Consider the following 68,410-nt stretch of genomic DNA (forward strand, 5'->3'; position numbering starts at 1 on the left):
TCATAATCTTGCTTGGAACTTTAAACCAGTGGACGGAAAATATTGGACTAATCGTTTGGACTGATTAGGCACGAGCATTTGTCCAAGGAAATTCAGTCATGACCAGACCCTGTGCGGCCCTTTTTTTTGCAACTTCGAAACCATTGCCAGTTAGCATCGACATGACTGAATGATATCAACAACTCGATTTTCTATTTTTCTTACTTGATTACCTGATTCACCCTGAAGCACATCCCCTATGCCTAAAGCAGCAATGTCAAGCAGGAGGAAGCATGTTTAGCCAAGATCTGGCGATTAGATCGGTGAACGCCAGATTAATATTTTTAGGAGGATGCAAAATGGCTGATACGAGGAGTTGAACACATTGAATGGTCCGCGCTTAGAAGAGATGAATACTGGATTATCTGGTGTTTATGATTTGTCTGGGATGAGTTCCTCAACATAGAATTTTGATTTTGACTAATCCATAATAGTGTTGTATATGCATGTTTGCTTGTCTTGTGTTGTATAGGTGATGGATGTAATTTGACGATCGATGACAGTATGATCGGGACCAAATGAGATGTTTGGTGCTAGACGATCGATGATGCCGGACAGAGTCAAGGATGATCATACTTATACACGTGAAAGTCAAACAAAACATATGAAGCTGGATGAAGACGACGTGTTGATAAAGTCAAGCGAATATGATACCGGTACAAGTAATAAGGCAGCACGAGGGATTGAGAGCGGCAAAGACTTGCTAGCGGTCAAGATCACAAGACGGAGTACATGTGTCGATATCGGGATGCTTACTTAAGGCGTAAACAAGTGGCAATGAGCCAAGATCGCAAGACGAAATACACGTGTCGACATTGAGAAGTGTGCAAGACGGTTTCGTGGTTTGGTTTTAAAATCGTGGAAGGATGAAGTGCACGTGAAATCATCGCGAAGCTTGTGTTGAGACGAAGCTAAGTCATGAAGACGTCACAGCCGTTTGATGTATGGAGCAAAAAATGGATCAAAATATCTCGATATTAGGTAGGAGGCCATTAGAAAAGAGTGATATTTTAGGAATAAGGGAACTTAAAAGCTAAGCTAACTCTGTAGGCTTATAAATAAAGGGGTAGGACTATATGGAAGATTTGAGACAATCATTTGAGTTTGAGTGCTAAAGTTTTAGAGGAGAGAGAGGTGGTAGCTTAGCCTATATATTATGAGAGATTTTTGTGAGTAAAATACTTTATAATCCGTCGAAAATAGGATTATCCTACGCAACTAATGAAATTTATGTTCATCTCTTTCTAGTATTTTTTCTATTGAATCTCTTACTTTGGCTGAAAGTTTTGCGGTTTTTATTGTAATTTTTATTTAGTTATTGAGCTAAGAAGTTTTCACCTTTGACTTCTTTGAAGTTTTTATAGCAAGAGAGTCACGACTTCTTTGATGTTTTTTTGTTGCAACTTATTTTTCTCTCCGATTTTGCTTACACAATGTGTTTTGAGTGCATTGGGTGCGAAAAAATAAAGATCATCTATTTTGAAAGAAACCAATAAATCACATATTCACTCTTCTTAAATTGTTGTTTTCGGTCCTGCATCATAAATACAACAACTGATCCTGGCGTAGCTAGCCTTATTATATTGTTCCGACACACATGATCGTCGTTGGGACGCAGCACCGGCTCCTAGTTCACCTTGGAGCAGGTGAGCCTGATCTGCCCCTGTGTCCCGGTCAGCGGGCTGATGTTCCCCATCCTCACCATGGCCAGGGCGAAGTCCCTGTTGAACCGCCTCGGGGTGGACGCGTACGTCCGGACCAGGCGGTCGGTTGGGCCGCCGTTGAAGAGCTGCTGGTCCGAGTGCAGGAGCCCGCTCTGCACCAGCAGGTTGCCATAGTAGGCGTTGTCGAACGCGGTGGGCGTCGTGACGTCCAGCGGCGCCAGGTTGCCGTCGCCGCTGCCGCTCGCCGCGGGGCAGTTGGCCTTGCGCAGCGTCGCGAAGGTCGAGTTGACGTTGGTGTCGTTGTAGATATGGGCCCGGAAGTTCTGGCACTGCGCCTGCCCAATCGTGTGCGCGCCTGCACGTCGTATTCTCGGAGTTAGTGTCTTGCACATACCATGCATGCATCTTGGCATGAAAAGTTCAGAGATGAAACGTGGTAACTAGTTTGTACCCGAGAGAGCAACCATGTCGCTTCTGCTAAGGCTTTTCTTGGCGAACGCGGCGGTGAGATTGGCGAGGTCCAAAGAAGGAGCAGGCAGGTCGCTGTTGGCCTGAGATATGTTCGCTGTCGTCGAGTCCCTCCTCCCCAGAAGAACCCTCCACGAAGGCCCGCCCAACTGCACGCATGCAGACGAAAAGGCAAATCCTTAGTTTGATCTGTTCCGGTGTTGAGTGCGAGTGTGCGACTGTAGACGGCGTATATATCTTACCGCGACGACGGAATCGCGGGCGGCGACGGCGAGGATGTCGGCGCAGGAGACGGTCTGCTTGCAGACGGCCTCCACCTGCGCCTTGATGTTGTCGATGACGTTCAAGCCTCTGATGGATCCAGCGTTCGGGAACGCCGTCTGCTCGCCGGTGAAGTTGGCCGTGTCGTTCAGCAACACGGACGCGTCGCACCCCTGCAGATGCATGTCATACACGTACAAAGATGTTTACCTTCGGTTGGTACACAAAAATACAGATACAGGATTAACAGTAGTTAATTGGTTACTTAAAGAGTCAAATTAGGAGGTCCTGGGCTTTTTAGTGTCGATATAAGCATCAACATATGAGTTCGTTGTGCTCTGACGCACTGAACTAGTACAGGTGACAGACTGAAGTAGTACAGAAGCAGTGTTCTAACCTATGGTCACATGAGCTAATTGCCATAGTCAAAATATATCTAAGTAGAAGAGAGTGAGACTCGAAAGGGACTTGCTTGGACAAAGCAGTCATGGAAGTGGAGCCTGAGCAAGGAGGCCCCCATGCGAGTCTCCTGTGCCACTGCGGCCGTCACGGCGGCCTTGATGGTGGCCAGAGCTCTGGGGCACGACCTAGAGTAGAAATTTGGCGACAGTTGCGCCTTGGCCGCCGTCGCTAGGCACAAGAGCACCAGGACCGACAGAGACGAGGCCATGGCCAGCAGCACCACCGCAATGCAGCTACACTGCAGTCAATAATTTAGAGATGCAAGTATTTGCAATGGCTTGCATAGCATGCATTGCTCATCGATTTGTTTATATATTGTAGCAACGTGTTAGCTTATTTCCGGCCCGTGACACAGTCTGTTGGTAAAATGTCACACTGTTAGAGACGTGATGCTACATGCATTTTTGTTGGCCATCGATGTAGTATGGTTTTCATCATCATGCATGGAGATGGAGCCCAAATCAACAATGGAAAACTAATCAGTTGGCTTGCACGCTAAGGATGTATGTGGTAGAGACATCACAATCGTCACCGGAGGGCTCGTACTTTCGAATATTAGTTTGGTCCTGTTAGATAAGCCAGTATAGAATCGGATAGGCCTGCTAAGTTTTGCCGTTTTGGCTTTCCTGCTGCTCGTTCTCGTTTCGACTAGGGCAAGACGTACACAGAGCACCTGTTTTCCCTTGATATGCAATCCTCTCTCCAAAACAGGCCCTAAATTAAGTTTGCCTGCCTCGATTAAACTCAGTCTGATATGCAAATATGCAATCGTTGTCGTACGAGCTAGCAAAGGAAAATATCAGTTTCTCCACTGAAGTGACTGAGCACATGCGGTTGTTATCATGCAACTGTGTCAGCCATGCAGAATTTGTCTGGGGTTAAGAAAAGCCACTAACTGATCCGAGTGATTGCGATATGCTAGTGGTTGAGGAGACCAATAAAACGGTAGTATTTGCATGATCGTGATGTGTTAATCCTCCTTTTGTTGACTAAAGCAGTTAATAGTCAAGACTCATTGCTAAAGCGACGTGTTTAATCTTGACAGTTAGGACCATCGCTACTACACACGTTCCAGAGAATCAATATATTCTCATCAGTACGTTCCGAAATAGTCGTCGTCGCTATATTTCTAGACTTTGATGAATGACGACAGATAAATTCTACTATTTTGTTACCGCAGTGGAGATAGTGGTACACTCAACTGAAGAGTTGTTGCTGTAATTCGCCGGCACTTCACTTTCAACTGTCAACGGTAGTCAAACGAGCGATAGCGAACAGCACAAGGATATCAACAAGTTTGCGAGTTGCCGGTAATCATGCCATGAAGTTGCCGGTAATCATGCCATGTCAGACTAAAATCTCTGGTTGAACAGAAAGATGCCCTTTTAATCTCCATCACCACAGCTGGCAGGCTTGTATTTTCAATCGTCTGCTTGCAAACGCAAACAGTGCAAACTAATCAAAGATGATGTCTCTTTCGCACCAAACATGCACGTATCCTCCAATCGTTTTCAGTCTCCTGAGCGCGGTGCAATACAATTCTTTTCGGCCGGTTCTTGGAATTTTCTACGTGAGGATTGAGACAAATAAAGCTGCAGCGCCGAGTCGGACCAGCGTGACGCAAAGGGTCAAAAACTTTCAAGGAAACGACGATGCCGGCAGGATCCGACCTTCTCGATCGGCTGGCTAGTGCGCCCGCCACAGACGTTAACTTGCACGCAAGCATGCAGCAACAAATTGAAGGGTTCGGCTCTGTGCTGCTGCTTGGCACATCCAATGGATCGATATATAGATGCTGGTGTGTAACAAGATTATACTAATATATATGTGAACAAATATTTTCGTCCGAATATCTCGTAAGTTGAATGAACCGGATAAAATCGCCACGCAATCCAGTTGTGTACTTCCAAACACTACCAAGCTTCTGAACGAGCTTCTCGATCTGAAAATGTAGCATTTCTTCACGGCTTCACCTATGTATCTAGCCGGCCACTGCATGCATGCGAGCCCAAGTCCAACTTCACAGTCGAAAACTTGCATGCATTTGGAGTGTTAGCGCGAGCACTCCATGACCGCATGCACTATATCTACAGTGCTATTAAATGCAGCTCGATCTCCTCCTCTTGGCGTCTGGCAGCCACGTCTTCTAGAACTGAATCTAGTTTCCATGCGTGCGAGAGCTTCAACGAAGCCCAGAAGTCGAGCGACACCCGTCGCCGTTCTTTCTGTGGTGCGCATCGATATCATGGCAGCACACCGCTTTTTGGAAGCAACTGCGCAGCGATCGATCCTTATCCCCGCGTTCGCAGATCGCGGTTGGGTCGTTGGGCTCCGTCGGTATCTGCGACTGCTCGTCTGCTCTTTTTGGCTCTCTCCGTGCGTCGGTCGCCGGTGGGCACAGCTTTGTTTGAAGTTTCTGTGGAATCATGAAGCTCCCTCCATTTTGATGAGACCTGCGGCCGTGCTGTACATGACGGCGAGGCGTTTATCTCTTCCAGCTGAATTTGTAGTTGTTTTACTCGCGCTCTGCTTGTGTCCTTTTTCTAGATTACAGAGGGTTTTTTGTTTTGTTTTTGAGAGAGAGAGGACACATGGACACAGAGAACTATTACTCTATTGATTGTGCATGTGGTAGGCGATTTTTTAATATTTTTTAAATTCAAAACTTGTAAATATATGTGTCCGTTTTGAAATTTTTTATATCCTTTTTGAATTTTTTTTATACTTTATAAGTATAGAATTGCAAAATTTCAGAACGACCATATATTTGCAATTTTTATTTAAAAATAAAAAAAAACCACTTCGGCTCAGTTTCCAAGCGAGCCCATGGTATCATCGAAAAGCCCACAGATGTGAGCCGCCTGAAACTAGGCCTAGAAGAGGCCCAATTATTCTCTCTCAGAAAAAAAAAAAGGAAAGGCCGAATTGTTCTCTCTTAGAAAAAAAGAAGAGGCCCACTTCTGCTATTCCTCTGGTGGTCTGCGGATCTCTCTAAGCTCCTCACATGGCGGCGGCGCGCCGGGATGGTGCCCCGGCCGGCCCTCCGCGCGTTGGCCGCCGGTCCTCCCTGCCACTCAAATGCGTAGCGTCGACCCACGGACTATTACGTACTCAAATGCAGGCGAGATCGAGCACATGGGACGGGAGTACCTGCTGCTTCCTGATGGAATAATTGGTCATGCATGGAGACTTCCTCGACTCAAATCTTCCAAACAACATGATTAGATGAGAGCCGGTCGAAATGTTTGTTTTAGCCGCGTGTCTAATCATGCAGTGGCTAGTGCAGATTTCCGTAGGTAAGTACCATGCACATTGTCGCCGCATGGGCAACACGTACCTCACGCCTGCCAAAACCTGCCTATGAGCACATGGATACTAGACAAGTACCATCGCAATGCAGAAGAAATCAAGAAACAGAGACTAGTAAATGCATGCTATCTTATTAACCAGAAAAAGATCCGCTCATCGCCATGGCAAGGATTGGCGTGCGAGTACCAGCCAAGAGCACTCCAACTCACGGAGAGGTTGCGCTCATACGTGAAAATAGGAGAGGGTTATATTTTCTTATTTAATTGTGTCGGTTAAAACTCGAATTTAATATCGATCCTGATATCATATTGAGCTTCATGCACCGACTAGTTTACCCTAAATACCTAAGCTGATGTGAAAGATGAACAATTCACTTATTGCTGGGGACTGATCTCACAAGCCCCATTCAAATCTTGGGTTGAAGACCTCTGCGATTATGTTTACTGACAAAACTTAGTTGTCGTAGCTCTGTTATGTTGCAGGAATCGATCGACACCCAGAAGGTAGTCTTCGAATCAGAACCGTAGGAACGTCTCCATTGGATGGAATCAGCGAAGCCTACGCCAGACCTTCGGGTGTCAACTGAGGGCCTTCGCTCAGTGTCACGAGAGAATCCGCTAAATAGGCACTGAATGTGTCGTCGTAGGCATAGCCTTCCTCGAGCCTTCGTAGACCAGTCGAAGACCACCACTTGGCGATACTAGGGGACGAATGAAGAGAGGCCGAAGGCATCGCCAGGGTGGGCCTTCGGGAGCCCGGGCGAAGAGTGGTCGTTGTTGACAACCAAAGACGACAAGTGACAGAATTGTAATGAGCCAGCTGTACTTAGAAAAGTGTCAAATTACCCACAAATATACCAAAAATATGGTAGTTAGAAGGGCAATATTGTAAACTGTAATAGTGAGTGGGTGAGTGTGGCCTATAATAGGTCAGCACTGTAACAAAAAAGAAAGGTGATATTAATAGCAATGCATAGTTTCCCACCTTGTGTGTTCTTCCTCGTAGCCTTTAGATCTCTTTGGGGTTCCGAAGGCCCACCACCTTGTTCCGTTACGCAAGTTTCCAACCACTGGCGCCGTCCATGGGGATCAACACATTCCGAAACAATACCACCCAAGAAGAAGCCGAAGGGCATTGAAGCATCAATGCAGCAGATGCAACAACTTTTGGAGGGGGATGCGACCGTGACCTCTACCCCTTCGGCCACTGCAGAGCTGAACATCACCACAGTAGAGGCAGCTGAAGAAGTCCAAGAAGAACAACGCTATGTGGCCATGCTGACCGATGGGGAGCATCGAGTTCGCAAAGACCCAACTTACCAAGAAGATGCAAATGCTTCAATGCGAAGGGTAGAGGCTGGCCTTCGTGCTCATTTCGAAGCTTTGGCAGCTGCGAAGGAAAAGGCCCTTCAAGCTTAAGGGCATGCCGATCATTTTCAGGACTATGAAGACGATGATGAAGAAGAAACTGAAGCGAAAAGAGTTGCACGGCTAGAAACCGAACACCTAGAGCAACAAATAGCACAAAAGAAGCGAATGCTAGAAAACTTAACAACGAGTTGGAAGGCAGCCGGATACCATCGACGAGCTGACAAGGCCAGAAGAATGCTGGAACAGTTGCAAGGCCAAATTAATGTGCTGCATCACGAGGGCGAGGAGGCACCACATACTATCACCCCTTCGTCAACGTTTGCGGCCCGGCCCATGCAAGACCTTCGGCGCAGGTCTCGCGCAGGAGATCTAGACTCACCGCTCTCCTCTGGCTTGTAGAACCAGCCTTGGCCTTCGGGTTTCAAAATGCCACAGATGGTGATGTTTGACGAAGAATCGGACACGAGGGAGTTCTTCATGAGCTTCGAGGTTGCAGTAGAAATCACTGGTGGAGACGACACAACACTGGCAAAGGCCTTTATGTTGGTAGTGAAAGGGATGGCAAGATCCTGGTACTCTGTCCTACCTCCGGGGTCAATTTACTCGTGGGTGTAGCTGCGCAATGCCCTGTTCGGTAATTTCTAGGGCAATCGTGTGGTAAAAATCATAGCCAGAGACCTCTAAGCAACAGCTGACGGAGCCACTGAAAGACTACATGCATTGTTTTGTACATGTACTTTGTTAGGCGAAGGGATTAAGTGAAGACACAATCATCAATGCCGCTATTCAAGGCATCAGGGGAGGGATGCTGGCAAGAAAACTAACACGTAAGAGGTTGAAGAGTGTACATGAACTCTTCAAAAAAATAGAGGAATACGCAAGGTCCAAAGTGGACCATCATCGAAGGAAAAGTAATATGACAGTGTCAAAAATGTCGAAGCCTTATCCCTGAAACAAGGACGCAAATGCTGGCCAGCTAAAAGACAGACAAAAGCAACCGAAGAAATACCAGTTCTTCGGGTATATTGCGAAGAAAAAAGAAGTCAATTGGATAGAACCTGGACCTGAGGATGTCTCGCAAAAGGTTGTCAAAGCCCAGGGCGCTGGAGTACGTGACAGCTGAAGCAGTAGAGGTCACGGAGGCTGAGGTGGATGAGGAGGACGAGCACCGTGTGACCCAAGCACATTGTATTGTGAGATACACGGCGAAGGTGCCGGTCATACAATTAAACATTATCCACATATTGTAGCCATGAAAGAAGGCTTGCGGAAGCAACCCTTCGACCCTGCAAGAGTAGTGCATCATGCCATGCCATATAGGCTAGACAATGCGTGGTAATGTCAACAGGGTCAGGGCCAGGCTGATGGTCCAAACCCTTCAACATTTACTCCTTAATGGCGCCCAATGACTTTGGTGCAGCCACATGGGCCGACACCTTCGGCTCCACCAGATCAGACCTATACTCAATCTACAGTTGTTCATGCACTGCTTCCATCTCCTCTGCCAAGACCTGTAATCGAAGGTCCCCTAGAAATTAGTAGGTCGGTAAACATAGTAACACATGGATTGGACGTGGTGTTGGCAATCACTGATGGCTCTAATCAGGAGACCGAGTGCAAGAGGCAATGAAAAGAATATGTTCAAAGTGTGAACCATGTCGGTGTAATCCCTGCTTTTGTCCATTCAAAGTGGTCTCGTGTCCCCATCACCTTCTCTCAAGAAGATATGAGAGTCCTAGAATATCCACATACAGATGCCTTCATCATCACTGCTAATATTTCAGGCAATGAAGTCCATAGGATCCTAATAGATGGTGGCATCTTGGCAGACATCATCTTTGCCGTCGCTTTTGATAGGATGCGGCAAAGTATCTTGCAGCAGGCTATATCACGATCATAGGAGCTGAAATGAGAGAAGAAGCTAAGCGACGGATGATGGAATTCGTTTGCAATAACGAAGATGTCTTCGCATGGTCACCGAAGGACTTGCAAGGTGTTAAAAGAGAGATCGTCAAGCATACTCTGGATGTTGATCCAAACCCGAAGCCAAAGAAACAAAGGCTTCGGAAAGCCTCCTAAGAAAGAGAAGATGCAGTGAAGGCTGAGGTGCAGAAGTTGCTCGATGCCAGGGTTATACGCGAAGTACTACACTCTAAGTGGCTGGCCAACCCAGTGTTAGTCAACAAAAGAAATAGTAAATGGAGAATGTGTATTGATTTCACATATCTAGATAGAGCGTGTTCGAAGGATGACTTTACTTTGCCATGCATTGATCAATTAGTAGACTCCACAGCTAGTTGTAAAATGCTGAGTTTTCTGGACGCATATTCCGGATATCATCAGGTTTGGATGGCGAAGAAGGATGAGGAAAAAACAAGCTTTATAACATCCTTCGGGACATATTGTTTTGCAAGGATGGCCTTTGGCATTTGGAATGCTGGAGCTACTTTCACCAGATTGGTCCATGTGGTATTGAAGTCCCAGTTGGAAAGAAATGTATCCGCGTACATCGACGACATAATCGTTGTTGGGGGAAATACCCCAGCCCACAGATATTGCTAAAAAGTCAAAACCAGGAGCTCCTTTGGAGCCCTTGGGCTCTAAATCCAAAGGAGGAAGCCTGGCTTCCAAAGACCATAGGCCCCTCCGGCTACTGTTCCCAAAAACAGGAGAAGAAGCCATCCTCTGGGGGAGGTTGAGAGTCATCTCTGAGGACCCCCGACGCTCCGGTCTCGTTGGCCTCTCGGAGCCCCAGTCTCCTGGAGCCATAGCTTTCTGGAGCCCCCAGTGTCCCGGAGCCACAGCCTCCCGAAGCCCCAGGCTCTCGAATGCCCCTGTCTCCCGGAGCCATAGCCTCTCGAAGCCTCGGTCTCCCAAAGGCCCCCATCTCCCAAAGCCTGGGTGGGCTCCCTAGAGCCCACAGGAAGGGGCCATTAGACCTTGGAAAAAGATCAACCAAAGCGGACCCACCCACCGTCCTTCACTTAAAAGGAGGTGACATACATTTAATGTGACGCAAGTGGAGGTCATCCTGACATCTTAGCAGTGCGGTACCGCAATAGGCGATTGACAGAATACCACACCTTTAGGGCCGCTTGCATTATTGTATAGCCATAGTAGATAATATCTTCTAAATTAGGGCAAAGGTATCCCACCTAGACCTGTGTTGTGTGATTCAATCGGCTCTAGGCCCATGACGTATTGCGATATTTGTATCTTTGTAAGGACATACCTGAATATTTGTACCCTAGATAGCCCTATAAATACAGACCCTTGGCCATCAGGTTAAGCGACCGATCCTTTTTATTATCAACATGTTTGGTATTCCTCCCTTTCCACTTCTTCTCCAAGTTTGACCACTCCTGTGAATGAGCCCTCGCCACACTTGTCCGTGCAAGATATCTTCTTGCTCCAATAGCGCGTCGTCCGTGGGATCTAAACATAGAAGTACAAGGGGAGGTAGGACGCCAACAAGGACCACCAAGGCACTGGCGCAAGCAGCCGCTTCTATCACCACACCCATGTAGGAGTAGGCATGGCAGCTGTGACCAGGCACCCTATGTGCCCCGTCCGCTTCACAGCTAGGTAGAGTGGCAGCCCTCCGGCCAACGTCGACCCGATAGCCTAGGTTGGCACGGAAGTTCGAACCAACGTAGAAGCTTTCCTACAGTCGCGCGGTGAGGACATCGCCGCACCCTAAGAGGTTGCCACCGAGGCCATTGCAAGATAGGCCGCTCTCCAATGGTTCCGAGCGCTTGAGCCCAAGGGCACCCATGCCTGAGCCCAGCCCCCAGATGTTTTCGGTGGTGACGTCCCTGGCACCTCCGTCGACCTAGTGTCCTCTAAGAGCTTGGTCACCCGACAACCTCCTCGCCCCCCGTGGGTGGAAGGAAGTTCCAGGGGGACCATAGGCTCTGATACGTGCAGATCTCGCCTGCACCGGGGGCACCGACCATAGGCTCTGACCCTACCAGAAAAATACCCTTGCACATTGCACGGGGTCAGGCATGGCTATAGTACCAGTCTTTGCTGGACCCTCGTAACCTTCCGGGAGGAATACCTCGAGAGGAGGACGGGACGCCCGGTAGGAGGAAAAGCTGGCAACAGGCGATCTGGTGGTCGTGAGGCTGCAGCGGGTCGTCAGGCAAGAGGTCGGATCTTACCAAACCCTACTCGGCCCGTACGGTCACCTCCAGCTTTGCCACCAATGGTGCAATTCCCCAGTGATGGGGACCAAGACTCACAAGCGGCCCCACCTGGGCCTCCAGAGGTGTGGGACCCCCCATTGGCCTCCCGGGACGGGTTCAATGTTTGAGAGGTTGGCTATACCAAAGGAGTACCAGGCTTCGACAACGGGCGGACTCTCGTGTAACCTGGACCTTTCAGCAGACAACCCCGGCCAGGGGAGCCAACCCTTCCAGTGCCATTAGGCTGCGAAAGCTCCCTGGCCCCCGACCTTGTGGCAGAGGCTTCATTTTTGCAAAGGTACACCCGTCTACAGCCACCTAGTAATAACTTATCCAAGTAGTTTATATTTATATTGCAAAGTCGGTATACCCTGAAAATAGCTAGCCTAGCTATTATGAAGTATTTATGACAGATAACTAATAGGCAGCAGTAGGGTACTATAAAACCTAGGTCGCGCCTCTGTGCAGCAATAGGCAGCTTTACTTAATCTTTATCACTGTTTAACAGTAAAGTATGAAACTTAGCTTAAAATTTGCACCCTTACCTAAAAATACCATTTATCATGCGGCAGGAAAGACCCCACCGGCTGATCGATAGTGTAAACCTCGATACCGAAGGTACAAAAACTTAAGTCTAAGGTTATATATCGATCCGACAGTAGGTAGTAGAACCTAAGTCATGCCTCAGTATGACATGCGCTAAAGAATATCCATTCGACCTAGTCGCGACTTATACTGCCAATTAGCTAGTTGCCGAAATGGTAAGGTACTAGACCTAGCTTGGGTTATATCTCTATTCAAACAATAGCGGTAGAATTTAAAATATATCTTTATACCTAAAGGCGTTGTCTAGGTAGGAGATATGGACTATAAATAAATCGGCACTGTAACCAAAAACATGAGTGACCTTAATAGCAATATACATTTCCTCACCTTATGTGTTCTTCCTCTCAGCCTTCGGATCTCTTTGGATTCTAAATGCCCACCACCTTATTCGATTACACAAATTTCCAATGCTTATACTTCAACACACCAACACATATCATAAGCTGAGCTGGCCCGCAACTCTCAACATACGCACGGATCGCAATATTGTCTGCTTCGCTCTCGTCCGTCTTGACATCCGCAGCTAGCCTTGTTTGATCTGGCTCCGGTCGATCCTCTGCAAGATGTTCCTGCACTGTATGTCTCATTCACAAGGATCGATCACGAGCGCATAGTAGCATAGCGTGCATGCTTCCTCAAGATACGGTGGCTGAACAGCGAGCTGGCTTCATTCAATTCGCCCCTTGTCTTGTCCCAGGAGATCACGCCAGAATAACGTGAGTGACCAGTTGTTGTCCCCTTCCCCTGCCTTCTCATTGGCCGCCTTCCATGGATATTGGAGCTATGCCTGGTTTGTTCGTAACCGACTCTGCCTGCATGCAGCTGGAGCTGGTTGGCTCATTGGATTCCTAGCTGCCTCTCGTCCTGGCTATCATCATAAGCATATGATCGATGCCATTGGCCATAACAAATGCTAGCTAAGGCAAGTTTTCTCAACATCAACTGCTGTACTGTTTGGAATAAGTACGAGATCAACAGTTAAACAGTCGTGCTCCTACAAAATGGAGCTCCAAGGACTCTAATGATGACAATCGTGAATATACTGATCAGGAGTTTGATGTTGGCTTACAGTAACACTGTAACAGGCCTGGCTCTACTGGGGAGGAGTATCTGCATATTGCATTCGCATAGTGCCACTTGACTTATCTGATGGTAGGCTTGATGGGTAAAGCAAGAGAATAAATGAATAGATGGTCACATGTGGTATCTGTTGTGCACCTCTTAGAATCGTCATTGTCTTCAGGTTAATTTTGATGCACATTTTTTTAAATAAAGAAATGTCTTTATTCCGGCCTTCGTATAAGATTTTGATGTACATGAAGTGCAGTAAGTTGAGTAGTAATTCTTTAACCCCGCAGTTAGCCGGAGAGGGGAAATATGTGATCACATTTAGTCATGATCAGTAAAAGGAACAGCATATGTTACACACTTACACCTTGCAATAAGATGACGAGCTACATACACATAACGCCAACTAATAGTACACGGGATGCCGCTACAGATTCTCTGAAGTTTTTTTCCCCTTCAGATCATCTCGGATAGAATAGATCTTCAAGAGTAAATCTCGGCAAAATCACCGGGATCGACAAGAAGGAAATGCCAGGGCGCATTGCGATCATTCTGTCATGCTCGTTGATGAAGTGGCCTCTTTTGCTACTCCTCTCGTTCGCTACCGCCTTCGGAGCTGTTCCTGACGGCCTGCAAAACCGCTTGTTTCACGACATGTTCATCCACATTCCCTGCCTGGTTCTACATCAGATTCAGGCGATGTTTCACAAGAAAAAACTGAACATCAGAATCAATGTTTCACAAAATTTGACTGAGCGTTCAACTAATGATTAAGAAATGATTGAGCTCTCATTACCTCTCCTCCGGCTGCCTCAAGACGGAAGGTATCGGCGCAAGACGCCGTGGCTTCGAGTACATTGAGGCCCAGCTCATCAAACGCTTCGAGGACAGAAACGAGCAGCCCGGGGCAGCTCTTGTCGGAGAACACGTTGACGAGGAACCCGCCGTGCCCTAGGGTTTCCACAGTGACGTCCTGCGTTGATTGAATCGAATATATCCAGCCCAGACGATAGATTCAGCGAATGGATGATCGACATGTCACTACATGCATGTTAAGCACGGCACTGTACTCAATGATGATCAGAGCATTCGAATTTTGTTACCGTCGGGAAGGAGTTCTGCTGCTTGGGTGCGTCTTGTTGCTCGCATGCCATCTCTTGATTGAGCCTGACGATCTTCTGCGTCAGCTCTTTGATGTACTCTGAGGCGTCCATGATTATGGAAGTGTCGCTCAGCTGCGACCATGGAAATAAGGGCAACAAAACAGTGTCAGCTGGTACTGTGACTTTGCTTCGATTCTGTTTGATTGCATATACAAGTGTAGGTCCAGTTATGTCTCGCCACCTGTTCATGGGAAACTTGAGCTTTTTTGCTCATTTTTTCCAGAACGGGCCTCCCGAATTTCATTACCAGGAAACAACCAAATTACACATAGTTTTTTCCGATTGAGCAAAACAAATACTGAAAGCTAAAAAGAATACACAGCTGTAGAAACCACCAGTGCAGCACCGAGGGTACCAGCTTTTTTGCTCATTTAATCGCTGGGAATGTAACTGGTACTACTGAATGCTTAAGATGGAGCGAAACATGCACAAGAAGCATACAGAAAAGAATAAGAAAAGCAAGGAGAAATTAACACTAGGGTTACCGCGTGAGACTGAGTGATGGAGCGAAGGATCTGCAGCTTCTCATGTAGACCACCTGCTTTCTTGCGTTCCCTCGACATCATCTGCCTACCTCTCTCCTGCTCGATCTTCCTCTCCTCACGGTAGTCGCTTCGAGCTGCTTCAAAGGATCGGCAATGGCTCCATGTCTTTATAGTCGTCTAGTAGACGTTGCAAGCTGTTCGCCACTCACGTGACCTTATTTGCTTCCGGGAAAAATGATAGGAAAAACAAGGGAACGTATGACAGAGGATGCACAAACGCATACTGTTCTTGTATACACATGTGAGGATGAATTCTAGCTGTAAGGGATCATTGGAGCATGCAAGTTGGACTCTGAGTTTGGATCTGTTTTTTTTCTCCATATGTTGCTCATTTTTATAGTAAATTGTATAACAGGCAATGCACTAAACTAGTCTCGATTGTTCAGTTAGGTCACCGATACAATGCATTACATATATGTTAGGTGTGATCTTGCTTAAAGTGGGTAGCTAGGAGGAATCGCTAACACGCCACCAGGCCCTAATCAATTGGCATGCATACTTGAAACGTGCCACCGTGGCAAGCGGAGCTGACGAGCTGGCAGACGAGCCGATTATTTTGAAAGGGACCGGACAGCTTGGAATATGCGCTGAGAAATTGTAGGCTTGCCCAGCCATGCCGTGCTACGGCCCACGGGTGGCTAAGCTCCTTCTCAAAGCGACATGACCCTTTTGTATTGAACTGAAACGATCCAACACACGGACACACGTACCTATGTATATGTACAGGGGGCTAGACGAATTCGTACGTGCGTGGGTGCCTGCACGTGTACATTTTTTTAGATAATGGAAAATTCATTCCAGGCTCTGCATTTTGAAAATACACAGAGCATGGTCCTTATTACAAATTTTAGCCACAAGCTGAGTTGGCGGAGAAAGAAATCATTACACACTGAGGAAATTAAACATGGCAAAGTCGATTATTAAATTTTCACCCATGACGTGCAAATAACCCCATGACAATGATCTCCAACATGCCGCACGGGTCTCTTTTTTTGCCTCCTCATGCTGCTGCTCCGCACAGAAGCATAGTTAATTAGTATGTTCTTCTGAAAATAATCTGCATAAAAGATGTATGTTTTGCTCTGTCAAAAATCATATTATTTCGACAGAATCATATCACCCAACATAAAGCCGTTACCCACCATCAAGATGCATTTCTTTTGGGTTTCCTCATACCCGAGAGCCAGTCGAGAGCCAGTCTCTGAGCATATGAGAGATAGAATTAGGTGGAGGTAACCCGGTGGCAATGTGGACTAATCGCTAGATTGATCTAGCAAAACCACAGTAAAAAAAGATGTTGAATTGTCTCATTATTATTGCAAAAACAATATTTCTGAGTGTCGTACCAATTTTTTTTTACTTTGTTATCTTTAGTTAGAATGACTCTAGGTTGTAGATACCCCAAAAAAATTAATTTTCAGCGAGAGCTTAAGCTTCCAAATAATCGTACGAGAGAAAGGTGTATCCTAGTTGATCATATATTATACATGGAATGGACCGAGAATTGACCATTCTTATGTAGATTCCAGATAAATAAATTCCTTTATTGTGTTATTTGGATATGGGCTACTTTAGCCACTAGGTTATGCCATGCAGTGAGTTTATCTCCTACTAGAGCTCTTCTGGATGATACATATGTAATAGAGCACTACCCAACACTTCTGATACAGTAGCATATTTTTGTTTGTGTGCTATGCTGGCTTGTTGCCTACCCACGTGTCATCCTAGAATCTTGTTTGTGAATCATCCTTAATATGAAATGACTTCAAACTAAGAAAATCTCCGGTGTGCTTCGCTTTTTTATCAATGGCATCAATCATAGAGATAATTTTCTCTCTCTCTTTCTTATAGAGCCCAGAAGTATTTTTGGTCCATCCCCTTAGATGTTGGCATAGGGATCTTATTTTATTTTGCCATGTTCCGTAGAGATATTGCTCTGTTGTTCTGACAGCCAAAAATCAGTCACCATATCAAAGAAACCATCCCGGATTAGCCAACCCCTTTAAACAGAGGTTGGCTAGTACCATGCATGGGTGGTAGCCTCGATGTTAAGGACCAGCGGTGTATGATCCGACTGACTATTATCACGTGCCTCAATGGTGACAAGTGGAAATTTACTTTCCCATTCGGTACCCATCAATAGTCTCCATTGAATTTGCCCACGTATATTGTCTTCCGGACATTTCAATCTCATGTAAATCGAGAACCTCAATGACAACATAAATAAATTTGGCTATTTGGTCTCAATGTTACCTTTATTTTTATCCTCTGGACATCACATAATGTTGAAATCACTACCAATTAGCATAGGAAGTATTTCTTTGGGCCACGAGTTGGCCATTTCGACCAAGAAGGCCTCTTTTTGGTCATGTTGAGCCGGCCCATATACCGTCTACAACACCCATTTGAAATTATTGGATTTATTACATAGGGTGAACTACACACAAAAGTCCCCTTTGATGATGACTCCAATATCATATACCGCCAAATTGACACCTAGGAGAATGCCTCCAGAGCACCCATGTGGTGGCATACAGTGCCAAATATAATTGAGGTATACACAAATATTTCTTAGAGTCGAGGATGGAAATGTATTTCAACCCATCTCCATGAGGGCAATAAAATCAATTTGCTCCTCTCGCTCACCGTCTCATTGGATACTCAACTTAGATGGTGTTTTCGGTTTTTTGAGGGACTGACACCCCCCTCCCCCATTTTAATCTTTTTTGCGGAGTTGGACTTTTTCTTATGCGGTACAACATTTAGATCACAACATGCAAGATCAAACCCCTCATCATATACATCCTCATTTAAATCACCACCGATTTGGCCGACGATTGTATCAAGCGTGTATGTATCCTCCTTATTATTTCTTTTCTTCTTAGCCGTAACCGAGAATCTATTAACTTCTATATTCTTAATAGAAACAAGAAAAGAATGAATATCACTCTGGTCTCTACCCATAGAAACACCTAAGTTTATGATATTAGAAGAAACTTGAGCATCATGCATAGAAAGAAAAGAGGGAGGGGCTGGATTATTACCAATATCCTCCAGGTTTCACTTAGCTGCCATACCATCAGTTTTTTAAAAAAAATGCACCATATGGGATTATATTAGCAGGAGAAAAAAAAGCAGCATCAAAGATGCCAACAGTTAAGCTTATAGGCCAATAGGCCGGGCCTAAGCTCGGTCCACCAACCCTAATCCTATCTTCAGCGTTGCACCACCGTCCGCCTTGGCTCCCAACTCCCATTCGTGGGGTCCTGTCGGGTTTCAGATCCCCATCGGGCTCAGGGCTGAGGTGATTTTTCATTCGTTAGGTATTTCGAGCTCAGGTTAAGTTTTTTATTCTGATTTCAGATCGGATACGTTCTTGCTACAGCCGGCCTCGACTGGCCGTTGCTAGCCTAAAGGTAGCACGGTATCAGCCGCCTCCCAGTGATGTTCTCCAACTCATTCATCAAATCAGCCACCGTCGGAGCCAATTGTACCTCCTCTTCTCGAACCTGTACATTTATTGTGTCAGCCCGCAACAGCGTATCCACTGGCTCAGCACCCGACAGTCCCCATCGTCAGTGGCGGACCCGAAGGGTAGTCCAGGTAGGTCTGGGACTATCCTAGGATCTAGCCCAACTTTGATTCAGTATGTGGCCTAGCCCACGATTGATCTAAAGAAAAATGAAAAAAAAAAAGAAAGGTCTAATTTAATATCTACCCAACGTTGTAGCACTGGGTCTGCCACTGCCCATTGTAGTACGAGTAGCAGGGTGCTGCTCGCATCCGAGTGCTCCTCGATCACGATCCGCTCCGTCCCGTCCATCACAGCACATAGCACAGCCGAGCTCGCAGCCGCAGCATTGGCACCAAGAGCACCGTCAGCGCCCAGCTCGTTGCCCGCCACCAAGTTATCCTCCATGGCCACCTTTGTGTAACCCTCCGCCATCACCTTATCAGCCATCTCCTCTAAAAGATTATTCACAGCAGTGTCCAATATAGAATCCGCCATGCATGTGTCCGTATGTGGCTTCTGCATTGTCAATGATGGCATCAGCCTTCGATGTTTTATTCATCCTTGCTGGTCAGCGCAGTAGAACGATCCATGGGGATGTGTATCTCCTGCTGCATATCATACGCACACGTTTGGTGGCGTGTGGATTGGAATTACGCGTACGTGCGTGATCGTGTGTGGGACATGCAACGCGGTGGGGTGGCGAGGGAATCCGCTCGTGAAGTGGGGGTCATCATGCTCGATCGTATTCGTATATTATGCAGATGATCACACGGGCCGGACCAATGGTGTCAAAACGATGGGTTGTTGCCTTGTTGGCGTGTGGGCTTAGCAACAAAGACATGCACTCTGAATGGATGCATGCGTTGCGTAGGCGAGGTGGCGACATATGCAGACCGCCTGAACGACGTCGACTAGCGCAATCATGCATGTGCTCGCGGAATTCCATGCGTGTCTCCGGAAAATATCGTCCGGGTCCGGGCTTGCCTGTGTACTGGGTAGTGTCTTGCGTTGTAGCGCATGCAGGTGTCATTTGATCGATACGGATTGGGATTTAATTTGGGCGCGTATCTAAAAAACTAAAGAATTTGCTCACAATTTGTGCAGGTGACAAGGCCGAGGGGGACGTCGTCCGTGTCTCGCGGTGAGCCGCTAGCGCATGTTGAAACTTTGTGAACTGGGATTGATACTTTTATCACTATAGGTTCTAGTCGAATCGCCTAGTCCAAGACCATGGGTCATCGGATTCTCAGTCCAAGGGGGATGCAGCCACAGCTAGCCCACAGGGAGGGAGCTCGGTGATGTCAGGCGATGGCGAAAGGAAGGGCGGGCGCGCACGGTATGCATGCGGATTCGGCTCCTGGAAAGTAGTACGTACATTCACATGCGATTTGGCGCAATACGGAGAGCGCGCCACACGAGTCTTGGTCGGCTAAAATTCGAAGACGATGCTCTGGCCCTGCCGCCTGACTGTTTATGTGGAGTAGTCAGTAGTACTAGTCTCTGCAAGGGTCGTACTGTAACATCTTGTTGTATTGCTAGGCTTGCATGCATGACAAGCCAAGCTAGCTCGGAGTCTCATGATCGTGGACATGCAGGCTTGTTAGAAACAACAAGGCACAAGGCAAGCTAGCTATCTCAGAGCCTCAGACGGATCATGAGACAGAGGATGCAGTGGGGGGGCGGGGGGCGATAGCCTTGGAAGGTTGGGGCGATAGTCCTGACTGAACCTGGTTCTTTAACTCGGGACTATAGCGTCAACAATCTAACTATCTGAAGATCGGAAACGTCACTCGGTCTGTATTACAAACGGATCACAAATGGTCTCTGAAAAAAGTCCAAACTAGTCCAAAGAAAAAAGAGCTTCCTCAGAGCAACATAGAAGTACAAATTCTCTGGCTCATCCCCTACCATTATCTGCAGCCAAGAAGAGTACTCGACGAGTACCTCGCATGCGTTTTGAAAAAGAAAAAGGAAATAAACTTGGGTCGTGGCCTTATCCACATCAGCTTTTTGATGCGGCCCAACTAACCGGCCGTAGCTCACGAGGAATCGCCCAGCCAAGCCCAACGTGAGAGCCACGAAACCCTGTGCCCGGCGCGGAATCTCTGTGCTAGTTTTGTCAATCTCGTACCTAATAAACGTATGAACAGGGCAAAGAAAGGCCGGCGCGGAGGCACTGCTCGGACGGCACGCGGCTCGTAGCGCGAATGGAAACCCGACGGAAACAGCAACCGGCAACTGGAGTAGCAACGCCCGCGCCAAAAAATTCAATCTGTTCCCGGCAACGGGTGTTCCTGGTATCCTCTCCCTCCAAGTTGCTATGGGATTTGTGTTTGCTCCTCCAGCCATTCTGTAGTTCCTTTGTATTCCAATTTCTCTTACTTGTGGTTGTGGTTGTCCGGATCGGTTCAGATCAGGAGCTGTCGCCATCGATGATGGCTGGTTGTTGTCGCCCGGATCAGATCAGGAGCTGCCGCCATCAAAGATGGCTGGACAGAGATAGATCTAGTCTGTAGCGATCCATCTCAGCACGAATCCATTCTCTCGCTAGAACCCGCGTGGGTACGGCTACATCTGCCCGACTAGAGTCGGGTACGGTTGGGTCTGGGCGGCAGGAGTCCACATCCTCGTTGGAGCTCGCCGGCGGGAAAGGAGAGAGAGAAACGGGACCGAAGAGGGACAGGACGAAAATAAGGAAAGAGACTCGTAGCTTCCCTATTTATGCTGTATTCGGCCAATACCTGTACTGTAGGTCCCATGTATTAGTGCATGTTATTGTATGTATTTTTTTCTTCTGACACCTGCTCACATCTCGGTACAGCATAGGACAGATATCATACCGGGTACCCTAATAGCCAGGACTAGAAAATCCTTATTGCGCCCACGCTCAAAAGTCCAAAGCACGCAACACACGATCGAGCAGCCTCCTAATGTTCAAGTTCTTGGTTTTTGAGCTTTGTTCAGGCAGCAATTTTTCCAACGAGATTTGTGGCAGAGGTTCGATTTCTGATGAGATTTCTCCATCCTCGGGTTTAGAGGGAGGTCCCATAGGCATGCTAGACTGGTAAGGGCGGATCCAGGGCTCATGTTGGGGCTGCAACACAGGCCTAGCACAGGAGAAGAGGAAATTTAGAAAAAAAAATATATCATTTTAGTCTACAAAACATGAACTTAGTCCTGCACCCCTAGCATGGGTTGGATTTGCCACTACAGACAAGCAGTAGTGACGAGCAAAGGGATTGAGCAGCGAAGGACCGCTAGATGGGTAGTGTTACAGAGGGGGTAAGAGGAGACGGTCTCAGTGAAACCAGATTAGTGTGACGATGGCTAGCGGCTCCACAAGAGAGGAGTGCAGAAGGGCAGACCAGGGGAGAGTGTCAGGTCGACGTGTTGAAGAAGAACGGTGGTGTGGGGGAGGGGTGGCTCTAGGGGGAAAAAATAGGAATAACCGTGGGATGAAGATAGTAGGCTCATATTCATCCATGAAGACATGAAAAAAAAATTAGGCGTCTTGATTATAGCGACTTCCTTAAAAAGCCAAACCCATCTGATCGAATCAACCACCGTTGCACACAGACATCCTCGTGACAAAAATCCGTGCTTTCCTCCGTCGGCGCACCGTCTGGACTTTCTCCTCCAGCGAGTCGAAGCTTATTGGAAGCCATGGACGGCTTCGATCCTCCTCCTGGCCCGGTCCCCGCCGGCGGCAGCCTGCCGATGCCGGCTTCGGGCTCGACGCTTTCCAACGTCGGCGCGTCGGGCGTGACGGCGGGCAGCGTCGACCTCCTGTTCCTCTACCTCGCCCGCCGCTTCATCTGGCTGTACAACAAGGACGCTGCCGGTCAGGTCGCAGCAGCGTCCCCATCCTCCTCCCGTGCAGCGGTTCCGTCGCTGCCGATCTCGTGGCCCCGGCGCGGCGTGCCGCTGTCGCTGCTCCCGGAGTTCGTGCACATGGCCGCGCCAGGAGCGGAGAGGGCGGAGTGCGCGGTGTGCCTGGCGGGGTTCGGGGAGCGGGAGGCCGGGCGCCTTCTACCGCGGTGCGGGCACGGGCTCCACGAGGAGTGCATCGCAACGTGGCTCCAGGTCAACACGACGTGTCCGCTCTGCCGGGCCCCCGTGGCTGCCAAGTAACGGCACCACCATGAGGCCCCCATAGCCCGTGCTGATCCGTATGACGCTAGATGTACAACATTCCGGCTAGTTCAGATTAATACGGAGTATACATACACTTGCCTCTTTTTTAAGCAAGATAATTCTGTATGGCATTATGTGCAGCTCTAGACAGTTTCGACATTTATCTCGTCCCTTACATGTGTGCGATCCGGTCAATTTACAGACATCAAAGCCATGTGTTATTCCCTGCTAAATATACAGACGTAGTGGTAAAAATTCTGACACTGTTGTAAACTTGGAGATCGATGCAGAAGCCGCTGGTACTGTTACAGAATGCAGTGTCACTAGCGACGTGCTCGCAAACTCTTTTGCGCATCTTCAGCTGCCCCACGGCGCGTCGCTCCCTGCGTTCCTCTCCTTGCGCCGCGCAAGCATCTCGGCGAGCGCGCGGGAGTGCGGCCACGCGGGGTTCCCGCGCGACGCGGCCTCCCGGAACATGGCCTCGGCGCGCGCGAGCGACGCGTCCACCGTGTCCTCCTCCATCCGCCCGGGCACGTCCGCGAACCGGTCCGCGGCGCCACCGTCCGTGGCGGCCGTGATCGGCTTCCTAGTGTCCGCGAACTCCACCTCCGCGAGTGGCGACGGCTTGTGCGTCCGGTAGTACTCCTTGTCTTCCTCCCTCACCTTCCTCGCCGCTGACTCCTCGCCGCCAGGCGTCGCCTCCTCGCGGGAGTCCCGGCCGGCGGGCGCGCTCGACAACCGACGTTTCTGCGTGAAGGAGGAACCTCCCGTCGAGTCCGCGAGTTCTTGGGACCCCAGCTTCCCCGACGGCGCGAACGGCGGGACGCGCTCCTTGGCGGGCTCCGACTGCGTTGGCGTCGACGGGTGCTTTCCACGGCCTCCGGTTGTAGCCTCCTCGGCGCCGGAGAACCTCGCGGGACGGTCGGTGTAGTCGTCGCTCGGTGCGTCGCCAGAGTGCACGACTGGATCACCCGCGCCGCTGGCTTCTGGCATGGCGGACAGGAGGCGGCGGTGCACGGCTAGCAGGTTGCTGTGATTGATGGATGGCCTAGAAGCGACAAGGCGGAGAGCTCGCGCCGATGCCATTACAGTAGCTACTATCCACTTACTCCTCCTGCCGCTGGTGGTGCTTTGGCTCTTTTCGTCCGTCTGTTCGGCGACTTCGTTGGTGACGAATTCATGATGACGGCGCTCAAGCTTATATAACGGGTGCCGAGCAGAGCATCCAGAGAGCTGCCGGAGTGGGAGGCGAGAGAGTGCTGGACACACGGCGGGAGGATCGAGAATGAGGTGGAAGACACGAGTCGGCCGTGGAGAAAGGCGCCTCCTCGTCTCTGGAACGTGCCGGAAGAGGGAGAGGCGGTGGCGGCGAGGATATCTGAGACAACATGGGCCGACGAAGTAGTCCGGAGTAAGAAAAACATGGGCCGTGAAATGAACCCAACATACTACCTCTTGGGGTGGTGAAGTGTTATTTGCTCTTAGTCCTTCCTCTGCTCTGCATCGTCGCATTTTCTAGGCCGTCGTGACCTGCACTGGGCAACAAAGCCAACACATCGGACAGAGCAGTTTTTTATTTTTTTTATTTTAATATTTAAATAAATTAACTTCTGATGAAAAGAATTGTAAAAATAGACGTCTCTAACGGTTCGACGCACCGGTTTCGACGAAAACAACTGAGCTAGTTGCGTCGGCCCAAGGCCGACGCCGTCGGTGGGCTCAACGCTTGTTTGGTTGGACTGAGTTTTTTTTAAAAAAAATTGTTTTTATAAATTAGTGTTGAAATTTTATTTTTAATTGGTTTTTGATACGAATAAAATATATAATATATGTAATATTTTTTATAACATCATCCCTCAGTAGATACAAAAGCTCATCTAAATTAACTTCTGGCTTTTGATAATAATAATAGTTTTTGTTTTTCAAAAATTATTTCTAACTTTCTACTTCTGAGCCGTAAAAGGCAGCAAAAACTAAAACAAAAGTAGCCCTCAGCCGCATCTAGAAAAGCTTCAGGTCTGTATGATTGGTGTGCCTCCCAGCGTATATGGTACTAGTAGCCTCCATGATGATGATCTGGGGAGAAATGTTGCACTTGCACGGTGGGGAGAAACTGCAATGGCGCCTTACATACGAATGGGACATTAGATTGATTCCTGACATCTTGTGTTGTTTTGCAAATGGATCGGAAAAACTCGAGTTGCGTGGGCCAAAAGGGACAGGGGAGAATCTCGCATCACTGTGCGCAAGCACGTTCCTCTCGTTTCTTCTTCTGGACGATGCATGATGCCTTGTCCTGCCCCGGTTCATGTGCGCGCCCGTCTTGCAGCGGATTCAGTGCGGTGAATGTGACTGACCGCTCCAGTCTGAATAATTCCGCCGATCTCACATAGGAGTGAGTATACGACACGACCAAAGAACTGCCCAAACAGAAAAATACACTCACAGGTCGATCTAACCTTACCGAGCTCACCAGAACATGCCGGCGTGGAAAAGATTTGCATGCATAGAATACTCAGTTTCACGTGGACGTTTTGACATTTGTGATAGGAACATCTGTCCTCTCAAGTCAAAGACTCGAATATCGAAACGAAATTTATACTGCTAAGCAGAGAGGTTAGAGAAAGAAAGACGTAGCATTTGGGCATCTTTGCACGTAAATACGCCCGTGACACACGGGCTGGGAAAGGCACCAATAAGCTTATTTACAGCTTAGTCTACCCGTGGAGTGGATTAATATACATGTAGCATATCTATTACATTTTTATTATCGTTTTGTGTAAAAAGAGTAATTCGGAGGTGATATGTTCGGAACGCAAAGGATGTTATAAACTGATTTGAACATATCTAAATTATCAAGGTAGTATTAAATTCAACACATCAGAATATTAAAGCCACATAGGTCAAAACAAAACAAAAAACAATAATGGGTTGAGGTATTACATCCCCTTAGAGCTGATGCTCTCGGAAGCTTACTGCGTAAGTGGCAGATAAATACACAGGATCTTCTCTCGGTGCTACGGCCATACCATGTTCCATCCACGGGCCGATACGCATACACCTGTGCAACGAGAGTTAGCTTTGATACCATCTATAACACATTGCCTCTAAAATTCGCTTACAGTCTAGCCCACCTGTGAGGCAGATCCGTATACGCATATCACCTCTCTTACATTTTTATCCTCGCTTTGTGTAAAAGAGTTAACCCGGAGGTAATATATTTAGAACGCGAAGACTTATAAGCTGATCCTAACATATCTAAACTACCAAGGTGATGTTAAACTCATCACACTAGAGTATTTAGGCCACATGGGCCGAAATCAGAAACACTAATGGGTACTACACATCTGTCACTATCTATCGGGGGATGATCCTTGATAATGAATCTGGGGTGTATCAGACGACGGACGTGTTAATCGGTGTTTCTTTGTGGTGGGATCGGATAGATACAAGAATGCGAGAATTTATTCAGGTCCAGGCCTCCAGTAGAATAATAACCCTACATCTTGTATATTTCTTATAGATTGGATGAACTTGTTACCCTATGTCCCCTCTTTTTCAAGCCGGGTCCCCCCTCCCCTTTATATAACAAGGGAAAATGAGTATATAAAAATAGATCATGCCAAACTCTATAGCAAACCTACTCATGATGAAGCCAGCTACTCCTAACTCATCATGACACAGGGTAGGCATGTCTGACCTGCTCTGGTCATCTTGCATGCCCTGTCCCATCCGTGAAACGCTGTCATGCTCACCTATGAAGCCATCCTGCTAACGACTTGGCTCTCCGAATGGGAGTGTCTAGTGAAGAAAAATACTTGAGTGGATGGCACTAAGTATGATTTGACTGGTTATACCAGTACCTGCCCTACGAACACTAGGTCTTCTCCTTCGACCAGGGGGTTGGTCGACTTAGCCCGGCCCTGGTCGTGGGGATAAAGCTATGGTCTCTAGGATACCAAATGTCAGTTGATATTTGGCAATGTGAGGCTCATCCGGTGGGGCACCTCCTTACCTATTACATCGACAGTAGCGTCCAAACTCCATCATAGATGTAGCGGACTAAGTGGCTCACCATAGTGGCTCGTGATCGGATCTGATCACACCACTTGGGCCCTAAGTGAGCGCATGTTTGCCCTAGGGAGTGGTCGCTGATGCGGCCCGCTTTAATGATCGACTCAGGAAATCACATCCCGAGGAGAGGTCAAATGTCCAGAGAGAGAGACATAGGGGGACGAAATGGTGTCGGAACTGAGGGAATTTTGATTCTCCAAGCGTAGCCTCTCGAAATTCAAAAGGACCGGACCCCATGATAGTTGAGATACTGCGGAGACCCTTTAAATTGGAGCGCAAATGTTCTCATGAACCTTTTCGTCGTCTTCCTTGGTCTTCAAGCTTCCACGCCTAGAGCCCCTCATCTCTACCTCCGTTCTTGTCACCGAAGCATCTTTCTTTGTCGTCCGATAGCGCGCATAGACAATGAGCCTGTCTTCCCCCAAATCCAAGTGCGATGAGGCAAGACTGAATTAAATGCACAATGCCAGCCTGCTCACTCGCCGCCTGTCATGTGGGTACCACTCTGGGGAGAGCGCGTTCGCTCCACGCCAGGGGAAGATCGTGATGTTCGTCCTTTTCTTCTTGGTCGAACCTCGTGTCATCCTTCTCTGAATTATTCACCACCATCATCTTTTTGTATGACATCTGTCACCTCCATTTCAACCCTAATTTCATTATCATGCTGAGCATATTTTCTCATCTGTGTGAGAACTTCATCGGGGTCAAATCATGCCTAGACCTCTTCCGGTTCTTCTACACATGCTGGTCGGTGATCAAGCCAGCTACCGGAAGGTGTGGGTTCTGTTTCCGCGATGGCGTTGCAGACTCCTACATCGAGGTGGGCCTCAAGTCGTCGCGATTGGGCTGGATGGTGGAGTGGTTTTACCTTGCGATAGACAACTCATTGGACAACCTCACCATGCCGAGCGCGCCGGCGTAGGCCATCGACAACTGAGGGAGCAGACCCACAATAACTCTGGAGCTGCTACCCTCGCCAAACAGATTGGCCGGCTCCATGAGGTTGGGTTGATAGGGTCGAACGTCGTTCGCGATTTCATCAAGCGCCGGTTGTGCCTCTTGCGGAGGCGAGCACATTCGACATTCCAGTACACCGGGCTAGACGACGTCACTCGAGAGAGCTCCTCAGATAATGTTGCAGTCGTTTCCCTGGTGTTTTTCATTAGGTGCACAACCTCACATATCCACTTTTATCCAGATCTTACTGACGAGGCCATTGACTCACAGGTCCGAAACCTAATGTCGGTTGCCCCGAGGAAAGGAAGTCCTCCGACTGGCACCCCTCCACTGTGTGATCTTCCTTCATCCAAAAAAGCACGCCTCAGGAGGGTAAGTTTGGCATTTCTAAAATTACCGCCCTAAGCCTTCTCCTAGGTTAGGGTTTCACAGTTTGCGCTGCTGCAAGGTCTTCCTGAGATCGATGTCCTATGCCCGATAATCAACGAGATCATGGAGGTCCCCGAGGCCGCCTCAAGAAGAGAAGCTCGCCGAGACACCCATCCTGGTGCCCAACCGACCACTGCCTAACCTAGTGCTGGCCTCGCCGACAACCAACTTGGACACAGTACAGACCCATTCCGTAGCATTTAATACTACGGGATGGCTTACCAGGCGAGCGTGACGGCATTCAGCAGATGTGACAAAGTATGTAGGACAACTAGAGCAGGTCAGGCATGCCAACCCCTTATCATGATGAGGTAGGAGTAGTTGGTTTCGTCAGGAGTATATCTGCTATAGAGTTTAGCACAATCTATTTGTATGTACTCATTTCCCCCTGTTATATAAAGGGAAACCTGACTTGAAAAGGAGAGAACATAGGATAATAAGTTCATCCAATTCATAAGAGAATACATATGATATATGGCTATTATTCCACAGGAGATCTGAACCTAGATAAATCTCGCGTTCTTATATCCATCCGATCCCACCACAAAGAAACTTTGATCAACGCAGCTGTCGCCCGATACACCTCAGATTCATTGCCAGGGATCATCCCTGACAATTGGCGCGCCAGGTAAAGGGTGCTTAAGGAAAAAAACAATTGAGTGGATGATATTAAATATGATTTTACTAGTTAGGTGAGTTCTTACCCTGTGACTAGACTGGTCACAGAGTCATGTCATGGGTTGATCGATTGAGCCCCGCCTTGATTGTAAGGTGAAGATGTGGTCTAGTGGATATCCACTACCGTTTAACATTTGGCATCATTAGATTCATCTAGTGAGGTATCTTGTTACCTATTATACCGATACCGTTCATCTTGAAATACTAAGTAGGAAACTCCTATTACTGCAGGACAAGCAGCCATTGTTGCCCATTTGCATCTTGCAGCAGCACAGTTCAGTCCATTGATGATCCTGCTGGGTTGTTGCGACATAATTTCAAGATGCAGTTAATTCATACTGCACTTACATAGTCATGCTCGGCCAGTCTCCAATCTGCAGACTGCACAATTCCGGCAGTGCCCTTCCCCTTTCTCTTTTTACGTAATCTTTGTTTAGACTACATAATTCCTGCGGGCGCAACATTTTAACAATAGTGTACATAGCTAGCTAAAAAAATATTTGATAACATCTAAAAAAATAATGCCATTTATTAGTTGGAAGGTAAAATTACGAAGATATCATTCAAGTAAATGATGTACCTTTTTCTTATCATAATATCACATTAATCTTTCATTTCTTGCATCAGTATCGAATAGAAAAGAAATATAAGAGAGCATGTCACATGATCACATAAATTAAGTACAAGGAATGAAATTTGCCTTTTTATTTAGAAATTAAGATTGAAGCACTATGACCAACAAGTTAGCAATAACATTTTTTAATAATTGACGGTGAGAATCTTATAATACACATTTAAGAGGATTAAAGCTCTGCAATCTATAGCTCCTTTAGAAGTGAAGTGACTTCGACGGGCACGCTTGCGCCGTCACTAGGTTTGGTGTCGTCGCCCTCCATCTCGTGTATGTTTGGGCGTAAAGCCATGGGATGTAGTTGCATATTTTGACAATTGGAGATTGGGCATTGGGTCACTAGGGGCGTTGCCGACTTGCCGTGTTTGGTTTTGAGAAGGGGTTATATGCCTTAAAGGACTAAGAAAAATATATTATTTGTAAAAATATTTAGATGTACACTCTTATCCTCAGGTAGGCCGGCCCCTGCCCATTACCACAATAAGCTCCTCATTGTCTATGTCATTCAGAACACTCTACACATACAAATTTGACTGAGAAAGGAAGATGAGTACTAGCTAGTACTGCTGCTATAATCGGAAAGATTAAGATTAAAGCAGATAATGAAATACCTGTGTCATGTCAGCTGAAGATTCCCCAAATTCCAATTCCAATTCCAATTGGTTGTTGCAGAGGCAGCATGTTTCAGCATCGATCAAACGCTGGCTATAAAAGCCCGGCTCCCCAATCCGACGCTCCTCACCTCACCTCACACTGTCCTTGTCACGTCTGCTACTCTCACAGTGATCCCACCACAAAATGCCACCTCCAATTGCAAGAGCCAAAAAAGCGGCAGCCAAGCTCCCCCTCACTGCCACCATTCTCTCCCTCTCCGTTCTTCTCCTGCCGTTCGGCTTCTTCGCCACCCACAAGGCGTTCACCGGCGTCGCCGCGGCCGCGTCCACCGCCGATGAACACCACCGTCAACGAGTTCTTCTTGACGTTGGCAACAATGCCAATGCGGCCGCCGTGGACCGGCATTGCGCCGGCACGCTGCACCGAGACGTGTGCGTGTCGACGCTCACCTCCATTTCGAACCTCGCGCAGAAGCCGCTCCGGGACGTGATCTCCGACGTCGTGGGGCGCGCGGCGGCCGCGGTGCGCGCGTCCTCGGCCAACTGCTCGTCCTACCTCCGGCGTCCACGGGGCCTGAGCGTGCGCGACCGCCTCGCCCTGTCCGACTGCCTGGAGCTGCTCGGGCACACGCTGGACCAGCTCGGCACGGCGGCCGCCGAGCTCTCGGCGGGGAACCACACCGCGGAGGAGTCCATCGCGGGGGTCCAGACCGTGCTCTCGGCCGCCATGACGAACCAGTACACCTGCCTGGACGGCTTCGCGGGGCCGTCCGCCTCGGAGGACGGGCGCGTCCGGCCCTACATCCAGGGCCGCATCTACCACGTGGCGCACCTGGTGTCCAACTCCCTCGCCATGCTGCGCCGGCTCCCTCAGCGGCGTCGCCGCCGCGGACGCGGCCTCCGCGCCGGAGCGACAGGAGAGGCATTCGAGGGGTACGGCCGTGTGCGGCGCGGGTTCCCATCGTGGGTGTCGGCGGGGGACCGGAGGCGGCTGCAGCAGTCCGCCCCGGCTGCGGACTTAGTGGTGGCGAAGGACGGGAGCGGGAACTTCACGACGGTGAGCGATGCGGTGGCGGCGGCGCCGAACAACAGCGAGGCGCGGTACGTGATCTACATAAAGGCGGGCGGCTACTTCGAGAACGTGGAGGTGGGGAGCGAGAAGACCAACCTCATGTTCGTCGGCGACGGCATGTGGAAGACCATCATCAAGGCAAGCCGCAACGTCGTCGACAACTCCACCACCTTCCGCTCCGCTACACTAGGTCAGTCAGTTGTCAGTCAGCCACCTACTTACTCATCACTCACTCCCTAATGTCTTTTACTAACCCATCCTCCTCTGATTAACCTGGCGCATTAGCTGTTTAGCATAGGAGATGTCAGTAAATACGGCCAATCTAGCGATAGATCATCGTGTTCCTTTCTAGTAGGCCCCACGTGTAGGTGACAGATACAAACTGTCATTCCATAGTTTTTACTGCTTCTATACTAGTTTAGGCGAGATGTCAGTGGATGATAATTTGGACGAGGAGGAGCACAGCTGCACGAGCAAGCATGGCGACTGGTGAACGAGCCCAACTTGCCTTGCCACCATTGGCGACTCCTGTCCTCAATTGTACCACTCCTACTTCACTTGCCACTTCAATACCATATCATCGTCCGCTAGAAAGATTCGACATTTCAGAGTCAAGTTACTGTCGGCCATAAATACAAGCAGTGCAGTATAGTTCGATGATTGCATGCACGAGCCATCCCCATTCCCCTCTAGGTGCTGTTCACCACGAGCCGCTGTCGATCGTCTTTGCCTACTCTTCGGCCTGCGGGGGCGTCGTCGGCCATGGCTGCAATCTGATCTCACGCGCCCTGCGTGGTAAATCAAGTGTCCGGTCGGGTCGGTAGCGTTGGTTACTCTGGACGTATGTACGCCGACAATGCATGCGCGATCCAGCTCGTGAGTGTCCGTATAGGGATGAGTACATTGATCACGAGTGTCGTCGTAGTCAAGTACGGGCCTTGTTAAGTAGCCCCTTCTCTTCTAGGACTACTAGGTGCAGGCGTGCAGCAGCATTGGATCGAAAAGGGACCGCCTGTGGCCGAGCATACTTGACGATTGCAACGCAGAGGCCGGAAACGATTCTTGACGATCTTACGAGAGCTCAGCTTACTACCATGAGTTGTTTCTGTCAGCGACTGGACACAAGCTCAGCTTCAAGAATGAAATGCACCCCAGCAGATTTAATTTGGTAACCACAGAAGCAACTTAACTTTCTTCAAAATAAAAACAGTACCTTTAATGTGACAAAACAAAACAACCAATGCGTGCTGGTGCTAATGAAGTAGTGATATGCCGTTGTGCCTGCACTTGCAAGTTGAAGCCACTCTGCGCGCGCGCACGGTACTCTCAACCACACGGGAGTCAGGAGGCTGTTCCCAATGCCAAGCTGATGCTGGTTATATTATTCTGCCAGTACAGTACACGCTCCTTGCTCCTTGGCGTTTGGACATGGAGTTATGCAGCACGGGAATGGTTTGGTGAGAGCCAACGCCCATCAACGCGCGCGCGAGGCTGGCGGGCACTGCGAAATGGAGCTGGAAATGCTCAAATGCATGATCTGCTGCTCTGCTCTGACCTGTCTATGGAGAAGCGACGGCCACAAGGAATTCTGTGATCCGAGTGCATTCAGCCATTGCTAAAAAGGACACCCAATTATCAGGCCATGGAATGCCTTTCTGCGCGAGAGACGATTTTGTGCTGCTATCTAGCTGGCCTCCTTTTCTTTTGTCGACCCTCTTTTCTGTTTTTCCGTTGGGTGGATGGCGATTGGTCTCTGCTCTGGTCCCTGTGGGGATGGCTCAAGCTCTCAAGTTTTTACTCTTTCACTGGAGAGAAGACATCGAGGCACCGACAGGTTCGACACTGTAGGTTGCAGATCGAATCACGCATTAACATTCAATCCAGCAGCAACTCAAGACTGCAATTAGTTTGGTAGTGTGCCCACGATGAATTGATTTTACGCCTTAGCAAATTAAGGAACAACGGCAAACCGATACTCCCCGTATCAACGGAATGGCGTGGGCCGTGAGCGGTGACCAGAGACACCCATGGCCTGTATATCCGGCCGGCGTTCCTCGTCTACCTCGCGCCTCCTCCGTGACTTTGTCGTGGTCGATGGACACGAGCTTTAGGACCACTGTGGGCCGGGATCCATGATGGAAAACCTTAACTCCGGCCGGCACCAGACGATGACATGTGTGGTTGGCACGCCTCTTTCGCCTGTTGGTACGTGTCGGTGAAGGTACGTACGTGCACTTGCTGTGCCTTGCACCCGTTGCCAGCGTACGTACGGCTGCCTTGGCTAGGGCACATGACATGTACCACACCGCAATGGCACATTGCGTCATGCGCAGACACGCATTGTGTCCATGCTATCACGTGTAAGAGTTCTCAAGTCAACGCCGTACACAAAACTATAAATCGTTCTCTTTTTTCACTTGTTTGATCGATGGTAAACGAATGATCTGACGGATGTGGTTGAACAACTGATGTTGCAGCTGTGGTGGGCACGGGGTTCCTGGCGCGGGACCTCACGGTGGAGAACGCGGCGGGGCCGAGCAAGCACCAGGCGGTGGCGCTGCGCGTGAACGCCGACCTCTCCGCCTTCTACCGGTGCAGCTTCGCGGGGTACCAGGACACGCTGTACGTGCACTCGCTGCGCCAGTTCTACCGCGACTGCGACGTCTACGGCACGGTGGACTTCATCTTCGGCGACGCCGCCGTCGTGCTGCAGAACTGCAACCTCTACGCGCGCCGCCCCGACCCCAACCAGAAGAACGTCTTCACCGCGCAGGGGCGCGAGGACCCCAATCAGAACACGGGGATCGCCATCCAGGGCGGCAAGGTCGCCGCCGCCGCCGACCTCATCCCCGTGCAGGCCAACTTCTCGTCGTACCTCGGCCGGCCCTGGAAGACCTACTCGCGGACGGTGTACATGCAGACCAAGATGGAGAGCCTGATCCACCCACGGGGCTGGCTCGAGTGGAACGGCAGCTTCGCGCTCGACACGCTCTACTACGCCGAGTACATGAACCGTGGCCCCGGCGCCAGCACGTCGGCGCGGGTGGCGTGGCCGGGGTACCATGTCCTCACAAACGCCACCGACGCGAGCAACTTCACCGTGCTCAACTTCGTTCAGGGCGACCTGTGGCTGAACTCCAGCTCCTTCCCCTACACCTTGGGTTTGAGCTAGAATATGCACGAGCTGCTTCCATTGGGTCCTGATTCGGGGATTTTTGGGCCCATAGCTCACAAGTAGTTTTGGTTATTTTCGAACAAGGGTGGTTCAATTCAGCTCAGGTTTGATAGTTTCTAATAAACCTGAAAGCTGGAGCTGCTGCTACTGCATGTGTTTTCATATGATTCATGATGAACATCGACAATGGCCGAAGGCTAGTCATGGAAGAGGATAACCACTCATTGCTTCTGATTTGTCTCTCTGTACCAAAAAGCATGTTCGTTACTACCAATGTTCAGGATCTCAAGGGTATTGCTCGTCACTATACAACAGGGCAAAGATTGAAGAGACACATTCAATTCTGTGGACAGATAACAATGCCATGAACATGGCTAACAGTCGAAGTACGAGTGTACAACATTGACGAATTTACGCCATTATTTAATCATTCCATCTACCTGTGATGCTGCCATTTGATTCCTAACCTTGCTCGGAGGTTTCTGTTCATTTATTCTCGAAACTGTACTTCACCTTTATCTTACAGCCTAGCTCTTTGCAGCTCCAGCTTCGCGATTGTCCCGAGATGGACTTCATCAGGGCCGTCTGCAATCCGCACTGTCCTAGCGGTTGCCCATAGGTGCGATAGGACGGTGTCAGATGAGAGACCAGCCGCGCCATGAACTTGCATTGCCATGCCAAGCACCTTCAGGGCCATATTTGGAGCTGCCACCTACATTGAAGCCAGAGTCATTTATACTTTTTGCTACAACGATTCAAAAGAAAGTGCTGAACTTTGGTTTACCTTGGCCATTGCGAGGATGCCACGAGCTTTCTTGTTTCCATGTCGATCAAGTTGATCGGCCGCTTCTAGCACCAAAAGTCTAGCCTGCTCAAGTTCAATCCAGCACTGGATTCCACGTCCATGTTAGTGGAAATGCATGAACAAAACATGGGAGAGAAAAGGCTATAGGTTAAAATTGGAACATTCTTAAACCGATTGGTATCTTATATTTACTAATTAGAGGCTCCTTTTGGTGCCTCCACGTTAATCTTAAGAGAATCCTAAAAATTCTGATAAAAAAGCAAAATATCCAACCGTCGAATTAATTGATTAACTAATTGTAACCATAGATCAACAACTAGACGAAACAACATAAAAAATTAAAAAACAAATCATAGAGTCTAGCCTCAATACTGTTTCTTGTGTTTACTAACACTAATTGATCTGCACATGTTGGATATATAACCTCACGGTTAACATAAACCATCTTGAAATGCAAGTGGAGTATCACAGCTAGCATTACGCAAATGAATACAGCTAGAAATATCTTTTTTAACTTGAATGATCAAGCTGTAAGTTGTCAGGTAATCCATTCACATAGCAAACATTAGTTAGAAATTAATGCATATATATCACTTATAGACTAAGAAGAAACAAATAGTTGCCACTTACGAATATATTCATTGACATAAAAAAGAGAGAGGGCATATTTGTTTGTAGAGTTTTCATTCAGAAAAAGTTACTAAATTGCACTTCAACATGCAAGATATATAGGGAGAAGGCCGAGAGGGAGGGAGGGAGAGAAGGTGGAGGGTGGGAAAGGGGAGAGGGGAGGAGGCAATCAACATGCAAGATATACGATTACTTAGCAACAACTTGTCTTTTGCAGTAGTTATCACATCTCCCATGCTTTTGCAATCCAATGGCATTAACATCAACTTTGTGAATAGCAGTCAAAGTTTTGGCAGCAGAAAAATATACAGGCTGTCTTTTAGTTGAAGTTACCCTGAAATAAAAGGGCAGAAAAATCATAAAAATACCAAGATCGGTACATTGCATATAGTCACGGGCCACCGGCTACCCTGTGTTCACAGTAAAAGCTACAATAAGATAAATGATTGACTGCTTGATAGTTTAAATTGTGCGAGATATATATTAAACATTACCCACACACAAATATAAAAACGAACTGATGAACTGATCAGTAAATAAGTACATAACTAAATGTGAAGAAAGGTGAGGACCAGAGCCGGCGCGGGCGCGGGGAACCCGGCGACGTGGGACGCCGCGTAGCGCCTCGTCGAGCGCGTGCTTGCGTCCACCGGCCGCAGCAGCTCCGAGGTCAGCTTCGCCATCCTTGGGAACAGGGAGGGGGAAGACGAAGGAGGGGAGGAGGAGGAGACAGCAATGGGGATGGGACTTGCACCGTCGTGTCGTGCCGGCCGTTGCGTATGGGCTTCGAAATCATCGAGCCTCTCTCTCTCTGTCTGGCTAAAGCGTGAGTGATGTGATGTGATGTGATGAACTCCTTTGGATTTTGCCGTGCTTTTGGAGGATTGGAACGCTAAACTGGACGCGTCTGACCGAGCAGCACATCCGCTTCTGCCCCCACGGGCCACCTCGCGGTCCCTGGGCCCTTGGAAAACCCAGTAGGCGTCAACTAGAAGGCCGGTAGATGAGGCCCACCCAGTTTGCAATGAAAGTTTGGATATTGTATATCCCTCGGTCAATTTTTGTAGCCGTTAGATCTACATTCAACCCGTCCCCGACACCCGCCTCCCTTGTCAGCGTGTTCTTCTTTGACTCCGGCACCTTCTTCTTTGACCCGCCGTGGTCACCAACCACCGTGGCGGTGGCCCCCGCCGCCAATCCGGCCGACCTCCCCTGACCATCCCTTAAAGTTTAAAGCCCGAACCCTAAACTCCCCACCCCTAATCTCAATTTGTAATTCAAATTGAGGTGGCTGAGAGATTTAGATTACTATTCCCCAATTACATTTTCTCAATAAAGTCGCGCATTCTCTTTGTTTGCTGTATTGCTACTCTACTAGGCCTATGAACAAGTCTGGAGTGGATAGTCCATGTTTCTGTTTGTTAGTAGTCTCTTGGCGCGATTTACAGATGCTTACTTTCTTTCAAACTGTTCGTCTCAAAGAAGACTTTCTTCTCTTTTCCTTCGTATAACCTAGTAGGGATTAGGCCACAGGGAGCGCCGCTTCTAATTGTCTTGCAGTCACCAAACGTTGATCCTTGGGGACTGCTTTATGTTTATGCCACGCCGATATCTGACTTCTACAAAGAAGCAGAGAACATAGTGCAACAGGTTTCTTTCTCTTCTGGTTTCCTTCAATTCCTTTCCGTTCAGGCTACTAGCCGATGTTTCAATTTTTCTTTTTTTTTTCTTTTTTTTTTCTAACCTGCGATTGCTATACTGTAAGATCGTATCATGTTATGTGTAACACAATATTGGTTTGCTGACAAATACGCTTGTATGATACAGAAACTGGGATAATATTATTCTACTTTCCAAAAAAAATTTGACAAGCACGTGTGTCTTAACAACCCTCAAACGTCAGATAATGTCAAGAGACACACGTCCACAGGATTAGCAGTCTAATAACATTCTAGTACAGAGGTGGCTTGCAATCATCAAGAGTATCATATACTATTTTCGTCGGTGGCATGCAAGACACGGAATTGTGATTTGCTTTCACTGAAAGTAACGTCTCTCAGAACTTAAAAAAACCTGAAATTAGTAACAGATATTAAAAAGATGTTGCAAGATGACTTCGTTTATAGCAGCGCTGTATTTGTTCTGGCCAAATTATGCATGCGAGGAATAAAAAGTGTGTCGCAAATCAAAGTGTAACATTGCCTAAGTGCCTGTTTGGAAGAGCAGGTTTGCTCTAGAAATTTCTAGGATTCGGTTCAAATTTGTACTGAATCCTAAAAAATTTAGACCCCAAAACCTCCCTTGCAAATAGGTATGTAAATCCAATTTCCCAGCAATGCATAACTTTTTTTATAGGGCTCAACCACCTGACATCCACAAGTGCACGCCTGAAAACAACGGCAAGGCCTAACCAAGGCGTCCACTGGGCCAACGGATTGAAGGCCACAGCATTCTGTGGGTGGGCATGCATGGCATTATCCTTTTCTTCCGTGAGCTGACCAGTTTTACCTTACCTTGGTTAGGCATCATCCTTGGATTCTTTTTTCTATTGCTTTTCCGTAACCTTTTTTTACGATATAAAATATATAACGTTTCCTTTCCATGTCGTTACTTACAATTGCATACTCCATCCTTATATATTGCATTTTTGCTCCTTATAATTTGCTGGTACGACGACTGGCGTACGGAAGCTATTCTGTCGCCAATTCGATGTGTCTATATCAAGTGAATGACCCTGGTCACAATATGAAAAAAGAATCCATAGCCCATTTTGCAGCATCCTTTGTTTTTTTAAGGGAGCTTTGTGCAACATCGACGTGACAATTTCAGTTCACTCGGGAAAAAAGAACGCGCCAATGTCATACACTCGTAATTGACCACGCATACTGGACCAGAGATGTCCGTCAACGTAACCTTAGCTGACCACGATCAGCTGGCTTCCAAAAGCGAAGTGCAGAGTAAGTACTCCTTTCGTTGTTCTTCCTGAGTCTTCCGGCGGCCGAAGTCTAGACTCCAAAAGAGAAAAAAAGGCGAGTCAGGTTGGCCTTATCTATCGTTCACGCAAGCGTCATTTTCAGCTAGAAAGAAACCTAGTACCTAGCAAAAGTTGTTCCTTGCTGTGAAAATGACCATATTAAATTATAATTATGGTTTTAATAATTAATAATAATATAGTTATTAGGACTAACATGTTTATTAAAAATATATATTATTCAATCTCATGGTTGTAATATATTAAAAAGTTATCATAGCTGGAACAAAGTTTGATTAAATTAGAGAAGTTCTAGAAGAATTGATCTCACCGAAAAGTCCAGTGCAGAAAAGTTTGCACTCACCAGAGCTTTGTGTTCAAAGACCGTTAGCCTCACCAGATAATCTAGTGTTGTGTGTGTTGAACTCATCGGAGTATTTTTGATAAAGGGAAAGTCTAAGAACCTTGTTGGATAGCTCGGTGATCTGCACTGGATAACACCATAGCAATTATTGCAGAGAAAAATGAAGTGCAAAAGACTTCGAATTGTTATAGTTCATTTGACTTGTCTAGGATTATATGTGCTTATTTTAATTTATTACAATGGTTAGTGTATGTTTTTATATGTTAGATTACTTGTGTTTCCCTTTTTCTTATAAGTTAACTATATATTTTATTAGTTGTATGTTCTTTTCATACTATTAATTTCATAATTGATATCTTTTATATGTCATGAATCAATCTATAGGGTATCCTTTCTATTGTTATTAATAGTAAGTGTATATATCTTGTAAATATTCAAAACTTATATGCATATATTTATAGGAGTATATCTTATAAATTATGATTTTGAGATTAACATGTCTTGTTTAATATATCTTTTGTAGTCTAAAAAAAATCAACACGTTTAAAAATATACAATATTTAAAGATTTTATTAATATCATTGTCAATTTATTTCTATCTTTAAGACACTTTTAGAGCCGTGGCTTCGCGATAAGAACAACCTTACTGATCGAAAACAGAGGCACCGATCCAAAACCGTGGTCGGCACATGAGCTCGCTAGCTTTATTTTCATCGCAACCTAAACCACCGATCAAGTCGCACTTTTACTGCTAAATCTGCCAGTCAAACATGGCAGAAAATGGCCATTATTTCAAGCGGAAAGGCATGCATGCGTTCCACTCAGCCTTTCAGATTAACATCAGTTTAGAAAGATATGTAGCATGCCGCCTTCACGTCTTGTTGGTGCATTAAAAAAACAAACATACGTGGCTTTCCACTGCTTGATCAGGATGACGGAACAGCAACGGTTAATCACCTGCCTGGCACAGTGATAAACAGCGAGGTGGAGTCCTGGCGTGCACGCAGTTCACCGGGCCATGCCATGCTTCACTCGGAAAGCAGCGGCTGAACCACGCGGGCACGCCGCAGCCGAATACGATGCCGAAAGCGACGGCTCCGGATTTGGGACGACGGAATCCACTGATTCGCCTCTGCCCGTCCCAGGAAGTTGCCGCGTCACATTCCGCCGCGCTTTTACAGCCCGCGCCCGCGTCGGCGGCTCTATATAAGCACCCGCGGCACACGGCTCCATTCCTCACCAGACACCAGCCCACCGCCACCGCCACCGCCACCGGCCCACCGCCACCGCCACCTTTTTCTTCGTATCCACACGCGCGCGTCGTAGCAACGCAGCAAAAGCTCGCACGTAGCAGTAGCACCGCAGCAGAGTTCGCACGTGGCCGCAAGGATGTGTGGCGGCGCGATCATCTCCGAGTTCATCCCGCAGCACGGCCGCGCGGCCGGTGGCAGCAAGCGGGGCCTCTGCGCCGGGGACTTCTGGCAGCAGAACTTCGACGACGTCCCAGCAGACCACGAGCTCACCGGCGCATCGTTCCCGCCCGACCAAGGTAACGTCTCTGACGCGCTACCACGCATGATCGATGCAGCACATTGACACCGACTCCCAACACACGATCGAGCATGCCTCTACGTGCAACTAGAACAGAGGAATTCTCTCAATAGCAGCTAACCGGCCGCTCGGCTGATGCGTAGGTCTGTACGTGGTTGCAGAGCCGGCCAGGAAGCGGGAGCGCAAGACGATGTACCGTGGCATCCGTCGGCGGCCGTGGGGCAAGTGGGCGGCCGAGATCCGCGACCCGGCCAAGGGCGCGCGCGTCTGGCTCGGCACCTTCGCCACCGCCGAGGCGGCCGCTCGCGCCTACGATCGCGCCGCGCGCCGCATCCGCGGGGCCAAGGCCAAGGTCAACTTCCCCAACGAGGACCCGCCGCCCGACCCCGATGTCCAGGGGATGGCGGTGATGAACAGGGAGCTCATGGACTACGACGCCGTCATGGGCTTCTTCCACCAGCACACGTACGTGCCCGACGGCGTGCCGGTGACAGCGGCGCCGGAGGAGGCGACCACGGTGGCGTACGTGCACCAGCAGCAGCTGCCGGAGCACCCGGACGCGGGGATGGAGCTGTGGAACTTCGATATCATCAACACGCCCGTGCCGATGTGATTGATCGTGAGATAGTGTGCCCTGCTGCTTTACTGCTTAAACTTGTCGCAGCCGGCAGCCCGTTGTTTCCAATATGTTTTTAAATGTTTCGTTAGGTTTCTACTTTATAGGACTTCGATGTAACTAGGGTAGAACTCTGAAACGACCGTTGTTGGCTTGTGCCATTCTTCTTCTAGCCGCATCGAGTTCTTGTGTAAAAATGAATGTCTCCAGGAATAAATTGCGATGGATTCATACTTCTTCTAACACTCAAAGACATGATGTACTTTTACCGGAGTTCTGAATTCTGTTTAATCATTGTTTAAACTGGATGGATCTTGGAAAATGTAATCTGGAGCAGCCGGTCCTTGGGTTTTTGCAGCTAAATACGTACAAACCTGTTTCCACGTTGGTATCCGTATACTGCAGTTAAAATGGAGTACGCATGAACGCAAGATTTTGCTTCAACTCATTTCTAAGGCATGTGCTTTTGGAAAATTTGATGAGAAACGCAGAATTCAAATGAGCAAACATCTGCTCAACAACTGAGGTGTTCCATTTAACGTCTACTAGGACACATCTGACAGTTCTGAGCATCATCAATCCGGGCCATCACCAACAATGCAAAAGACCATTTTCGTTTCTGAAACCCAGATGGTAGACCTTCGCATCGTTATACACCCATAATGACATGAGAAAGCATATTCGTAATGGGCTGGCAAACACAAGTGTTATAGTGCAAAAATAAGAACAAAATTTTATTGGTCTGGAACCCGGTAATAAAACAAGAATCTGACATCTAAAACAGTGTAATCCTGGCATCAAACAGTGATGTGTAGCTGATAAGAGCAATATGATATGGGGGGTGCAAAGTTTCTGCAACTTAGACCTTGAAGCCCCTGCTGTTCCTCCTTCCTCTTGCCTTCTCAAATTTCCTTCCCTTTGACCGAACATATGGTTTGGTGTGGCTGTGTGGGACCCCCGGAGCAGGGCCAAAGTGCTTAACAGCTTCCCTAGCATTCTTAGGACCCCTCAGGAGAATCTATTAAGAAATTATAAATTATGAGGGCAGTTAAATTCGACTAAACTCTATTAATGAAGATAAACAACTTCAGCAGGTGAAAGACGAATAGTAATCCAAAGGTATACAGTTAATATACAGAGGCGCAGGGGGAGTCCCAGAACTTATAAATAAATCAAGAAATCATATCTACACAGCTTAGAGACATAAGGGATGTCATAAGACTCCTAAGTCCTAACTAGAAACAGATCTCTCTCCATGACTACAAATGTTGGAGGATTCTTTATCTTTAGAACATATATGACAGAGACAAACATCATATCCTGTAATTATAACAATATATTGAAATACTGGTCAACACGTGTTGCACTGAAAGGAAGATATTTAAGTTAAAAAATTGACAGCGCTCTTCAGAAACCTAATGTAGCTGCAGCACATACACTTTCAACAGTTGAAATGCAAAGTTCCTAATTAAATAAGCACACATGTATTTATACTTTTATTCAACCACTAGGATGATTTATGGCTATCAGAAAATTTTAGTTGGACAATTTGACACCAGGGCAACCATAACAAAATGAGGCTGGTAAGGCAACCATGTGTAAAATTGAAAAGAATGCAGTGGGCAGCGCTTTCAAAACAAAGACAATACATAGAGACGGTAACATTGGAAATAGAAACTTCCTAATTAAATAATTATGTATGCATTCTATTCAACCAATAGGATAATTTCGTAGCTGTCAATTAACTAATTTTGGTCGGACCATTTCACACCAGGGCAACCATAACCAAATGCAATGGGCTGATAAGCCAACCATGTATGTGTATGCACCTTTTTTTTATCTCTTGTTTTGTTGAAACACCCCAAGAAGAGGGTAACCAATGCAATCTATTATCATGACTATTGAATAACGAGAAATTTGGATTTTTACCACTCTAGATAGTGGGCTTCGCAGTTTTGCCACTCCAAAGATTGGCTTCGCAAAATTGCCACTTAAAACATTGCTTCTTTGATTTCCCTGCTATTATGCAGTTTTAAAACAATGTTTGAGTGCCATTAAACATACAGGAACTGACATAATGGCAAGGAAATCAATGAGATGATGTTTTAAGTGGCAATTCTGCGAAGCCAATCTTTAGAGTGGCAAATCTACGAAACCCACTCTTTAGAGTAGCAAAAATCCAAATTTCTCGCTGAAACACAGTTACTAGTTCAACTAAATAGAATTGTCTTTTCCAATCTAGAAGTCTTCCCCTAATTCATACAAGAAATGAAACATATTATCAAGCATCATCACTAGGAAGCTGCAACTGAATTGCCGATTTAGAGAGCTGTACCGTGTTCTGGCCGAGCGGTGCACGGAGCGCGAGCTGGTCGAAGGTGAGGCACTCGCCACCAGCATTGATGATCCTGGCCCTCGCCGTCTCGGTGAACCTGAGCGCGCACACCTTCATCGCCGGCACCTCATTGATCCTCTTGTCGTCGGTCACAGAGCCCACGATCACAGCAATCTGGTCCCCCTATACTCCCGCAAGCCCAAAATGAGTAACGAACCCTCACATCAAGCATCCCCACCAAAATGGCAGGACAAGTTAGAAGTTACCTTCCCCTCCATGAACTTGACGAGGCGGCGCATGGAGAGCGGCGGGCGGTTGGTCTTGCTCATGAACAGCCGCTTCAGGACCACGGCGTTGAAGTTGCTCTTGGTCCTCCGCACTAGAAAGCGGTAGAGCTGAGTACAACAATTGAACGAAATCTGAGTCCCCGAGCACCAAACCCAAATGGCGAGGCTGCGAGAGAACCAGGTTCGGAAAGGACTGACCTTGACGAGGAGCTTGAGGTAGACATCGTCGGACTTGGGCGCCGTGCGCTTTGTCTTCTTGTTGCGGCCGCCGGCGACGAGGTCGATACCCTGCGCAGGATGGGATGGAGTCGTCGTGTCAGTTAGGCACAACGTTCTGAATACGAAGACGAGGATGAGGAGGACGAGATTACCATGGCTGTGCAGCGGCGGCGGCGGCGGCGGCGGTAAGGATGGAGGCGGCGGAGGGACGGGTCCTAGGGTTTTGGGGCGCCATGTGGGCGTAAGAATTAAGTACGGGGTGGATGGGCTGGGCCCATTTTCTCTTGCGAGGGAGTCAGCCCATATTAGCGTTGCCTGAGCCGAGCCCAAATTAACAGCTAATCACATGAAAATGAGCATGTTTACATTCGTATTGCACGGACCAAATCTTGTTCGGCTCAAGCGCAAATCGCGTTCACATAGGGTACGTTTGGTTAGAGGGCCGATTGTCATTTTTTTGGCAATTTAATTTTTTATTTGATAGTATGATAAGATGAATCAATTTTTTTAGAAGGATAGAATTTTGATGGGGTTAGCTAAAATTTGTAAGACCTGCTTATCATATATTTATTTTTTCATCAACATATAATCATATTACATCGTTGATTTATTTATAATAAGTATAATAGTATAATTGGATCGCAAATTAGATAAACGGTTTAGGAGATAATATCATTTAAAGTATGCTAACAAAAAAAGTGCATTTACTCTAACAAACTAGAATAGACCACATCAGTAGGGATAAAATTCAACCAGAACACATATGGCTTCGTCTAGTAGTTTTTTCACATATAGCCTCATCCAACACATGAGAAAAATATTCCATCTGGATGGCTATCCCATCCAGCTTACCCTCTAACCAAATACCTCATAAAAATAGATAACCATCTCCCATCCAGAAATATCTCTCTAACCAAACACACCCATATTACACCGGCGAGGTTGTGCGAATATAATTTCCGTCTTTAACTCTTCTTGTCCGATGATTCCACATATCAAATTATCTAAAAACAAAAAATTCTTTAAAAACAAATTTCTAAAATAAAGAATTAAACTAGACGACGCAAACCCTAATCGGAACATACAAACCCTAGTCACACCTATCCGTCCAATAAATACAACATTCTGAGTTTTAGTATATTAGTTTATAGTAAAATTCACTCTAAATTAAAAAAATTATAATTAATTAAACAAGTAAAATCAAGGAGATATGTATATGAATATATATACTTGTTGCTTATAGAAAATAATAACAAGCGTCGATTCTCAAAGTAAAGTAACACTCGGCCATTTTCATATATTTATTTATTCGTAGAATATTGGGAACATGCCTGCATATTGCGAAGTATACTCTATACTGCATACTTCAATCCTCCTTGATTATCAATTTTATTTATTTCTATATGTATTTATGCATCCCCTGGTCAGCCAATGCTGGCGGAGGTTCGTCACTCATCAGTTTACATCAGCAGAGATTCATCATGCATGGGTTCATTTGATTGACCGTATGTCCTAGCCTGGATCCTATTAGTGTGTCAGCATTCAGTATTATTTGTTTAGTTAGTTGTATATATTTAGATTGGCTGAGAAAACATTGTATTTAGTTGTCTGTATGAGTATATGCTATATGAGATTAGAATAAAAAAAGAAGTGTTAACCTGATATTTATTTTACATAAATACACTTTATAGTACTTAATTTATCATATTAAATATTAATTTAATTTGAAATATACTAATATAAATTAATATTCACTAATTATACGCTAATATCATCATAAGCTGAGTCAGACCTGCATCCCGTGAGTCTGTCTTCAGAGAAACACAATCGAAAACCGTTTTCTCCCACAATGATTTTGTATCAATCGAGTCAAACCCCAAAAGATGGTGCAGGCAACCAAATATCAGGATGTTGCATCATGTGAGCCTGATTAAGGCATATACATTCAATGGAACAGACCTATGTGAACCATACATGCAGGTAGGGCACAGTGCCATGCATGTACGGGAGATAGTAGTCTAGTATTACTATTTTTTCACGTTTCATAGAGCTAGTTTGCCGCACGGTGCAGTACTTGCTGTGCTGTAACCCTATAACCATATATACAAAGACCAAAGTGGTGGTCATATGTTCAGGAAATAAAAAGATATTGACACGCACGCCATTGATAGATGTCGATCTGTGCGCATGGATGAAAGAAAGCTAAACATGCAAACTGAACTTCAGCCCGGGGCCATAGGCTCAAATTTTCATTAAAATTATTATAGAAATAGTAGAAATTTTTAGATCCAAACTAATTTTGAATAGACTAACCTGTGTCTTGACCTAGGGCTGGTTCCGCTCATGGTCCGATCCAACACTTGTTGCACATAAAGGACTTAATTGGCGCCTAGAGCTTAAAGTGAAGACTCCAAATGGATGGCTACCGCCGAAATATACTTCGGGACGATTGGTATCGTAGGACGAATCCATCCACGAGCAGTGCAAATCATGGCGATGAGCAAGGATTAGTCCATCTCAGATCGCCCATAAATTGGATCGCGTTTTCCCAATGGAAGAAAGAATTGAATAATTACACAAATATATATTTCATCTATTATCTTAGTATACGGAAAAAAAAGGAGCCTCCACGTTAATCCTCAAGGACTACAAATTCCCACATTAATCGTAGAAAGTACAAAATATCTACACCATGTATAACTTTATGTCAGAAAGAAGGACGGCTCGGATTGGAGATACGAACTGGAAATTGAACCGAAAACGTCAGAAAGCCGAAAACGTCAGAAAGCACGGCTCGGATTGGATATACGAATTGGAAAACCGAAAGCACAGGTCGGATTGGTCTCCAAAACTTTACGTCAGAAAGCAGATAGATATTTAAATATTATAGGCATCTCCGTATCCTAATAGATTCCTCATCAATAGCTTATCATGACAATAAATATGGCATCACGAAAGACCAGAACAATACACGCAGGCCCAAATTTTGGAGTTCAATCGACAAGTACGGACACAGATCCAAAATTTTGTCGCCAATTGCTGAGGCTACAACTCGCGGACCACTACCACTTGGTTTGCAACTCGCCTGATTGGTATGCTCCATGCCCATGCCCATGCCTTCTTCATTGCCGTTACTATATTGACATCAGCATATTGCATATCATCAAATTAGTTTTGTTCTCAAAGTTAACCTGACAGATCCAAAACTCACGTACCACTTTCACCTTGGTTTCCATCTTGCCTGATTGGTATGCTCCATGCCCATGCCTTCTTCATGCACTATATTGACATACGCATATTACATATCATCAAATTAATTTTGTTCTCAAAGTAAACCTGACAGAATTCAAATTTTCTTTCACCTTGGTTTGCATCTTGCCTGATTGGTATGCTCCATGCCCATGCCTTCTTCATGCACTATATTGACATATGCATATTACATATCATCAAATTAATTTTGTTCTCAAAGTAAACCTGACAGAATTCAAATTATGTTGCTAAATCCGGAGGCTACACCTCACGGACCACTTTCACCTTGGTTTGCATCTGGCCTGATTGGTATGCTCCATGCCCATGCCTTCTTCATGGCCATTACTATATTGACATACGCATATTATGTATCATGACATTAATTTTGTTATCAAAGTAATGTTAATGTGAAGGCACCAGAGAGGAAGCATTTTTGAAGTACCTCATTAGCCTTCACATTTATTATATGGGTTTGAAGTACCTCATTAGCCTTAACAGTTATTATATGGGGACTAAACAATATCTCTAAAGATCCTGAAAATAAGCACAAAAAAGTGAGGCAGGAAGTATATGAAAAGGATTGCTAGCATACCATGATCATATCACAATTCCCATGTGCCTTTCTATTTTGATTTATTTGTTGTTAAAATTTTTTGTTATCCTAAGATGTATGTTCGTTATGTAATATTTTAGCATATATTTTGATTACTATACCATGAATATATCTGAATTTCCATTTGACTTTGTACATTGAGGTATCAATACTATGGCATATAAAAAACTCAATGAGCTGACGACAAAAGGAGAATCAATGACCATTAAAGTGAAAGTCATAAGAATATGGGATTCAATTAATAATGCAACTGATGAACTCATGAGCTTGGATATGATCTTGCTGGATGAACAGGTATTTTTTAGTAATCTTCGTCTATACAAATACATATTTTTTTATTGTTTATTAAATTCATCTGTTTCAACAGGGCGAAGTTATTCATGCTACTATCTGGAAGAATCTAATAGATACTTATAGACCACAGATCAATGAGAAAGCTATATATGCATTCAGTAATTTCAAAGTTCAGGAATCCAGCAGATACCGTCCATTGAGCAATTCGATTAAAATTGTTTTCATGTATAATACAAAGGTGAAACAGGTGAATGAAGAATCAGATAAGTTCCAGGAATACTACTTTGAATTTGCTACAAAAGACAAACTACTAGAACGAGAAAATAAAGATAAACAATGCTCAGGTAACTGTTTGGTTATGAACTAATTTAATTTATGATATTTTTATTGTACATTAATTTATCCTTAAATTTTCAGACATAATTGGGTTACTTACCAGTATTAAACCAGTACAAGAGAGAACAATAATGAGGAATACATCAAGTCAGCGTACTAAAGATATCCGCGAGATTGAACTTCTCCTGTTAGAGTAAGATAACATATTCATTAAATATATGGACATCCAAAAAATATTTTCTCGCATTCAGTTTTTACATTTAAAGTTCATGCCCTATACAACAAAAAAATTTCAGGGGTGAAAAAATCAGGATAACATTATGGGGGAAGCTAGCACATTATCTGAATGAAGATGTAATTGGAAAGCATACAGTTGTTATTGTTACATCAACCATGGTTGAAACCTCAATGTTCAAAAGTAAGTTCAAATATTGTACAATATATTATGATGATTTCTCATAAATATAGATAACATATAAATGAGTCAACCAGGTCTCTCTTTGAAGAGTACTAGCGCTACAAGATTATATACAGATTTAGATGTAACAGAAACTTGGCAACTCATTGACAGGTATGCAATATATTCTCTATGTATTTTCCTGAATATTGTAATTATTACATCTTTAAACCATTTATTTTTACGTCTTAATACCGTGTATTGTATAGGTACTCAAACGATGAAACTTTACCGAAAATAATGGAGGTAGACAAAAGTATACAAGGGACAGTAGAGGAGCAAATGTTTTACAACAGAAGAACATTACAGGAAATCACGGAAATGAGACATGACAACCCAACAGATCAAGTATATCATGTTTAATTGTTTAAACTTATATATTTGCAGTATTAACACTCATATATTTTATTTGTAGGATTTTGTATTTACATCAAAAGCTAGGATAGATAAGATACAAGAAAATGCTAGGTGGTGGTACATGTCATGCAAGTATTGCAACAAAATGTGTGATAAAATAGACGAGAAGTATTATTGCAATAACTGCGACAAATATCCCAACAAGACAACACCTAGGTAAATATGTTGGATCAGTCTTTATTAACATTGTTTTAGTTCTATTATATTTTCATTGTTGTAACACATGTGTTATAATAGATATTTTCTTCGACTGCAAATAAGTGACTCTATAACAACTACAATATGCACTGTATTTGATGATGAAGCACAAAGAATGGTCAACACATCTATCTCAAACTTACTGGATTCCCTTAATGGAAGCTGTGAAGACGTGCCCAAGATTATACAACAATTATATGGAAAAATATTTATCTTTCGATTCAAGCTGAGCAACCAAAACTTGACTGAAGGGAAGGCAGGCTATTTAGTAAAAAGAACATTTGTGCCTAATGAAAATCTTGAAACAAAATTCTTGAATGATAAAGATAAGAAGGTAAGGACTATTCTCTGTATTCTTAAATTTGCAATAGTATTCTCTTATATTATAGATTAATATCTTTATATCTTTATAGATTCTTCCTGACAGAAATTGATGCATGATAATGAACTGGAACAAATAAAAAATAAGGTTGTTGAATACATCTGCATGTAAGACTATATATTTTTTAAACCAAAACAAATGACTGAACAAAATATTTTATTTTCAGGAAGACAACACAAAGGATTCACCAATGAAAAAGACATCAAATTTTGCTGTGCATTGTGAAGAAGATATTGAAGATAGGGATGAAAGCAACATACGTTTCAGTGCCTGTAAAAGAAATAATTCATTATCAAGAAGTAGATGTATCATATTAGATGATGACTCAGATGAAGACCACACAAAAAGAACTACACCAAAAGAAAAGGATACAAAAGTTTGCAGCAAAAAGAAGAAAATTAGTATTGCAAAATCCAGAAAGGAAACTCCTAAAGTTGAAGGCTTGGAATTTGACGAAGATCTCACCAAACAGAAAGCTATTTTAGAACAAGCTATAAAGACTGGAATAAGATTAGGCAAAAAGATTAATGAGAAGAAGAGGAAATGCAAGGATACTGATGATAAAATATCACGGATCAAAGATCCTTACAGAAAAAGGAAAGGAAGAAATGTCATAATGGAGACAGAAATTCCAACTTATCAGGTATTTGAGTGAACAAAGCTTTATGTTTTCTTTGTGTTTACTGAACTGAACAACTTCTCGATATATTGCAGGTAGAACAAACCATTAATTCAGATTATATAGAAGATGACAATAACGACAAGGTGACCACCAATGAATATGAAATTGATGTGAAGAAGAGAAAACACAAGGACACTGGTGCTCACACAATTCGAAACAAAGGTGCTCATAAAAAAAAAGAAGCAGAAAGGTTGTGATCGATACGAAAAATTAAGATTATCAAATATTTTTAAATCAAGAAAACCTTTATATTTCATTTGCGTCTAATGAACTTAAGAACTTATCGATAATTTTTTTTTTGCAAGGATAGACTACTGATTCAGAGGAGCTAAAGGAAGAACAAAATGACAATGTGACAAATAAGTATGAGAAGATTGTACAAAAGAGACAAAACAAGCAAAAAAAAGGACGAAATGCTAGAAGATTAATTAAAATTAAAGATTCAGATGACCACAGAAAAATTGGTCATGCTAATGATGATTCTGATATAGAATCAAAGTTTTCAAAGAATGAGGTACTGTTCCACATAAACATATGTAGTCATTTCATATTTATTTACTAACATTATATGTACGAATACCATTTTTAACTTTTGGTAGGAACAACAAAGCAATACTAGAGGAGACATAGATGCTGCAAAGAACAAAAATATCAATGAGGTAATCCTATGAACATGTGTTTATCAATTTATTTTACCTAGATAAAATAATATATTGGAAATAAGTATTATCATATTTTTTACTGCACGTTACTAATTTTCAAAACAAACAATACTTTGCAGAACAAGCATAAAACTAATGCAGAAGAAGTAAAGGAGGACAATGAAGCTATTAGCGGCATAAGCAACTCTGATGAAGGATGCAATCCAAGACCTACAGTGAAAAGAAAGGAGACAAATATTAGTACCAAAAAGAACAGTGAAGAGGACATCTTACATGTTCACAAAACTGAACATCCAATTCTATATAGGTCACAAAGAAATAGGAGAGCACCTGTAAAATACATGTATTAGGTACATAATTATTGTTCTGCAGAGAGATGTCAGGAGGAATTTGGAAAAATATTCACGCACATGCTACTACGCTAATCCGTAGTTCTTACACTACAGTATGAATATTTCATCAAACTTCCTTGAATGTTATTGTTTTTCTTAATATGAATTCATAAAGCTTTGGACTACTTGATCTGATATCAGAAGTACGTATGCACGAAATTGTAAGAAATGTTGTCATTGAGTGAAAAGAAAAATGCTCACATTTTCATTGAAGAACATCATTGTTTGAACAACCTCCCAGTGGCCATATTGACATGCTTGCATCCAAGAAGTCTATACAATCAGAAAAACATGCATTTAGATATAACATATTGACCTCTATGTGCCATCTAACTGGTACAACTCAGTAAAGTCAACACGAAGCAATAGAAAACGAATCTAAATATTGAAACAGCAAACCAATAGAGACTCAGGAAATTTGCTGGATGTAGAAACTCAAGCGTCGCGTCGGCTGTGTCGTCCATTTGTTCGACTGCAGATCCGCCGAGCTCGCCATAGATTGCATCGCCTGAAAGTGCGACCTCATCTCCAGGGTCTCGCAGTGCTGAGTCGCTGCACCATCTCCTGCCAATCAATGTTGCCTCCCCGCTCCGAAAGACCCAGATCCAGAGCGAACCCATCAGATTCGCAGGAGAAATGGTGGATCTAGCGATTTCTTGCCGTCGCAGACAACGCAGGAAATGGGGAAAGGATGGGAAGGAAAAAAGATTGGAGGAGATGACGATGCAGGATTGGAGAAGACTAGAAATATACTTTGGACTGGCCAGTGAACAATACTTGGGCTGGCCCATATGCATTGATTGGGCTGACCAGTGAGCAATACTTGATCTGGCCCATATGCATTCTGTATTTGGAATAATTGGACTGCACACTCCGATTAGAATACGATTGCTATTAATCTGATCGTATCCGATTCAATCTCAGTTGGGAACAAACGGATACGCCAGAATAAATTCAACTCCATTGCTCACGATTCTCAATCATCTTCAAAACTGTTGATTCAACACCTCATTAAATCAACAAGGTATTATCAGTTTCATTATATTTCAATATATTTCTGCCTATCACTTTTGTCCTTAAATTTTGTAATCTAATTCCTCTATAACTTTTGTATTTAACAGACAAACTTGAATCTCTATCAATCATACAATTTTCATTTACATCTTATACTATTCTCAGCACAAATTCTATGTTCATACATTATTTAAATTTCTAATCTAACAAGCTATCTTTCATAGAATTTTTCAGTTTCAAATGAGTTGAAAACTGGTGATTCAACACCTCATTAAATCAACAAGGTATTATCAGTTATATTATATTTCAATATATTTCTGCCTATCACTTTTGTCCTTAAATTTTGTAATCAAAATTCTTAATAACCTTTGTATTTAACAGAGAAACTTCAATCTCTATCAATCATACAATTTTCATCTACATCTTATACTATTCTAAATTGAAAAACTGCACTAGATTCTTATGTTCATGAGGAAAAAATTCAGCACATATTACATTGTTTGGCAAGGTGAAAGACAAAAGCCGGGATAGCAACTTTCTGGTAGACACAACTACTTGAGTGCATCATCAGCATATGAAAGGCGAAATGCTATCAGCTGGGCAGCTGAAGCAGTACTAAACTACTTTACTCAATCAATTCTATTTAATTCAGATTGCTTTCTTGCCTCAGCTCACCAATTCATTTTTTGGTGCAACATTATATATTGATTGCTTCCCAGATTTTTCAAACCATACTCCATTAACCATTATCACGTTTAAAATCAGTAAGCAGTATTCAACATGGTGCAACATAACAAAAAATTGAAAAACTACAATAGATTTTCTATATGCAAGTAGTACAAACCTTGAGGTCTCATAAGATATTTTCTTCGATGAGCGAAATGGCCAAAACAAGACCCAGATTTGAATATCGAATGCTGACTGTAACCTTGCTGCTCAAGTCGCAAATTGGTCAAAAATATAGTATCTAGAAGAGGAATAACATGAGGCTTATGTATATAAAACCAAGGGCCAATGAAAAATGAGAGTGACAATTACCATGTTTAAAATCAAAAGGCAGTATTCAACATGGTGCAAGATAACAAAAAATTGTAAGACTGCACTAGATTTTCTATATTCTTCATACATATTGTGTTCATACATTATTTAAATTTCTAAATCAAACAACCTATCTTTCATAGAATTTTTCAGTTTCAAATTAGTTGAAACTCATATATATGTAAAATGATAAAACTATCGATAACTCATGTACATCTTATGCAAGTAGTACAAACCTTGAGGTCTCATAAGCACATCTACACGCACTTCAGTCGCTGTCCTGGAGGAGAAAATCTAGAACAATGTCTGCATATGCTGAAATACAGAATAGGTAGGGTGTGAACACATATGAGGAAAAAATTCAGCACATATTACATTGTTTGACAAGGTGAAAGACAAAAGTCGGGATAGCAACCTTATGGTAGACACAAAGTCTTGAGTGCATCATCAGCATATGAAAGGCGAAATGATTATGTATATAAATCCAAGGGTTAATGAAAAACGAGAGTGACAACTACTATGTTTAAAATCAGTAGGCAGTATTCATCAGGTGCAAGATACCAAAAAACTAAAAGTCTGCACTACATTTTCTTTATAGTTCATACATAATGTGTTCATACATTATTTAAATTTCAAAATCTAACAAGCTATCTTTCATGTTACCTTAAGTACAGTTATAAAATATACACTTCAATGGCACACCAATCAGGAGGACAAGCATTACTGAATAGAAAGAGGAGGAAAGAACAACTTGACTTGAAAAAAAACAAAAGGCAACCTGTAAATGCAGAGGAAACAAGCAAGGCAAACTCAAGAGTACGAAGAGTTAAAAGAAAGGAAATACTTCAGCAAAAGAAGGAAGCGAAGCGTGCAAGAATAGACAATTACATGAAAAACAAAGATACCATGAACGAAGCATCCAGCAGTACGAAGCGTTTACAAAATGTTGATAGCAAAATATGGAACTTTGGAAAACCAACATGCAGATGCAAGAATTGCAATGCTCTGCTATGGCACGAGGAAAGACTGGCTCCCAATGTAGGAACAAAAAATCCATCTTTTGGAATCTGCTGCAAACAAGGAAAAATCAGCCTGCCTCCACAGAAGGAGGCTCCACCTTACCTCGAGAACCTCTTAAAAGGTGGAGAAAAAGAATCAAAAAACTTCAGAGAAAACATCAGGTCTTATAACTCAATGTTTGCATTTACATCCATCGGAGGAATTGTGGACAAAGAAATAAACAAAGGGTACGGACCATACGTTTTTCGAATGCATGGTCAGAACTACCACCACATTGGAACTCTTCTTCCTGAAGAAGGCAGCAAACCACGCTGGGCACAACTATACATCTACGATACCGAACATGAGGTAGCAAACAGGATAAGCGCATCGGGATGCAAAGAAGAGAAATCATCAGTTGATCCTAGCATTGTCGCCGGTCTTCAGAACATGCTAGATGAGAACAATAGCCTAGCCAAAACATTCAGAATGGCACGAGATAGATTCAGAGAAGAGGACTACCATGACTACACGCTCCGATTAATAGGAAAGCGAGATAGAAATGGGACACATAGCTTGCCATCAGCATCTGAAGTTGCAGCCTTGGTTGTGAGAGATCCAACTGAAGAAAGCGAAGGGCGTGACATCATAGTCGAGTACAAAGATATGATGCCCCAAAGAATATCAGAAATCCATCCAAAGCTCATGTCCCTACAATATCCACTGCTCTTCCCATATGGAGAAGATGGATTTACACTCGATATACCATACAAATATAAAGCAAATGTTAAATACAAAAGGAATCATGTAACTATGCTAGAATACTATGCATACTATCTTCATCAGCGTCCAGGTGAATCAATGTTGCTGCTGATGTCAAGACGTCTATCACTACAATTTTGGGTTGATGTTTTCACATGCATCGAGCAAAATAGACTTAATTGGATCAGGCACAATCAAGGAAAGCTTAGAACAGAACTTTACAGCGGTTTGCAAGACGCTATCCAACGAAGAGACACTAGAACAGACCAGGTCGGGAAAAGAATATATCTACCTTCAAGTCATACAGGAAGTCCAAGAAATAAGGCACAAAACTTTCAGGATGCAATGGCAGTATGTCGCTGGGTTGGATCCCAAACCTCTTTATAACATTCACATGCAATGCAAAGTGGCCAGAGATACAATATATGCTAGATGAAACAAAAGACAAACAAACACCAGCAGACCGATCTGATATTGTAGTACGAGTCTTCATGATAAAACTGAGAGAATTGCTACAAGACATAGTGAAAGGGAAACGCTTCGGAGAAACCACATCAGGTTAGCACCATCAAACATCAATATTTATTAGACGTTTATTTATTACCCATAGTTGTTTACTACTCAACTAAGAACTATGATATTTAATTGCAGTCATCTACACAATAGAATTCCAAAAACGGGGGCTCCCGCATGCACACATCCTAATATTTCTTAAAGATAGAAACAAGTGCCATGATCCAACACAAATCGACGATATCATATCTGCTGAGATCCCAGACAAAGAAGAGGACCCTGAGGCATATGCAACTGTTGAGAACTTCATGATGCATGGGCCATGTGGAGAGACAAACAAAAATTCGCCATGCATGGTGGATAACAAATGCACCAAACACTTTCCAAAAGGATTCAATTCTGAGACAATAATTGACGAAGACGGCTTTCCTGTATACAGGAGGCGAGATGATGAGAGACAAATAAAGAAGGGCAAAACCATGCTTGACAACAGATTTGTCGTGCCTTACAATAGGGATTTGTTGGTCAAGTTCCAAGCTCATATAAATGTAGAATGGTGCAACATGTCTAGGTCGATCAAATACCTATTCAAATACATTCACAAGGGCGTTGACTACGTTGTAGGTTTACTAAAGGAGAAAGGATCATCAGAAGATGAAATAGACGAGATCAAGAAATACCTAGAAATGAGATACATATCAACAACCGAAGCATGTTGGAGACTGTTCCAATTTGATCTACATTACCAAGATCCACCGGTTGAGAGGCTAAATTTCCATCTAGAGAACGAGCAACAAGTCATTTTCCCAGACTCAACAGATATAGAAAAAATAGTGAGAAAAGAAGGAGTGAAAATTACTAAGTTCACTGAATGGATGGAGACAAACAAACAGTATGAAGAAGCAAGAGAACTAAAATATGGAGATTTTCCTACTAAATGGGTATGGCACAGTGACAAGAGAAAATGGGAAAAACGAAAAAAACATTATGCAATAGGAAGAATCTATTACGCACATCCAGCAAGTGGAGAGAGATATTATCTCAGGATGCTACTCAACACCGTCAAAGGATGCACATCATACGAGGACATCAGGACAGTAGCTGGAGTCATCCACCCAACATTCAAATCAGCATGCCAAGCATTGGGATTTCTTGATGACGACAATGAGTGGATCGAGTGCATCAATGAGGCAGCTAATTGGGCAACTGGAATACAATTACGCCAATTATTTACCACGATAATGTGCCACTGCGAGGTAACAGACCCAAAATTGTTGTGGGAATCAACATGGGAAGCACTCTCTGAAGACATACAACACAAGAGAAGGATTATCCTAAATTTTTCAACGCTAAAGCTGACTGATTCTCAGATGAAAGAATACACTTTGATTGAGATAGAGAAATTAATGCGACAAGCTGGAAAGTCGATGAAGGATTATCCGGAAATTGAATTGCCAAACGCAGATGAGTTTGAGGAACTTGGCAACAGACTTATAAACGAAGAGGAAAACTATGACAAGGACAAACTAAAAGATGAACACCTCACCATATTCAACAATCTTAATCCAGACCAGAAACAAGCATTTCGAGCAATTATAGAGTCAATAGAGAAAAAACTGGGAAAACTAATATTTGTTGAAGGCTACGGCGGCACTGGTAAGACATATTTATGGAAAGCCATTACAACAAAGCTACGTTCCGAAAGAAAGATAGTACTTGCAGTGGCTTCATGTGGCATTGCTGCTCTACTACTCCAAGGTGGAAGAACGGCACACTCCAGATTCCACATTCCACTTAACATAACTGATGAATCTACATGTGAAATCAAACAAGGCTCCCATTTGGCAGGGCTGCTAAGTAAGACATCAATAATTTTGTGGGATGAGGCTCCAATGACACATAGAAACTGCTTTGAGGCACTTGACAAAAGCCTAAGGGATATACTCAAGTTTACAAATGAAAATACTGAGACAAGACCATTTGGTGGCATGACAGTTGTGCTAGGTGGGGACTTCCGACAAATTCTTCCCGTGGTGCCTAAGGGAAGGAGAGAGCATATAGTAAATGCATCAATCAAGCGCTCATATCTGTGGAAATACTTTGAAATATTGAAGCTCACACAAAACATGCGGCTCAGTTGTATATCAAATAACATGATAGAACAGCAGCATGTTGCAGAATTTGCAGAGTGGATACTTAATATTGGTGATGGGAAAACAGCATCAGATGACGGAGAAGAGTTCATAAAAATTCCATGTGATCTACTGCTAAACAAAGGAGATGACTCCAGAGAAACAATTGTCAAAAGCACGTATCCAAACTTGATGTCTAACTACAAAAACAGAAATTTCCTTGAAGAAAGAGCCATATTGTGCCCAAGAAATGAAACGGTTGAGCAAATAAATGACTATATCATGAGCCAAATAAAAGGTGAAGAGGTGACATACCTAAGCTGTGACTCTTTATGCAATGCATCAACAAACAACATGGAGCACATGTACCCTAAGGAGTTCCTCAACACCTTGAAGTTCCCAGGGATTCCAAACCACGAACTAAAGCTCAAAGTCAGACTGCCAGTTATGCTCCTAAGAAATATCAATCAATATACAGGGTTATGCAATGGTACAAGAATGACAATCACTCAACTTGGAAAAAATTCCATCGAGGCACAAATAATTACCGGAACATATGTGGGGGACAAAGTAACTATACCACGAATAATCATGTCACCGAGCGATACAAAGTGGCCGTTCAAGCTAAGAAGAAGACAATATCCTCTATCAGTTTGCTTTGCTATGACTATCAATAAGAGTCAAGGACAATCACTTAACAAGGTTGGATTGTATTTGCCTAAACAAGTATTCTGTCATGGACAATTGTACGTGGCATTATCTAGAGTCACAAACAGACAAGGTTTGAAGGTGCTTATCGACGACTCGGAAAGTCAAGAGGACGACATGGCAAAGAACATTGTTTACAAAGAAATATTTGAATAGATGAATATTACTAAAAAAAATAAATGTTCATCCAGCAAGATCATATCCAAGCTCATAAGTTCAAAAGTTGCATTATTAATGCTCATTGATTCTACTTTAATGCTCATTGATTCTACTTTTTGTCGTGAGCTCATTCAGTTTTTTATATGCCAACAAATAAATCATATGCTGCCATAATGTTTGTAACTCAAAGTACAAAGGCAAATGAGAATTGTGATATGATCATGGTATGGTACCAATCCTTTTGAAATACTCCCTGCACAGTTTAATATGGACTATCATAAAGAACAACAACAATAATACTCTTCTGTTGAATTATATCTAACTACAATAATACTTTTCTGTTGAATTACTTATCCTCATATAGATGACTTATAAAATGTTTACATAAAGAATGTTCAAAAAACATACTAATTATAGACAACACATTACAAATTCTAATGCAATCAACGCACCCACAATATAAATCCCTGGCTTACGTCATGCGCAACGCAATATAAGAATGTATCAGATAACCAATATATATAGAGTTTACGGTAAGCTTTACACTCAGATCATGACATCTGATAAGCAAGTAACCTCAAAATTCAAAAGTATAGAGAGAGTACCCTAAAAGGAGGTCTGTGAGGACCATACCAGGAGAGGCAGTGTATACTCCAACTTTTGATCTTCTCCAACAGACAATTCTAAACTAACAACAGAGATAGAAAACATACCCAGCTCCGCAAAGATCCCTTGATTCATCAATAAATAGCTGTTTTTCTTTGGCTCACCTACTATTTGAATCAAAAATTTCAGAAAAATCAAAAACCCTTAACTAAACATGAACACAAAATTAGGGAGACACTCACTGCAATGGAGAAGGATCCGAGGAGACATGACATTATAAATTCTAATACAATCAAATATACCTCAAAAACATACATGATTAACTAACAATAACACATATAAATAAATTTATTACATTGATGGAGGTTTACAGAGAACAAAGGGACAAAGATGATTGAAGAAAGAAGAAAAAATACAGGCAATTCACCACAGTCCCCACCAAAACAAACAAGATAACTAACGACCGGATTTGTAATCAATATATGACGACCGGATTTTTAATCGATATAGCACGACGGTGGAATTTTTGCTCCCTAAATAAAATCTTTCCGCCTAGATCTTGCCCAACAGACAATTCTAAACTAACAACAGAGATAGAAAACATACCCAGCTTCTCAAAGATCCCTTAATTCTTCAATAAATAGTTTTCTTTCTTTTGGCTCACCTACCATTTGAATCAAAAAGTTCAGAAAAATCAAAAACCCTAAACTAAAAATGAACATAAAAAATAAGGGAACACTCACTGCGATGGAGGAGAATCCGATGAACAAAGGAGCAAAGGAGGTGACAAGCTGCACGGGAAGGCGAGGAGAACACACGCTATTTGAATCAAAAAGTTCAGAAAAATCAAAAACCCTAAACTAAAAATGAACATAAAAATAAGGGAACACTCACTGCGATGGAGGAGAATCCGATGAACAAAGGAGCAAAGGAGGTGACAAGCACCACGAGAAGGCGAGGAGAACACACGGCAAAGCTTACCCCGGAACGCAGGACGCAGGCAGAGCAAGGGCGCAACCAGCAGATCCGCGGCTCTGCAAGATCTGGGAAGGGCAACGAGCCGAAATCATCAGACGGCCGGATTGGGGACTGGGCGATTGGGGAATCATCAGGCGTATGGAGCCTCTGGAGCTGTAGCACAGAACTGTAGTGGACAGTTGGATGGATAAGGGTGAGCTGAATAGGGAAATGAAGCCAAGGGGCGAAACTTAAAAAATGATAGCTTCGGTGAGCAGTGTGGCTCAGGGAGGTCAAATACGGATAAAATTTTGTTTTGCAAACGGATGGATAGATATTGCAAATAAATAATAAACTTGCTCATGTAAGTGAACATATGTATTTTCCTTTCTTTTTTCAATATTATTACTTCTAAATAAAATTATTGCTCAAAAAAACACAATACAATCAAGGATACCGTGCCAATAATGGACAAAACTGTTTGCTTCAAACAATCAAGAAATTAAACTACAATTATCTAAGTTAAAAATACATCTTTCTCTGACTTTTATTTGTAACTAAAGACTAATTTGTTGCATAGACAACAACATATTTAAATTTCAAATAAATAAAATTTTATGAATAAAAAATAATACTAAATCTATTGCTATAAAATTATTGTGTCACTTTCATGTTTCATTCAGACATTTGCCATGCATTGATGCTTCAAATACACAATCTTGCCACGTAACATCCCACTTTCACACAGAAGAATATCATCTTAGATACATTTCATCGAAGTTTAAATTATTCTCTTCAAATAAAATAACTTTCAGCCACAATATAATTGTACCAAATTACCGGAAGTTTAAATTATTCTCTTCAAATAAAATAACTTTCAGCCACAATATAATTGTACCAAATTACCGAAATACTTGACTTACAACTGACTAATAATTTGTCTACAATTAAATAAATAAGATGTATCACGACTAGCCGCGCAAATGCGCGGGCAGCCTTACTAGTTGCTTTAAATTTGTGAACTTTTCTAGAAAAGGAGTACTAGAGCACTTATCGCGCAGGCGGGTGCGCCAACATGCAGGAGATAGTCTACGATTTGTTCAGGTTCACGGAGCCGCACAGTGAATCAGTGATGTACATGGTGTACCATGCATACAAAATGGTGAGCGCACGTTCCAAAGTCTTTCGAAGTGCTTTTACTATATATGTTATACGTATGGTTACATACACGATCGACGTGCATACGTAGTGCACTGCATACTGAAATCTGGCTTTGGCCATTAGATCTATTTATTTATCATATTTATGTATGTCTCCACTAGCCGGCCACTGCTAGCGTAGGTTCGTTCATCACGATTCAGTTATCAGCTCGTTGGCGAACTGACCGGACTCAAGGAACACGACACCCATCTTTCCATCGCCGTTCTTCATCGCAGAGAGGAGGTTCCAGATGATACCGGACGCTTCTTCATGTTCCATGGGGGTTTGGTGTGTTGGGAGCCCGCCACCAGCGCAGACGTCGACCCTGACGTCGCTGCTGCTTGCATCCAGATCATCGACGATGCCGTCGAGAAGGCTGAGTAAAATGCCCAAATTAGTTTTAAGCATTAAATAACCGCATCTCGGCCGCACCGGCGCTACCAGGGTCGTCACGACGGCGGCGTCGGAAGGCGCGCCAGTGCCACAGACGCCAGGAGCAACGGTGATCACCGCCTTGCCGCTGCTCGCCAGGGAGTTCAGCTGGTCTTTCGAGGTCACGTCCATCATCACCAAGAACTGGCCCGTGCTACTCGTCTTGCCGTTGCCGATGACCGTGGTGCCGTTTATCACCACGTGCAGGGAAGCATCTGCACGAGTGCACGCAAAACACAAAGATGACACCAACTGAGATAACAACCTAAGCTCTAAAAATCGAGACAACAACCGCATGTAGCAATGCTTGATTATATGATTGATTAATTCTTCGAGTATTTGGGAGTGAAGTTTAGATCGATTGATTACCGCTGATGACCCTGGAGGGGTTGTTTCTGCATTGCGCTTTGCCAGAGACGACTGCGAGGACACTAACAGCCTCTGTGCCCTGCGCTGCAAGCACGAGGAGGAAGCAGAGAGTGACCGGGACCGGGAGAAGGCTCTTGGTTGCCATTGCTGCGCTGAGTGTCACGTAATTAGGAGAATGGTGAGTGCTGGTGGTGTGGAGCATGAATGGTTTGGTCACTATTTATAGGCCAGAGGTGGTGTTATAAGCAGTTGCAGCGGGCTGCTTTCGGTGCACATCGATGCCACAGTTCATCGTACCAAAGATTATTAACTTTTTTTCGTGGAAAAAACTTGAACTTTTGACTTAACTTCCATTTAATTTGTATAGCCAATGAGGTAGCCAATTAATTTGGAAAAAATGAACTTTTTATTGCCCCAATTCCGGCACACGGCCCCTAACCCTAGAAGTTGCAAAAAATAAATCTTGAAATTTCGAAAACTAAAACAAAACTCAACCAACCTAGCATAAAGTAGGTGGTGGCATTGCATTTAAGAATAAATAGACATCTAAATTTAAGTTAAAGAGGACTCAAACTTGAATATTAGGGGTGTACAACCATAGCTCCCACCAACTGAGCTATACTTGTCCCTTTTTGGAAATTAAAAGGAACCAATTGCTTCCCCTGGAAAACCAGAAGGTTCCTTTTGAGCCTTCGATTTTGATTTCGACTTCCAAAACCCTAGATAGGAACATTGTGGTCACCAACAAAATATAGTATCGACAATATTTTCTAGACATGTGCTAAGCTTTATCAAGTGTTTTGGGAAAGCATTAAGGCTGATTTGATGGCACTTTTTTATGATTTCTACAAGGGTGTGCTTCCTTTATGCATATTTAATTTTGGCATCATTACTTTGTTACCAAAGAGTCCAGAGGCAACACACATACAACAGTGTAGGACGATCTGTCTTCTTAATGTGAGTTTTAAAATATTTATTAAAGTAGCGACAGATAGAATCATCAGGGTGGCACATAAGGTAATCAAGCCGTCACAAACAACATTTTTGCATGGGAGATATATTTTAGAAGGGGTCACAATCCTTCATGAAACAATTAATGAGATGCATAGGAAAAAGCTCAACGGTGTGATTCTCAAAGTTGATTCTATGAAGGTATATGATAAAGTCAAACGTCCTTTTTTTTACAACAGACTCTGAGAATGAAAGAATTTTCTTCAATATGGTGCTCTTGGATACACCAATTTGTAACTGTGGAAGTGTGCGGGTTAAAGTTAACAATGATGTTGAGAATAATTTCCAAACTAAAAAGGGATTAAGACAGAGAGACCCACTCTTATCCATCCTCTTTAATATTATGGTGGATATGTTGGCTATTTTTATTGCCAGAGCAAAAAAGGAAGGGCAAATACAAGCCATTGTTCCTCGTTCAATGAACAATGGACATTCTATTTTGCAGTATGCGTACAATACTATTCTCTCTGAAACATGATCTTGAGCAAGCCAAGAACATAAAACTCCTACTTTATGCATTTGAGCAATTGTCAGTCTTAAAAATAAATTTCTATAAGAGTTAGTTATTTTGCTACAGAAAAGCTAAAGATCACACGGAACAATACTCATAGATATTTGGATGTGAGATGGGAGATTACCCCTTTAGATATCTCGATATTCCTATGCGTCACAAAAAGGTTATGCAATAAGGACTGGAAAACAATGGAAGAGCGTTTTCAAAAGAAACTAAGTAGTTGGAAAGGAAAGCATTTGACCGTTGGGGGTTGAATTGGCTTAATTAACTCTATGCTAAGTAGCCTTGCTATGTATATGTTATCTTTTTTTAGATTACTAGAGGCATCATTAAGAAGTTAGATACTATAGATCAAGATTATTTTGGCAAAAACATAAGAAAAAATATAGACTGGCCAAATGAGGTATCTTATGTAGTCCAAAAGAGCAAGGTGGTCTATGTACACAAGACCTTGATGTACATAACAAGTATCTACTTAGCAATTGGCTATTTAAACTCATAAATAAAGACAGGTTATGGCAAGTTCCGCTTAGGCCCAAGTATTTTTTAAACAAAACCATTCAGGAGGTGAGGTAGAAACCAGATGACTCACACTTTTGATCTGTTCTTATGAAGGTCAAGGAACAATTCCTAAGCTTTGGGACTTTTAATTTAAATAATGGTACCCAAATGCGGTTTTGGAAAGATATATAGCTCGGTACTACTGCACTTAAAGACCAATACCCTTCATTACATTACATTGTGAGAAAGAAACAGGCCACAGTAGAACAAATTACTGGTTATGAATCTATTAGTGTATCCTTCCGTAGGACGCTAACGGGTAATGAACTTACTAAATGGAATGAATTGGTAGAGAGTGGCTTTGGTTCAACTCAATGACCAAATTGATTCTTTTAGATGGTCACTAAACAAACATTATCTATTTTCTGTTCGATCTATGTATTCAACTCTAATTAATTATAATATTGTTCCATCTAGTCGTTTTTTATGGAAACTCAAGCGCCTATTAAAAATAAAGGCTTTTCTTTGGTATTGTATTAGAGGAGTTAATCTAAGCATAATTGGCATGGTAATAAACAAAGTTGTATTTGTAGTAACAAGGAAACTATCTAACATCTTTTTTTTTCTATGCCAATTTGCCAACTTTATTTGGAGATCAGTTCCGATTGCTTTTGATTTACAACCACCAACAAGTGTAACTCATTTATTTGGAAGTTGGTTACATAATGTTGACTCAACATGGCAACCTCAAAATTTGGTTGAGGCAAGTGCTTTATGTTGGACTATATGGTTGAGTAGAATGATATTATTTTTTATAAGAGAATATCACAATCTTACATGTAGGTAATCTTCAGGGAACACACTAGATCCGATTTTGATCCTTACCACAAAAGAAGATTGCAAGAGCGAGGATGAAGTTGGCATGCCGCACCTGGAGACAACGGTTATGGAGATATTTACAAAGTATGGGTAGATGCTTATTAATAGGCTTTGCGCTTAATTGTATTCTTCTCATGTTTTGGATGTATGAACTTTTGCTATTTGTTGGTATATCCTTCATAGCCTATGGTTAAAACTTATAATAATAAATGTCTAGGTGCGTAACTTATACAGAGATCAGAATAAAGCATTCCTTTATCTAAAAGATACCTATTAAAAAGTAAGCATTGTAGTTACAGAATGAAAAACGATGGTAAGATAAATTTTTTATATATAAAACTAGGTACAATGGAAGATACTAGCCGCGTAATAGCGCGTGCTACCCGCTGGTTATTTGCAAAAATCGTAAAAAACGTCATGGGACGAGCGTACTATGTATAATATGCGTATACAATTTTAGTCAGATACGTCCATGCAAGTACCGGTACTACATACGTCATGTTTACTGTTTATTGGGCTACTCAATTATATCATTTGTGAGCCAGAGAACATATATCTAACTATTGCTTGCGAGTACAGTTTAGATGTATTCGTCGTGTCCTATTCCTTGCAAGAGGAAAAAAAAAGATGTACTCATCACGTGATGCACGGAGTCGGCGACGGGAGATAGTACCTCTACGATTTTTCCTTCAAGCTCACGGAACCGCACAAAGCTGTACGTGTACCATTGAAAATGGAACAGTGGGCGTACGTTACCAAAAGGCCTGCTGCTAGCGCACACGGACGAATGACGAGCGGAGTAGCGTGAATATACGTCTTATTTTTTTTAAATAGATAGTCTTTTACTATTTCTCATCCAACATATATAAAAGTATTTAAACGGAAGTAAAAGAATTAGAGAGACAAAACAAAAAGACTAGTTATATGGTAACATGATTCTATGGATAGAATATGAATTATATGTTCCATTTAAGATGATTTCATATGTCTTTGTGTAAAAAACTCATAACTTTTAAAGAAATTAGATAAGATGGACACCGGATAAGATTATCCTTCAACATGATAGTCTAGTAGCAATGAAACTCAAAACTCATTCAAATACATGAGTATGTGAGTGTTTAAGCCACTAATATAAAAAAAACCATATAAAGGTGAAAAACTGCAGCTAAAAAAAATCATCGAGTAAAGAATCTCTCCAAATTGATGATTTATAGGCAAGGGTATTCAAGACCCATGAGTATATACTCGTATGTGAGTTTTTATGCCTCTAGCAACAAGAAGAATGATCTCACGATGTGTTGAAATTTTAGCCTAAAAATCAAAACAAAAATCAAAATCAAAAGCCGAAAAACTTACAAACTTGTAAGAAAACCAATAGAGGGAAACTAAAAGTAGGGAAATTCAAACATATGCAAAAAACATAAACTTCATTACTCAAAGAGGTCAGTCCTATTTTAAATGGATTACAAAGATTTATCTCTCAAAACTCTCGTCTATTACATAGGCTAAGAACTCATCATTCTCTCATCTAAACTATAACTCTAAGGCTCTTAAATGGGTGGCATAAGGGGGTTTAAGTAGCTAGTTTAAAGCCCTCTCTCGTCCGATCCATCTATTTATAGACCTAGGAAACTTGACACTTAAATTTTCTAACTTTTCTCCAAAATACCCCTCTTGTAGTGCACGTCTACCTACCACCGAGGGTATTTTGATTTATTTTCTTCTCCATTCATCGGACGGTCGCGACGCCTTCACGACTTAGCTTCGCCTCGACGCAAGCTTCGTGATGGTGCCACATACTCCTCCAATCTTCCCACGATTTTGAGGCCAAACCGCGAAACCGCCTACATGCTTCTCAAAGTGTGACTCACCACCTTACTTACACCTTAAGTAAGCGTTTCGATGTCGACGCATGTACTCTGTCATGCGATCCTGACCGCCGACAAGTTTTTTCCGCTCCCGCTCCCTCGGGCCATCTTGTCACTTGCACTGGTATCCTCTTTGCTTTACTTTGTCAACATGTCGTCTCTATCCGCCTTCAATGCTTTGCTTGACCTCCACGTGTTCAGCTAGGATCACTCTTGACTCCGCCCGGCCTCCTTGATTGTCTGGCACCAAGCATTCCGCTTGGCCCCGATCATCCCACCGTCGACCGCCAAGTTGCATCCATCACCTGTATACCATGAGACAAGTAAACACATATCTCCAACTCCAATTCCAATTAATCCATAATCAATATGCTCAAATAAAATCTCAAATTATATCAAAACTTATGCAAAACCAAAGATCATCAAACTAAATAAATGACAATATCAATCACTCATCAAAGAAAACCAAAAGACATTTCAACTTGGTTTCTCAGAGAGCCGTGGCACAGGTAATTTTACTTAGCTCTCATATGCAGGCGCCCAATCAACGATTGTAGTATACTCCATCAACCTGTACGCATGCACGGGTTAGAAATATTTTCAAAAAATATATGGATAATAGTACTTTGTAAACTACCTATAATTTAGAAATTAGAGGTGATCGATGTGAATATATTGATCATATTTTCTTACTTTATTCCTTTGCTAAATCAGAGTCTTGCGCAAAGTTTTTTTTTTCCTTATGTTGATCATCCATGATACTCTCTCTGTCCATCAATGTAAGGTATATTTTGATTGAAAATTTTGATTGAAAAAAATCAAAATTTGTATGTTTTGATCAACAATTAGTCACAATATATACCTGTAT

General features: G+C 43.9%; 10 protein-coding genes and 1 long non-coding RNA gene across 20 annotated transcripts; 5 read left to right on the forward strand and 6 right to left on the reverse strand.

The window, feature by feature from the left end:
- Positions 1-1,524: 1,524 nt before the first annotated feature.
- Positions 1,525-3,165, reverse strand: LOC133891890 (peroxidase 70). The gene is made up of 4 exons (XM_062332592.1): positions 2,905-3,165; positions 2,414-2,605; positions 2,155-2,320; positions 1,525-2,058 (listed from the first exon to the last, which is right to left on the reverse strand). The coding sequence occupies exons 1-4, from the start codon at positions 3,100-3,102 to the stop codon at positions 1,667-1,669; spliced, it is 948 nt and encodes a 315-aa protein (XP_062188576.1). The 5' UTR covers positions 3,103-3,165; the 3' UTR covers positions 1,525-1,666.
- A 10,491-nt stretch (positions 3,166-13,656) lies between these two features.
- Positions 13,657-15,452, reverse strand: LOC133893174 (transcription factor SCREAM2-like). The gene is made up of 4 exons (XM_062334147.1): positions 15,083-15,452; positions 14,538-14,669; positions 14,231-14,407; positions 13,657-14,115 (listed from the first exon to the last, which is right to left on the reverse strand). Exons 1-4 carry the CDS (start codon positions 15,161-15,163, stop codon positions 14,020-14,022), a joined length of 486 nt encoding a protein of 161 aa, XP_062190131.1. The 5' UTR covers positions 15,164-15,452; the 3' UTR covers positions 13,657-14,019.
- A 6,867-nt stretch (positions 15,453-22,319) lies between these two features.
- LOC133892963 (RING-H2 finger protein ATL80-like) lies at positions 22,320-22,787 on the forward strand. Its single transcript, XM_062333949.1, has one exon. It carries the CDS (start codon positions 22,320-22,322, stop codon positions 22,785-22,787), a length of 468 nt encoding a protein of 155 aa, XP_062189933.1.
- Positions 22,788-22,960: 173 nt separating this feature from the next.
- Positions 22,961-23,910, reverse strand: LOC133893517 (uncharacterized). Its single transcript, XM_062334544.1, has one exon. The coding sequence runs from the start codon at positions 23,874-23,876 to the stop codon at positions 23,148-23,150; it is 729 nt and encodes a 242-aa protein (XP_062190528.1). The 5' UTR covers positions 23,877-23,910; the 3' UTR covers positions 22,961-23,147.
- Positions 23,911-30,309: 6,399 nt separating this feature from the next.
- On the forward strand, positions 30,310-34,772 carry LOC133891967 (pectinesterase-like). The gene is made up of 2 exons (XM_062332698.1): positions 30,310-31,435; positions 33,723-34,772. Exons 1-2 carry the CDS (start codon positions 30,358-30,360, stop codon positions 34,415-34,417), a joined length of 1,773 nt encoding a protein of 590 aa, XP_062188682.1. The 5' UTR covers positions 30,310-30,357; the 3' UTR covers positions 34,418-34,772.
- A 5,641-nt stretch (positions 34,773-40,413) lies between these two features.
- LOC133892829 (ethylene-responsive transcription factor RAP2-3-like) lies at positions 40,414-41,600 on the forward strand. 2 transcript variants are annotated; one of them, XM_062333794.1, is made up of 2 exons: positions 40,414-40,739; positions 40,885-41,600. In XM_062333794.1, the coding sequence occupies exons 1-2, from the start codon at positions 40,580-40,582 to the stop codon at positions 41,352-41,354; spliced, it is 630 nt and encodes a 209-aa protein (XP_062189778.1). In that variant the 5' UTR covers positions 40,414-40,579; the 3' UTR covers positions 41,355-41,600. The 2 variants fall into 2 exon arrangements, with proteins under 2 accessions (XP_062189778.1, XP_062189779.1); XM_062333795.1 differs by having other exon boundaries at positions 40,903-41,600.
- A 420-nt stretch (positions 41,601-42,020) lies between these two features.
- LOC133892830 (large ribosomal subunit protein eL18x-like) lies at positions 42,021-44,479 on the reverse strand. The gene is made up of 5 exons (XM_062333796.1): positions 44,351-44,479; positions 44,178-44,267; positions 43,959-44,087; positions 43,693-43,875; positions 42,021-42,375 (listed from the first exon to the last, which is right to left on the reverse strand). The coding sequence occupies exons 1-5, from the start codon at positions 44,351-44,353 to the stop codon at positions 42,217-42,219; spliced, it is 564 nt and encodes a 187-aa protein (XP_062189780.1). The 5' UTR covers positions 44,354-44,479; the 3' UTR covers positions 42,021-42,216.
- Positions 44,480-47,036: 2,557 nt separating this feature from the next.
- On the reverse strand, positions 47,037-51,780 carry LOC133893263 (uncharacterized). 3 transcript variants are annotated; one of them, XR_009904467.1, is made up of 7 exons: positions 51,762-51,780; positions 48,791-48,875; positions 47,890-47,981; positions 47,733-47,792; positions 47,561-47,615; positions 47,414-47,477; positions 47,037-47,332 (listed from the first exon to the last, which is right to left on the reverse strand). It is a non-coding gene; the product is annotated as an uncharacterized LOC133893263 (long non-coding RNA). The 3 variants fall into 3 exon arrangements; XR_009904466.1 differs by lacking the exon at positions 51,762-51,780 and adding an exon at positions 50,333-50,463; XR_009904465.1 differs by lacking the exon at positions 51,762-51,780 and having other exon boundaries at positions 48,791-48,929.
- Positions 47,161-51,954, forward strand: LOC133893262 (replication protein A 70 kDa DNA-binding subunit B-like). 7 transcript variants are annotated; one of them, XM_062334248.1, is made up of 12 exons: positions 47,161-47,290; positions 48,203-48,354; positions 48,428-48,698; positions 48,772-48,883; positions 48,987-49,108; positions 49,183-49,261; positions 49,357-49,495; positions 49,563-49,720; positions 49,802-50,096; positions 51,137-51,341; positions 51,430-51,485; positions 51,608-51,954. In XM_062334248.1, exons 2-12 carry the CDS (start codon positions 48,214-48,216, stop codon positions 51,836-51,838), a joined length of 1,809 nt encoding a protein of 602 aa, XP_062190232.1. In that variant the 5' UTR covers positions 47,161-47,290; positions 48,203-48,213; the 3' UTR covers positions 51,839-51,954. The 7 variants fall into 7 exon arrangements, with proteins under 7 accessions (XP_062190232.1, XP_062190231.1, XP_062190228.1 ...); XM_062334247.1 differs by having other exon boundaries at positions 51,137-51,340; positions 51,426-51,485; positions 51,608-51,953; XM_062334244.1 differs by lacking the exons at positions 51,430-51,485; positions 51,608-51,954 and adding exons at positions 50,311-50,787; positions 50,859-51,016 and having other exon boundaries at positions 51,137-51,344.
- A 2,671-nt stretch (positions 51,955-54,625) lies between these two features.
- LOC133892964 (uncharacterized) lies at positions 54,626-59,202 on the forward strand. Its single transcript, XM_062333950.1, has 2 exons — positions 54,626-55,784; positions 56,345-59,202. Exons 1-2 carry the CDS (start codon positions 54,626-54,628, stop codon positions 59,200-59,202), a joined length of 4,017 nt encoding a protein of 1,338 aa, XP_062189934.1.
- A 2,820-nt stretch (positions 59,203-62,022) lies between these two features.
- LOC133893542 (uncharacterized) lies at positions 62,023-62,949 on the reverse strand. Its single transcript, XM_062334583.1, has 2 exons — positions 62,770-62,949; positions 62,023-62,615 (listed from the first exon to the last, which is right to left on the reverse strand). Exons 1-2 carry the CDS (start codon positions 62,912-62,914, stop codon positions 62,119-62,121), a joined length of 642 nt encoding a protein of 213 aa, XP_062190567.1. The 5' UTR covers positions 62,915-62,949; the 3' UTR covers positions 62,023-62,118.
- Positions 62,950-68,410: the final 5,461 nt, after the last annotated feature.

The sequence above is a fragment of the Phragmites australis genome, chromosome 15 (genome assembly GCF_958298935.1).
Source record: "Phragmites australis chromosome 15, lpPhrAust1.1, whole genome shotgun sequence".
Lineage (NCBI taxonomy): Eukaryota > Viridiplantae > Streptophyta > Magnoliopsida > Poales > Poaceae > Phragmites > Phragmites australis.

Excerpts from the sequence above, each read along its gene's own strand:
- LOC133893174 (XM_062334147.1), bottom strand. The coding sequence starts at position 15,163 with ATGATGTCGAGGGAACGCAAGAAAGCAGGTGGTCTACATGAGAAGCTG. Across the intron at positions 14,408-14,537 it reads AGCAGAACTCCTTCCCGACG|GACGTCACTGTGGAAACCCT; the intron begins GTAACAAAATTC and ends CAATCAACGCAG. Across the intron at positions 14,116-14,230 it reads TTGAGGCAGCCGGAGGAGAG|AACCAGGCAGGGAATGTGGA; the intron begins GTAATGAGAGCT and ends AATCTGATGTAG.
- LOC133893517 (XM_062334544.1), bottom strand. The coding sequence starts at position 23,876 with ATGGCATCGGCGCGAGCTCTCCGCCTTGTCGCTTCTAGGCCATCCATC.
- LOC133891890 (XM_062332592.1), bottom strand. The coding sequence starts at position 3,102 with ATGGCCTCGTCTCTGTCGGTCCTGGTGCTCTTGTGCCTAGCGACGGCG. Across the intron at positions 2,606-2,904 it reads TCCATGACTGCTTTGTCCAA|GGGTGCGACGCGTCCGTGTT; the intron begins GCAAGTCCCTTT and ends ATGCATCTGCAG. Across the intron at positions 2,321-2,413 it reads CCCGCGATTCCGTCGTCGCG|TTGGGCGGGCCTTCGTGGAG; the intron begins GTAAGATATATA and ends GCATGCGTGCAG.
- LOC133893262 (XM_062334244.1), top strand. The coding sequence starts at position 48,214 with ATGGCATATAAAAAACTCAATGAGCTGACGACAAAAGGAGAATCAATG. Across the intron at positions 49,262-49,356 it reads ACTTGGCAACTCATTGACAG|GTACTCAAACGATGAAACTT; the intron begins GTATGCAATATA and ends TGTATTGTATAG. Across the intron at positions 51,017-51,136 it reads AAAAAAAAAGAAGCAGAAAG|ACTACTGATTCAGAGGAGCT; the intron begins GTTGTGATCGAT and ends TTGCAAGGATAG.
- LOC133892963 (XM_062333949.1), top strand. The coding sequence starts at position 22,320 with ATGGACGGCTTCGATCCTCCTCCTGGCCCGGTCCCCGCCGGCGGCAGC.
- LOC133892964 (XM_062333950.1), top strand. The coding sequence starts at position 54,626 with ATGGCACACCAATCAGGAGGACAAGCATTACTGAATAGAAAGAGGAGG. Across the intron at positions 55,785-56,344 it reads CTATCTTCATCAGCGTCCAG|TCATCTACACAATAGAATTC; the intron begins GTGAATCAATGT and ends ATTTAATTGCAG.
- LOC133892830 (XM_062333796.1), bottom strand. Across the intron at positions 44,088-44,177 it reads ACCTCAAGCTCCTCGTCAAG|CTCTACCGCTTTCTAGTGCG; the intron begins GTCAGTCCTTTC and ends TGTTGTACTCAG. Across the intron at positions 42,376-43,692 it reads CACCGCTCGGCCAGAACACG|ATTCTCCTGAGGGGTCCTAA; the intron begins GTACAGCTCTCT and ends ATTTCTTAATAG.
- LOC133892829 (XM_062333794.1), top strand. The coding sequence starts at position 40,580 with ATGTGTGGCGGCGCGATCATCTCCGAGTTCATCCCGCAGCACGGCCGC. Across the intron at positions 40,740-40,884 it reads ATCGTTCCCGCCCGACCAAG|GTCTGTACGTGGTTGCAGAG; the intron begins GTAACGTCTCTG and ends GCTGATGCGTAG.
- LOC133893542 (XM_062334583.1), bottom strand. The coding sequence starts at position 62,914 with ATGGCAACCAAGAGCCTTCTCCCGGTCCCGGTCACTCTCTGCTTCCTC. Across the intron at positions 62,616-62,769 it reads CCCCTCCAGGGTCATCAGCG|ATGCTTCCCTGCACGTGGTG; the intron begins GTAATCAATCGA and ends GCACTCGTGCAG.
- LOC133891967 (XM_062332698.1), top strand. The coding sequence starts at position 30,358 with ATGCCACCTCCAATTGCAAGAGCCAAAAAAGCGGCAGCCAAGCTCCCC. Across the intron at positions 31,436-33,722 it reads CTTCCGCTCCGCTACACTAG|CTGTGGTGGGCACGGGGTTC; the intron begins GTCAGTCAGTTG and ends CTGATGTTGCAG.